This window comes from Haliotis cracherodii, unplaced genomic scaffold (genome assembly GCF_022045235.1).
Source record: "Haliotis cracherodii isolate W230 unplaced genomic scaffold, xgHalCrac1.p SCAF_11, whole genome shotgun sequence".
NCBI lineage: Eukaryota > Metazoa > Mollusca > Gastropoda > Lepetellida > Haliotidae > Haliotis > Haliotis cracherodii.
This window is the reverse complement of record NW_027266266.1, coordinates 36,496,871-36,568,959: the sequence shown is the minus strand read 5'-3', so window position 1 is coordinate 36,568,959 and position 72,089 is coordinate 36,496,871. Positions and strand designations below refer to the sequence as shown.

The window sequence follows — 72,089 nt, the reverse complement described above, 5'->3', positions numbered from 1 at the left end:
ATGTCAACAGTATCATGTATACCACTTTGATTGTGTCAACTAAATACCCCATATTCCTTGAAAACAATAACAAATGTTTCAGCAAGTCATTGTTTTGAAAACATATTACTTGTTTTGTTTTCATAATATGTTTGTTTTCAACTTTTGTATTCCATAATTATCAAAAATGAAGTGTGCCATATATTCTCATTCCTGATTCTGAAGGTTACACATGCAAATAATAATTTGTTTACTGGATTGTGTGCTTTTTGACAGTTTAGGTGATTGCGTCAATGTAGGTATGCTACAAAATTTCCTTGCGCCGTGTTGATTTTCTGGATAAAAATTATCTTGTAAAATATAGATCTTGATTATCGATCCGATTGTCTTGACATGGCGCCGCCATTTTGTTTGAAACAAATGCAAGGAATATGATAGGTGGAATCTGATTGGTCAACATGGGGGACATCAAAGGGACATAACTCGCAGTAGCCACTGGTGCGCTACGGTCGAGCCCAGAAATTCCAGACTAGTTCGGCAAGGGTGGAAACTGGACTTTTATTATCAAATTGCGGCGCCTTAGACGACTGGGCAACCTCTACCCCCTGTGTCATATGATGGCGGCGTGACTCGTTCCTTGTACTTTAAACAACTTACTAAATATTCCATCTATATGCTGGACCAGACAATCCAGTGATGGACATCATGAGCATTGAACAACCCATGTAGTACACGATGTCATGCAATCAACTAAATCACCGAACCTGTCCGCCCGATCACCTCTTATTATAAGCATAGGTTGCTGGGGACATATTCTTATAACTAAAAAAACAATTTCCTCCTGTTACATGTTTGCTTCACTTCACAGCTTAGAGGAAGAGATTGTGGCAAAATTAACACGAGGAGCACGTGCCATCAGGGAGTGGTTGAGTGAGTTGGGTTTAACGTGTCTTTCAACAGAAGTCCAGTTATATCACGGCGTGTCAGCCTAATGTGAGAGGAAAGCCCAAAGGGATGGAGGTCTCAGACGTTCATCACTTCGGCGAAACCCACGAACGCGGGTATGGTGCTGACAAACCTAGAAACATAATCGGTGCGAATCGGGATTCGAACCCACAATCATAGGTTTCTGACGTGCCAAATGGACGCAACTCTGCACAGCTAATTGCAGCCCCTGTTAGGTTGATCATGTTCAATTTCATAATGATGTTCAACCTATGTAAATTAACCAAGACATCCAACAATTGCTTTAAGTGGTTGGATGAGCCTGCCTGCTCATTTTGTGCACAGTTTTCAATAAAACAAAGCTTACTGCACCATATTGAACAGCAACAATAGCTGAACCACACAGTGTTCACGTAACAAACACGAGGTACTTTTGTTTCATGGTTTGATAATGCAAGTTTCTTTAAGCTTTAAAGATATTTTAAAAGTTTTCCGTGCGTTTAATAATTTGTTAATGAGAACCGTTCACTTACTATGGCAGAATTGATGCTTTCATTGTTTTACTGTGTTATGCTGTAGTTGGCATTTATACTGCTCTCATCAACAACTACATTCATACAGAGATATGTGAAAGGCTGACGAGGCACTAACCCTGAAAAAGAATTCTCTATCCAGTCAACAGTCTATAAGTCAACACGAGTATCAAGCATCAATACGAATCAATAAGAAACGTTATATTAATAGCGCTGGTAGGTTTGACATGTTTAAGATTAATGCAATCTTTAAGCATGTATGTATCCGTGTTTTCCAAGGTAAAATATTAAACAGGTTTGATATGGCAACTACCTTTTCCATGTTACCTTTCGGAATGATACTGTTATTGTAGCTGTTGGGGGCAGTCCATACTTTATGGCTCGGGGGTGGCGAGGATGTTCCTAAAACATGTACAATTTAAATTCCACCCCACGCCACCACTAAATAGTGTATACATGTTAAGTGAAATGAGGGAGATAGGTTGTGGCCGATGTACAAGCCGCCATGTTCTCAAATAAAGTCTACTATGCAAGGCAGTTTTTTGGTGTGTACAAAATTGATGACACCGTTGAACCATCCCCACCCCCACTGCCCCGTTACATGTGTACAAACTTGCTGACCCCTAATCCCCTTAACAAAATTGCTCACCCCCCCAAACAAAACAACCCTAAAAACAAAAACAAAACAAAACCAACAACAACAAAAAACCCGCAACCCTTCCCGCACCCCACCCCCCCACCCCAAACAACCCAACAACAACTATACAACAAATAGCAAAAAATAAACACATGAAATATAATTCCAGTGGATAAAGAGGAGCTTCTGTACCTCTAGTACAATTGGTGATGTAATGGATTATACTAGCTGTGCACAAGGCCCCCGAGTATTTCTGAAATAGATGGTATTGCAAGCACGTACGTGGCAAGCCATTGGTATTCTAACATGATGTTGTAGTAATTTCATACACCAGGATGTGGTTTGCGCCAACAGTCGGGACTGTGTTCACCAAGTGGAGGTAGGTAAACAGTGTTACTGTGGGGAATCCCTCTCCCCCTCGTTAAACGTTATTGCTGTTGCTATTGTTCGATGTCAGTTCTCCATTAAGCTACCTTAATTCATTTATTAGTATGTATGAGAGGTCTGGATAAAAGGAGTTCTAGTTTAAGCACTGAATTTCTAACGGATTTCATGAATTGATGGTGAACACGCACTATGGTGACATGAAGTAAATAACAGAGCATGTGTACTCATAGTTTACTGCATACAACGAAACCTCGTTATCCCGGACACCCTGGCTTCAGGACAAATAATGTTTGAACGTAAACTATGCATATCAAGATAATACTTCAGATCAATCCGGATAATTGCTATTTCAGACTATTCTTAAAAAAACGCGCACTGTCCGTATTTACGGGGTCCTTTATCGTTACTGGAATGTTCGATAGCCTGATGACCACACTTACCGACATGCCCGAGAACCCATACGCACCATCTCACCTTCTATCATCTACGACCCCCCCCGTTTGAAGATACCCTGTCTGGCGCTCGGCATTAAGGGGCTAATACAAGGACTGGTCGGCTCGGAGTCAGTATACTGTGTCTGAGTGGGGTATTCATGTTAAACTGTGGCATGGTATCTCTGTGTGCTAAAACTATAAATCGGCATCAGTCCGGACTAGTACAAGCAGCCACACAATGTACACACACGTACATGCACGTCGCTATATAAGTGCAATAATCTTGCGACGCTAAACCCCATTTCACCACACCTCACCTTCTATCATCTACGGGGGCACAGGTCCCAGTCGTCTAAGGCGCCGCGATTCGCTGTGCAGAGTTGCGTCCCTTGGGCATGCCAGAAACCTATGATTGTGGGTTCGAATCCCGACTCGCCCCGATTATGTTTCTAGGTTTGTCAGCACCATACCCGTGCTCGTGGGTTTCACCGAAGTGGTAAAACGTCTGAGACCTGCATCACTTTGGGCTTTCCCCCCACATTAAGCTGACACGCCGCGATATAACTGGAGTATTGTTAAAAGCGTTAAACCCAACTCACTCACTCTATCATCTACAGTTTGTAATTATGTACAAAGCGAAACCTCGCCAGTGCGGATCCTGCTAATCCGAAAGGATAGCCTTCTGGACCATTACTGCTTGGACATTTGATGTGCAGAGTTGCCTCCCTTTATCGTGTTAGGATCCGTACACTGTTGGCATAAATGCCAGATGCGCCCCGATTCTTATCCTTGTTCTGTCAACACCGCACCTGTGATTTAGTCAAGGAGGTATAGTCTACACAATGCGTCACTATGCTGGAATATAGCTAAATGTCGCGTAAACCAATACTCACCCGCATTTGGTTGACACACGGTTGAAGTCATCACATCACCTGATAACTGGAACTAGTACTACCTATAAATTTCACGCGCTTGACCTATTTGGCTGATTGAAATAAGCTACGCACTCGTGACAGCCTCTATAGTCTACTGCTACAATTATACAGCAAGTATCAACTACGACGTACGTTAATATTGTATTGTACACTTGGGGCGGTCGGGTAGCCTAATGGTTAAAGCGTTCGCTCGTCACGCCGAAGACCCGGGTTCGATTCCCGACATGGGTACAATGTGTGAAGCCCATTTCTGGTGTCCCCCGCCGTGATATTGCTGGAATATTGCTAAAAGCGGCGTATAACCATACTCACTCACTCACTCACTATTGTACACTGTGAAACAAAGGGCCATAAGCCTTGGCACAGCCCGCAGACACAGCAGCCGATAATAATTGTCCAGTACCTTATGCCAGTTTGATAGTGCCAGTTTACTAAGATATCACTAAAATACCTCACTCAGACAGTATATCGTTTCCAAACCGACCGGTCCTTGTTTTATCCCTCTGATGCCGAGCACCAGGGAGGGTATCAACAAGTATTACAGTTGAACGTTGTTTGGTGTGACGCGGCCAAGGATCGAACCTAGTTTTTGACATTTTGTTTAGCGTGACATGTTGTCTATGCATGGGGTCTATTTATGATATATCAGGTGTATATATAAGTTCAGCCTTTATCTTTGACGTTTCCCTACAACGAGAAGGGACATTTTATATGGCTACACCTTACGAAGGTACGTTCAACAAGATTGCTCTACTACGAGGGGTGGCTGAAAAGTTCCGAGCCTATGATGGACTGCGTTGATGGACTGCGTCAATGGCACAGGAAGGACCATCATCCGCTAATGTTTCCGCTGCTCACTTCAGTTGCACAGGTAGGACCATCATCTCCTAATGTTTCTGCTGCTCACTACAATGGCACAGGTAGGACCATCATCCCCTAATGTTTCTGCTGCTCACTTCAGTGGCACAGGAAGGACCATCATCTTCTAATGTTTCCTCTGCTCACTTCAGTGACAAAGGAAGGACCATCATCCCCTAATGTTTCTGCTGCTCACTTCAGTGGCACAGGAAGGACCATCATCTTCTAATGTTTCCTCTGCTCACTTCAGTGACAAAGGAAGGACCATCATCCCTTAATGTTTCTGCTGCTCACTTCAGTGGCACAGGAAGGACCATCATCCCCTAATGTTTCCTCTGCTCACTTCAGTGGCACAGGAAGGACCATCATCCTCTAATGTTTCTGCTGCTCACTACAGTGCCACAGGAAGAACCATCATCCCCTAATGTTTCCTCTGCTCACTTCAGTGGCACAGGAAGGACCATCATACCCTAATGTTTCTGCTGCTCACTTCAGTGACACAGGAAGAACCATCATCCCCTAATGTTTCTGCTGCTCACTTCAGTGGCACAGGAAGGACCATCATCCCCTAATGTTTCTGCTGCTCACTACAGTGACACAGGAAGAACCATCATCCCCTAATGTTTCTGCTGCTCACTTCAGTGACAAAGGAAGGACCATCATCCCCTAATGTTTCTGCTGCTCACTTCAGTGGCACAGGAAGGACCATCATCTTCTAATGTTTCCTCTGCTCACTTCAGTGGCGTAGGAAGGACCATCATCCCCTAATGTTTCTGCTGCTCACTACAGTGGCACAGGAAGGACCATCATCCTCTAATGTTTCTGCTGCTCACTTCAGTGACACAGGAAGGACCATCATCCTCTAATGTTTCTGCTGCTCACTTCTATGGCACAGGAAGGACCATCATCCTCTAATGTTTCTGCTGCTCACTACAGTGGCACAGGAAGGACCATCATCCTCTAATGTTTCTGCTGCTCACTACAGTGGCACAGGAAGGACCATCATCCCCTAATGTTTCTGCTGCTCACTTCAGTGGCACAGGAAGGACCATCATCCTCTAATGTTTCTGCTGCTCACTACAGTGGCACAGGAAGGACCATCGTCCTCTAATGTTTCTGCTGCTCACTACAGTGGCACAGGAAGGACCATCATCCTCTAATGTTTCTGCTGCTCACTACAGTGGCACAGGAAGGACCATCATCCTCTAATGTTTCTGCTGCTCACTACAGTGGCACAGGAAGGACCATCATCCTCTAATGTTTCTGCTGCTCACTTCAGTGGCAAAGGAAGGACCATCATCCCCTAATGTTTCCTCTGCTCACTTCAGTGGCACAGGAAGGACCATCATCCTTTAATGTTTCTTCTGCTCACTTCAATGACACAGGAAGGACCATCATCCCCTAATGTTTCTGCTGCTCACTTCAGTGGCGTAGGAAGGACCATCATCCCCTAATGTTTCTGCTGCTCACTACAGTGGCACAGGAAGGACCATCATCCTCTAATGTTTCTGTTGCTCACTTCAGTGGCACAGGAAGGACAATCATCCTCTAATGTTTCTGTTGCTCACTTCAATGGCGCAGGAAGGACCATCATCTTCTAATGTTTCTGCTGCTCACTTCAATGGCACAGGAAGGACCATCATCCCCTAATGTTTCTGTTGCTCACTTCAATGGCACAGGAAGGACCATCATCTTCTAATGTTTCCTCTGCTCACTTCAGTGACAAAGGAAGGACCATCATCCCCTAATGTTTCTGTTGCTCACTTCAATGGCACAGGAAGGACCATCATCTTCTAATGTTTCTGCTGCTCACTTCAGTGGCACAGGAAGGACCATCATCCTCTAATGTTTCTGCTGCTCACTTCAGTGGCAAAGGAAGGACCATCATCCCCTAATGTTTCCTCTGCTCACTTCAGTGGCACAGGAAGGACCATCATCCTTTAATGTTTCTTCTGCTCACTTCAATGACACAGGAAGGACCATCATCCCCTAATGTTTCTGCTGCTCACTTCAGTGGCGTAGGAAGGACCATCATCCCCTAATGTTTCTGCTGCTCACTACAGTGGCACAGGAAGGACCATCATCCTCTAATGTTTCTGCTGCTCACTTCAGTGACACAGGAAGGACCATCATCCTCTAATGTTTCTGCTGCTCACTTCTATGGCACAGGAAGGACCATCATCCTCTAATGTTTCTGCTGCTCACTACAGTGGCACAGGAAGGACCATCATCCTCTAATGTTTCTGCTGCTCACTACAGTGGCACAGGAAGGACCATCATCCCCTAATGTTTCTGCTGCTCACTTCAGTGGCACAGGAAGGACCATCATCCTCTAATGTTTCTGCTGCTCACTACAGTGGCACAGGAAGGACCATCGTCCTCTAATGTTTCTGCTGCTCACTACAGTGGCACAGGAAGGACCATCATCCTCTAATGTTTCTTCTGCTCACTTCAATGACACAGGAAGGACCATCATCCCCTAATGTTTCTGCTGCTCACTTCAGTGGCGTAGGAAGGACCATCATCCCCTAATGTTTCTGCTGCTCACTACAGTGGCACAGGAAGGACCATCATCCTCTAATGTTTCTGCTGCTCACTTCAGTGGCACAGGAAGGACAATCATCCTCTAATGTTTCTGTTGCTCACTTCAATGGCGCAGGAAGGACCATCATCTTCTAATGTTTCTGTTGCTCACTTCAATGGCACAGGAAGGACCATCATCCCCTAATGTTTCTGTTGCTCACTTCAATGGCACAGGAAGGACCATCATCTTCTAATGTTTCCTCTGCTCACTTCAGTGACAAAGGAAGGACCATCATCCCCTAATGTTTCTGTTGCTCACTTCAATGGCACAGGAAGGACCATCATCCTCTAATGTTTCTGTTGCTCACTACAGTGGCACAGGAAGGACCATCATCCCCTAATGTTTCTGTTGCTCACTTCAATGGCACAGGAAGGACCATCATCCTCTAATGTTTCTGTTGCTCACTTCAATGGCACAGGAAGGACCATCATCCTTTAATGTTTCTTTAGCTCACTACAATGGCACAGGTAGGACCATCATCCTCTAATGTTTCTGCTGCTCACTTCAGTGGCACAGGAAGGCACATTATCCCTTAATGTCGACGCCATGTCCTCATGGATGGCTGTTGGTGTCAGTTGGGAATAGAGACAGCGCGATAGCCAATCTTGTCCATTTTCACCCACACAGGATACCGTGTCACTTTGATGCCTGCACACATATGATCAAATATGCTGTGCCTGCTTGTGTTTTTTGTTCAATTGCAGACTGAGGGCATGGAAAGTTTTGTAGTTTTACATAAAATTGTCACATCCTTCGCAATGAGGCACACAACTTTTCAGCCACCAGGTATATTGGCCTCTGTCTGTAACGTGACTGTGCAAGCCTTCGTGGTGCCTCGGAATACGCCAATTACTTGCGATCAAGCACAGTGTCGATGCATGCCTAGCATCAAGCATCAATTTGTCGAGGTGCATTTTTGCTCTATGAAAAGGACAAATCGTGGGTGTAGGTGCACCTATGGCAATTCCCAAATTTTCATTTTTAATTGACTTCGGGTACGCAGATCAGCATTTGTATTTGTTAACGATTAATTGCAACACAAAATCATTATATTCTTCTTCTTTTTGTTTCAGTGACGTAGTTAGGTGAGCATGCGCAAGGTTATCATAGACGCCGACATAGGAGTGGATGATGCTGTGGCCATCATGTATGCCTTCTCCTCCCCAAACATTGAGGTCCTCGCTATAACGTGTACGTGGGGAAACACTAGTCTGGAAAACAGTTGTCGAAACGCAGCTCGAGTCGTAAACCTTTGTGGAAAACAGGTGCGTCACAGATGGGAGATACCTTGTGGAGATTGTGGGATAAAATTGGTCCCTAGTAACCTAAGCTTTTTACGGAAGCCTCTTTCTGCCATGGTAAAACTATACTATAGTTCCCTCACAATAAATTTGCATTCCCTTAGCTATTGTCCAGTATTCTATTGTAATAATGTCTTAGCAAACGCGAAAGTTATCACAAGGGAACGGGTAGTTAAGCGAGGGAACGGAACAGTACAGCGAATTAATATTAAATATATTTATAACGTGGACATCCGGGTTAGAATAGGTGTCAGCAACCCGTGCTTGTCGTTAGAGGCGACTAACGAGATCGGATGGTCAACCTCGCTTGTCTTGTCCAGACTCGATTATTTCCATGTCGCCGTTACATGGCTTGAATATTGCCGAGTGCGGCGTTAAACAACAGACAAACAATAGGGGGTTGTTATTACCTGCTAGTGCATGTCCACCCCTCAACCAATACACTAGCGTGTGTCTCACGAGCTGATTGGCCTTTCGAAGTCGATGTTGTAACGCTGAATGATTGTAAAATACCGCTTCATACGCATGTAACGAATTTATTATTACCAGCTCAAAGTAATATAGATGATGTTTAATTGTGGTTTTGAAACTGGCTGCCGGCTTGAGGGACGTGATTAGAATTGGTCTTTTTCGAGTGAAATTAACTAGTCTAGTCACGTGCATTTGACAAATGTATAAACCTGAAACTGGCTGCCGGTTTGAGGGACGAGATTAGAATTGGTCTTTTTCGAGTGAAATTAACTAGTCTAGTCACGTGCATTTGACAAATATATAAACCTGATATATGTATATTGGTTCAACTATTTCCGGATGTGGGTGATGAAAAACTGCATCCCGTCGATTGTTTCGTAAAGACAGTCACCCAGCTTACTACACTGCCTATACAGGAAACAAAGGGAGATAACACTGAGAGGGAACCAGTTAAAGAGGTTTCGTGATCCACGTTCTGGGTGACTGGTGATGGCTGTTGACACGTGTTTGGTGATGGCTGTTGATACGTGTTTGGTGATGGCTGTTGACACGTGTTTGGTGATGGCTGTTGACACGTGTTTGGTGATGGCTGTTGACACGTGTTTGGTGATGGCTGTTGAATGGATGATAATAAAGAAAACAGACTTGCTTGCAGGATGAAACAAATCCACCGAAGACATTTTTGGAGGGAAACCAACATATACAAACTGTTTCGTCGTCTGCATTTAAGGAGAAATACAAATAACCACCCACACTAAATTTCACAAATGTTGTTCACATATTATTTTTATAAGGACAGTGGTGTTTCTTACCGTCGAGCCTATTAACAAATACATTTCAGAAACAAAAGCCGAGATCAATTTGGTTATTTATAGGACCACTCTAAATCCCATGCAATTTTATATTATTAACTTATATTATTAATGACCTGACATATATTTCGACCACTGTTATCTGTCACAAGCGTTGAAGTGAACACGTGCCGTTTATTTACCAAGGTACCTATCTACTGCGGGAGCGACAGAGCCCTTCATGGGCTGGCCCCAGATTTGAAACCTGATCGGTTCAGGGTTCATGGCGTCGATGGTCTTGGCAACATCGATTGGGAGGATACCGTCGACACTGACGTCTTTCAACATGAAAACGCAGTTGTAGCGTTGACAAAAATGGCCAAACAACACCCTGGTAAGTTGAGTGAGTGAGTGACACCGTTATTAGGAATATTGCATTTTTGTGACAGCAGGGGAAACCAACAACGGCTTCGAACACTGTGCTAACGTTAGGTTTGAATTCGCGCCCTGTCGCCAGGCCAACAAGTGAAGTACATCTAAGACAGGTACATCTAATACAATGTATATGTGATTTGTCGAAATCGCTCAGTAATGACCAACTGGCTGAAATAACAATCCAGTTCGTTCACCATACTGTTAGATCGCAAATCGATTTTCAAGGTGCTTTGTCGTTTTTCCAGATTGTTTTCTTATCGTTATCCGGAATACTTGGTGGTCGTTTTTCCCAGTACATGATCGTCGTGTATTCCGTGTTCTTTCTTGACGTTATCCAGAATACTTGGTCGTCGTTTTTCCCAGTACATGATCGTCGTTTTTCCCCCGAGTACTTTCTTGTTTTCCAGAGTGCTTGATCATCTCGTAAGTGACAAGCGAACCAGATGTATGTTCCAGCTATTCCCTCTTTTGGTGTGCAAACTCAACAAATAACAACTTTTAGACAAAACTTATTTGCTTCATTGGTTGGCTTGGGCGTGTACATAACCTTACAAAAATCATACAGCGCTACGGGTGTCGTAACATGCTTAACTTTGAAGGTGCACGGGTGCCCGTCTCCTGAGGGGTCGCAGTTTGCTGTGTAGAGTTGTGGCCATGAGGTGCTACAGAAACCTGTGTCCGTGTGTTCGAATCCCAGATTCCCCCTGATTATGTTTGTTGGTCCATCAGTGCTATGCCCGCGCTTTGTAAACGTCTAAAACTTACATCACTCGGGCCTGACATACAGCCTGTGTTGAACCAAACTCCTACTTTTTAACATAGAGTCCCGGTAGCTGCTGAGCTTGCTCCGTAGTCCGATGCCCACGTTATGAAGTGTAACTTCACATTAACAGTAAATTCCCCAACTGAGGCCGGGATGCTACCATTCCGTCAATCATGACTCTATTTCATCTCTGTTCAAGTATCCTCCCACCCCCATGCTTCAGTTGAAATGTTCAAGAGTTAAAATTCATCCTTACTAAACTGAATTATGACCGATACCACGTCTGCTTCTATTCACAGGTGAAATCTCTCTGGTGACACTGGGCTCACTGACAAATGTTGCGTTGGCGATCAACTTGGACCCAGACTTTGCTGGCAGCATAAATGATGTGTACATCATGGGGGGAAATATAGATGGTATTGTATTGTTTTTTATGTAATTGAAGTCAATATATAATCTTCCAACGTTCCTTTCGAAAACTCGCTGACTTGGTTGATGCATGTCATCGATCCCAATTGCGTGGATCGATGCTCATGATATCAATCACTGGCTTGTCTGGTCCAGACTCGATTATTTACAAACCGCCGTCATGTAGCTGGAATATTGCTGAGTGCGGCGTTAAACAACGAGCCAACCAACCAACCAACCAACCAACCTTTCCGAAACACTATTGGTGGTCTGGGGTGAGTCGCTCCCGATGTCCCTTGGTTTCTCAGTCAGTACCCGTGCTCTGTAACATTACTTACATATACGTCTCTATCTTTAATAATTGGAATAATGATAACTAATAGTAATCCTATTAGCATTCGTAAAAAAGCGCTGAACTCGTGTATGCTAAAAGCGCAACAGATGAAAGTAAGTAAAACAAGTAAAGAATTGATGAGACTGACGCCATGCACGTGATGTAAAGATGGGGATGCAGTGATGACGGTAAAATGTTTGTATATAGGAAAGAGACACACTTGAGATCATGTCATGTGTGATGATGATGATGATGATGATTATTATTATCATTATTATTATTATTTGTTTGGAACTCGAGGTCTTGGCGAACATGTTCTGAAGGAGTTCAACTTTAGTCTGGACCCGGAAGCAGATGACCTTTGCCTCAGCAATATGAAGAATATCCACATTCTGTCACGTGACGTTTGCGATATGACGGAATTTACTAAGGTACACAACAAACGTCTAACTCTGCTGTATATAACTCTACACATGTTTCTTTAATCCTTTCTTAGACGCACTACCATGCCTTATACTATTACTTCTACTATCACCAGTACTACACTACGTCTTCTGCTATTAATATTATTACAACTACTACTACTGCTACTACTACTACTACTACTACTACTAGCACTAGTGTAGCCTGAACTCTCCTGGACACACGTCTGTACACACGTTGTCGACCATCAGCTCGAAACAGGAAACATCTGTTCTCATCCATGTGACACAGTTTCTTTTTTTCGTATAAGCTGTTGACATGTTTATCCATTTTATTCTGGAAAACATTAACAAAAACAACAACCCATCCCTCTTCTCTCTCCCCTCCTCCACCTACCCCTAAATGATTGGTCTCTCGCCACAAAGACATAATAACATTTGTTATGTTACAGGAATGGGTGAAAGAGCAACTGAAAGTGAAAACGGTGAAGGCTAACTTCATTAAACAAATACTCCTGGAGAGGATGACAAGTCCAGGATACATAAATATACGAATGTGTGACTTCGCCCTTATGGTTGCTATTGCGCACCCGGAAGCAGTCACAGCGAGCGAAAAGGCACGCGCAATAGTAGAGCTTTCGGGGAAATCACGGTCTCTTTTGAAATTAGACTGGGGTTTGGAAGATTCAAATGTCACTATGTACAAAAGTCTTCGTTATGACATGCTAATGGACGCCTTCAGGGAATTGATAAACGACTAAACTTTACGAAAGGACCACCGTGAATTGTTGCATAATATTACTAAACTTCCAGAATCTTTTAGTCTGATACGATACCTCTCTGTGTAAACATCTGTCAGCCCTTCCATAGGAGGTCCAGTAAGGGGAATGTTCTCGTCAGCCCATCAACGTCGAGCCTTCTAAACTGTTGGTTCCAGTGAGGGAAGCATTCGGACCAGCTTTTCTGATTTCTCTATCTGGAGAACGAAGTTAAACGACCAGTTCCGGATGTAAACAAAAACACCATTGGAATCGCTGTAAGATCTTAACGCAGAAAGGTGTGTCACCGGAGTTGAAGATCTTATTTTAATGGGAATCAAAGTAAATCTAACTAAATGTATGAACAATTCTATGATCATGACCCAGGCTATATTTTTCTCCACATGTTAGAACTGTACATACATTCCCTTCGCAAATCAGTCAAATGTAACTCATGTTCAAAGTTGGAAACATGCTTCATGAGAACATATAGAATTCAGTATTATTGTCAGATGCTAGCTACACCGCTTCATTTACTGGTGTTACAAGCTTGTAACAAATGTTAACGCCCTTGTCTCGGGGAGGTGCGTCCCTGCGCCGTGCCGGGAACCTATGATCGTGGGTTCGAATCCAAGATTGGTCCTGATTATGGTTCTTGCTTTGTCAGCATGTTCGCTCGTGTGTCAAAATACGCATACAACGACCCTTTAGTAACTTAAAGCTCCTGACTAATGTAATTTAAGAACCACCAGCAAGTTCGCTATTCCATCTCTGGCAACCAATACAGTGGGGAATTATATGGAATTCAGGAAAGGACATCGTCGTGATTTCACCATGACAAAAACAAGCAAAAAATCTCAAAGTCAACCAAAGCGCGACGATGCAACAATGCGACAACGTCCTTTATAGGATTCCATAGAATTGAGGTTGTCGGCCAGTGAACATTAAACATATAGGCAGGGCTTGTTTTGTTCGTTTGTTTGTTTGTTTTCGGCGACGTTTATAGTAATTTTAATACATAGCTTCGGGAAGATGATGAAATTGACGGCGTGGCTCGTTCCTTGTGATTTTAACAATTTTCTAAATATTGCATCTGTATACCGGTGATCTGTAAATACTCATGTATGGAACAGACAAACCAGGCAACTGGGATACGATTACATGTTTCAACCAGTCAGCGAGCCTGACCACCCGATCCTGTTAGTCGCTACCTACGACAAGCATGGGTAGCTGAAACCAATTCTCCACCGGATCTCCACGGGTACAGGGCTTGGTAGAATGCGACATAGCCCTATACCCTCTGTAGACTTTTTAGATGCCTTTTCTCACAAAACTTTGCAGTCACGGTCATCTAATGTAGGCGCCCCTGGTCTTCATATGTGTTCACCTGGAGGGGAATCTGGGTTAGAATTGGTTCCCTGCAAGTTTTGAATGTAAGAAGTTTAGTGAATAGCTTTGCTGTAAGGAGCCCACCATTTCATATCCTCGGATGGGTGGGTGTTCGCGGGGAGGACAAAATAAGTTATGCTTCAGATACAATAACCTCACCCTTTGATGGAAGCTGAAATAAAACGAACACGAAATAGTTATTTGATGGTGATGCATTTGGCCCCTAGCTTCCAGTGTTTCGCATGGAGTCGGTATACTGTGTCTGAGTGGGGTATTCACCAATTTTATTGTATGGCGCGGACATTTGGGGAGTTACATACATGTATTTTGATGTAATAGAAAAGGTTTCATACATTATATTTCAAAAAATTCCTCGGTGTTGGAAAGTACCCCTCTAATAAGGCTGTTCTGGGTGAGACTGGTCGTATTCCTTTCTTTGTAGCTAGCCCAATTAGAGTACTTAAATATTGATTAACAATATTCAAAACGGAATCGTATCGCCATCCTGATGCTTTAAATTATTAAAACAACTTGATTGTAATGGTAAACATAACTGGGTTTAAACGTTATTTTCCTACGAAATTGCCCATGTCTTGCTTGAGCAAAGTGTTGGGGATGAAAAGCTGTTTTTATGTATATCTGCCCAAAGTGTATACTTTCTTTTGCCCTGCAGCACAATTGCAGTGTCATGTCATTTCGAGTTAAATATATCTATATTCAAAACTGGTTCCAGGCAATATGTACATCAAACCTATTCGACACATCATTCACGCCGTGACGTAACTGGAATACTGTTAAAAGCGGCGTTAAAAACAACTCACTCACCTACTCACTCAGTATATCCTAGATGTAGTAATATTCAGATTCAGATTCACAGTTTTGCCACAGGAATTTGTCCGGGACATTATATACAGGGCTCTAAAAACATCCACAATAATGTACATTTCAAGAAAGTGCCCATTTTCAATGCTTTTAATAAATAAAAAAGTGTGTTTTTGTCTAACAACATTCATGTTATTTGTAAACAGGGAGGTATATTGGCCAGAAACTACGCGACGCAAATTTCTCAACAGACTTGGGAAATCAATAATTGGCCTTGTTCGTAACAGGATTATATATATATCAAGACTTGAAAAACTCGTTTACGTGAGATTGTAATTGCACAAGCGCAAATGCCGACATCGACAATTGGAAACCAAGAATGATTAAGGCGATAATTGACAAGGACTAGAGACGGCAAGCAATCCACAAAGTGACCGATCCTGGCCATCCATTTCGTTAGGGTACGATAACAAGCAATCCACAAAGTGACCGATCCTGGCCATCCATTTCGTTAGGGTACGATAACAAGCAATCCACAAAGTGACCGATCCTGGCCATCCATTTCGTTAGGGTACGATAACAAGCAATCCACAAAGTGACCGATCCTGGCCATCCATTTCGTTAGGGTACGATAACAAGCAATCCACAAAGTGACCGATCCTGGCCATCCATTTCGTTAGGGTACGATAACAAGCAATTATCCATTTAGTCACCTGCTGCATAAGCTTAGGATGCCGGAGTCAACATGGAGAATGAGACGACAACAGACCCTTCCTCGAACTGCGGGCTAGTTCTCCTGGTTGCCCAGATGGTAGGTTCGATTGGCGATTTGTAAAGCATTAACTGATTGATAAGCATAATCAGATCTCACATTTCCTCTAAAATCATGTTTTTTTTTAAGAAAACGCCACTCTTTGGAAAGACGCGTGGGGATTGCTTTGAGGACAGGTCCCAAGCGTGGAGCGAGTGTGACGTGGCTGTTTGATTAGTGGTTGATGAGGACCCGTGAAGATTCGGTTTGTAATAGGTGTTCAGCAACCCATTCTTGTCATAAGAGGCAACTATGCTTGTCGTAAGAGGCGACTAACGGGATCAGGTGGTCAGGTTCGCTGCATGTCATCGTATTGAAACTGCGTGGATCATGCTCATGATATCAATCACTGGGTTGTCTGGTCCAGACTCAATTATCTAAGACTGTCGTCATGTGGCTGGAATACTGTTAAGTGCAACAACCAACCAAACAAACTGGTCCCGTTCGGGACTACAGTGATCCGATGAGGACCACTGATATGTACCCGCTCCCTGCTATTGGGTTTCATAGCTTCACCCAGGCCGTTATTTGAAATAGTGTTCCAAACAGAACAAGACTGCCTCCTTGGTCTAGTGTATAGACAAAGCGAGCTGAAGGTCGGTGGTCCGATCCCCTGGCCGCGTCATACCAAAAGACGTTCAGAGAAGGTACTTGTTGCTATGTGGAGCTAAACATGTCGCAGATAAAACAAGGACTGTCCCGATCGAAGTATTTGTGTCTCAATGTGATACCCGTGTTAAACTGCGGCGTGGTATCCGAACTAGTACAAACAGCCACACAAATTGAAAATCTGCAACTCCAATAAGTTGATCACGACGTTAAACCCCACTTCTCCTCTCCAAACGGTGTAAAACAAAACTCACTCACTTCTGATTCAGTCTGTTGTCAAACTTTGTCATCATTTACTGTAAATGGTAGTCAAGAGTTGTCGTAATGAATGAAGTACCACAGGCAATGTACGCTTGGCAGTCGCCGCATGAGCTAGAAACACGCTTCCCACTCTCCCCCTCCACAGGGGTGTAATGAGCTCTGGTTTGCACTTGTGGGAATTCGAAGACTACAGCTTCATGTAGTAGGCTTATAAGGTCAAGAGTAAGATCATCCTGACGACCACCGTTAGAGTAAGATCATCCTGACCACTGTACTATGAAGACATGGTACTATGAATTGTGGACGAGGTACTACGTGGTCCACTCATATAACCTTCTTGTGAGTGAGTGAGTGAGTATGGCTTTATGTCGCTTTTAGCAATATTGAAGCAATATCACTGCGGGGGACACCAGAAATGAACTTCACACATTGAACCCATGTGGGAAACGAACCCGGGCCTTCGACTTGACGAGGTAACGCTTTACACCACTAGGCTGCCCCACCGCCCCATAGCCTCTTTGTCACTATGATCAGCAATGTGTGAGGACATTAAACATGTAAACGCAGAGAGCTGGAGAGTTGGAGACATAACGTCTTATGTCATAATGTATTACTATGGAGCTGTGGACCTGCGGGCGGACTACAAAATCTAGCAGAGCAACAGCTGTTTGGCCTCAAAACTTAAAAACAAATCTTATTCTACTTCAGGCAAAAACACAACAGCAGTTGCTGGTGGAGTAGGTGAGGAAGGGGGGTTTAATAAACCGGAACAATCTATTCTCACACGAAACTAATATTATATTGGTGAAGGAATATCGATCCACCGGTCACGTGGTAAATCACACGTTCAGGGAACCAATTTCCCATTCTTTGCTATATCGTTGAGGACTTGTCGTCTGCCGCGTTGTCGTCTGCTGCAGGTCGCTGATTTTAGTGTGACATGGCACTGGAGGAGATTAAGACGATGTTTGCAGGAAAATGGAAGCTTGATAGAAGCGAAAACTTTGACGAATTTCTAAAAGAAATGGGTAAGTTTAGCATTTTGTCACGAAAATAGAATTCCGCTGTATTTACCACGTGAAGTAATAAGCGACTTATCCACATGCCGATGGTTCAGACTTGTGTGTTTCCGAAACAATAATCTCAGCTTAGTTTAGCCTTAAAACCGAAAATTTTGCCAATGAGAAACTCGTTGTACCAATTTTCTCCTGCAGATGTTTTGAATGGCTAGTTTATATTTGTAAAATTTCGTTTCTTTTAATGTGACGAATACTATCCTGTGTTTTGGCAATATCAAAAAACACAATTCAGTTAGGTCGAACTATGCTCAATCTGTGTTACCATTTTGAGGTAAGGTGAAATGGGGTTTAACGATTATTGCACTTATATTGCGTCGTGAATGGACGTCTCTCTCTCTCTTTATCCCTCTACCTCCCATTCTCTCCCCCCCCCCCCCCCACTCCTCTCTGTGTGTCTCTCCTCTCTCTTTTGGACACAGTAACAATAATATGGCATTGGCATGGTCCGAAATGACGCGAGGGGTCATTCCACAAAGCAGTTATTTATGGGCTTATGACTATCCCAAACCTATGTTAAAGTTTGGGCGTTACGATCATCTTACGGCTATGATCGCTTTGTGAAACGGGGCCCTGCAAGATAATGTCAATACGGGTCACACAACTTAATCTGGTGGACAAACTGACGGGCAAGAGAAAGCATAGACTTGGAAATACCTGCTTCACGCTGCTCATTACTGTCTACTGTGAAAATGTGACGCTCAAGTTCTTCTACACCCGTATCAAATACATCCCCATCGAACAGACCCGTGAAGGTCCGGGGTAGAATTGGTCTTCAGCAACCCATGCTTGCCAAAAAAGGCGACTATGCTTGTCGTAAGAGGCGACTAACTGGATCGGGTGGTCAGGCTCGCTATTTGGTTGAAGCATGTCATCTATACCAATTGCGTGGACCGATGTTCATGATGTCAATCACTGGATTGTCTGGTCCACACTCGATTATTTACAGACCGCCGTCAAAAAGCTGGAATATTGCTGAGTGCTGCGTTGAACGACCTACCAACCAATCAACCATCGAATAACCATTTCTTGTTTGTTTCATTGTAAGCCACCATCAAGCATGGGCGTATACTTTCTTTTGCCCGACATTTTGTTGATACACCACGTTCAGTTTAATATGGTTTTAAGGAAAGTAAAATTGGAACTTTAAAATAAATAGAAAATTACCATGATTAACCACACGCTCCAGACAACTTTACAGTGTGAGCCGTCTTCGAAGCATGATTATTCTAGATCCAAAACAACAATAGCTGTCTGTGAGACGCGTGGTGACGTCATTCCGAATATATGCCGCTCTTTCTTGTGACTGAGATTTGTATGAGCTCAGTGTGTTTACTGATTCCGTATTCATACAGACTGAATGTCCACAATTTGCCCATAACTCTCTCCGCATTAACCCTGACAGTAATAACATGTTTCATCGTGATACATATAATCACTTGTGATTTCCATATCCCATGACTCGCACTTTCGACTCAGTTAGACATTAAAGGTGACCGAGGTCAAGCCAATTGATGGTCCCTGCAAGAGCTGAACAGACATTAGCAATTTGATTTTGTATAGAAAGTTCGCAGCTATCCTTGTTACACAGAGAGTGTGTCTTTTACAAAGGAATTTTACTAACGGAATCGGGTGGTCAGGCTCGCTGACTTGGTTGATGCATGTCATCGATCCCGATTGCGTGGATCGATGCTCATGATATTAATCACTGGATTGTCTGGTCCAGATTTGATTATTTACAGACCGCCGTCATATAGCTGGAATATTGCTGAGTGCGGCGCTAAACAACAAACCAACCAACAATCAACATGGCTCCATAGCGACATCGTACGCCGTAACTTGCATTGCATGTTTGTTGTCTCTTGTAGACCGAATACCATGCATTCGTTGAAGGGTTCAAGCCTTTACATATTGTTGTCACGCCATGATAGTGAGCAGTCAGCGTGTAGCCTGATGATTGAATCAGCCATTAAGCTGCCATTTAGCTGGAATGTATAGTTAGGGTTTTGGATCTCTGAGATGCGAGTGTTTTAAAGGGATCTAGTCTCGCAAATTCGTAGGCATAGTAAGTTTGATTCAGGCCCGTCAAAACTGTCTTTTATACTGAATATCGATCTGTCTGATGATGTCGCCCCTTTGTACACAGAAAGTGGCGGTGGGGTAGCCTAGTTGCGAAAGCGTTCGCTCGTCTCGCCGAAGGTCCGGGTTCGATTTCCGCCATGATATTGCTGGAACATTGCCGAAAACGGCGTAAAACTGTACTTACTCACTAGTTCACTAAGACACAATATCATTTATATGGCAATAATACATCGTCTAGACCAAGATTAAAGATGGATACCAAACTGTGGAGCATAGCCACTCTTTAACATATGCAGAGTCGGACCTCTTTAGGATAGACAACATGCTGCCCTTTCTCGGTCGTTTTAATTTTGCTTCAACGAAAATGAAACTTATATTAACCTTTCAGGGGTTAACGTCTTGCTCCGTAAAATGGCGGAGTCCAGTAGGCCGGAACAAGTAATTGAGGTCAAGGACGGTCAGATAAGGATATCGACGAAAACCGGACTATCGAACCAGGACGATGTGTTTGACCTGGGAAAGGAATGTGAAATAGAGACCAACAGAGTTAAACATAAGGTAATACAGGATGAAAGCCGAAGATGCTACCCACGGATACGTTATCCGGTCACATGACCCTTCACGTTCATGCGAATGCAACGTACAATGAAATATCAGTTACTACATCTTGTTAAGTGATCGAACTTAATGACAGTCAAACACGGAAAGACGATTTCGAAAAATTGTCGGTCGGAAAAAAAACTTTTTCTGAGAAGTGTAAGACGGGTGATACATGGCTCCAACAGGTACATATTCGACATGTACAACTGCTGAAACAGCACTGGCGCCAGACTTGTATTATCTCCCTTTATGGTAAACCAAAAATCCAAGACACAAGATGAATTGGGGAAAGATAGGAGACTGTAAGCTATAACAATTGTAAAGGTACTACATTTGCTTTCTCGTGTCAGTGAAAGTAAACACTAGATCACATGTTAATTGGAAAAGGCGCATTCACTGAAGTGAAAGCTCAATGATCGACACTATAAGCACTTAAAGTCTCCTATAAACTCTCAACACCGATGAATATTGTGAACAAGATACTGATGATAAAACTAATATAAACATGTTATAGAGGCTTTAACAGAAGCCACTTCTGATTAGAAATGTAGCATACCTGACATGCGTATGGAGGCAAATATAATTATGCTTACAATTACTGTTGAAAATAAAATAAGATGCCTGCCACAAAAATTACATTGTTGCAAGGTTTTTCTCTTTTGAAAAAGTCAGGCTCATCCTGGCAAAAATATCTGGTTTTGTTGCTGTAGCGGAAACAATATCTCATCTCGATACAAAATCCAAGCATCTCCTGCTTGTTTATCCTGTGAAGGTGAAGGTCGTGTACAGCGACGGGCGGATGGTGGTGACCTCACGGCCAGTGGGGTCTGACCTCAAGCCACAGCGTATCTGTCGGGAGCTTATCCAGGATGAAATGGTCATGGTGAGTAAGTGAGCTAGAATCTCCAGCAGCTGTTAACAGTATCAATCAATCAGTCGTTTATTTTACTTATGGCAAGTGGCGCACGATCATCGATATTTACAATACAGCTGACAGCGATCACCTATATTTACAATACAGCTGCCACCGATCACCGATATTTACAATACAGCTGTCACTGATCACCGATATTCACAATACAGCTGCCAGTGATCACCGATATTTACAATACAGCTGCCACCGATCACCGATATTTACAATACAGCTGCCAGTGATCACCGATATTTATAATACAGCTGCCAGTGATCATCGATATTTACAATTCAGCTGCCACCGATCACCGATATTTACAAAACAGCTATTACTGATCACCGATATTTACAATACAGCTGCCAGTGATCACCGATATTACAATACAGCTGCCAGCGATCACCGATATTTACAATACAGCTGCCACCAATCACCGATATTTACAATACAGCTACTACCGATCAGCGATCTTTATAATACAGCTGCCAGTGATCATCGATATTTACAATACGGTTGCCAGTGATCACCGATATTTACAATACAGGTGTCAGTGATCATCGATATTTACAATACAACTGCCAAAGAAACAACATCCCAAAGTTAATGGCAGTAACTGGTGTCACCACTATGTGAGAGTGATTCATAAACCCATGCTTATGACGAAGCCTGAATGGGACAGTGGACTATGGTCTCAGTAGAGATGTCTTATGCTCTTTGAAATGTGTTTAGTTAATAAATGTTTCCTAACTAAAATATTCACTTTTTTAAAATCGCACCTTTATCAATTTTATGACAAGACTAATTTATTTTTGTCGACGAAGTGACATACTCACATTGAAATGCAGAAATCAAGGCCATTTTGTATCTGCTCCGTGACAGTCGTGCCTCTTTGTCTCCTATAATATGACCAAGTACTTGTCACCAACTAGAGAAACATGCCGGGTTCTTTCACCAACGACCCTTGAGATATCGTCGGTTGCTTTGACATTTGTCAAAATGAGATCAATGCGATAAATAGATAAACGCCCGGGCATAAAGACATAAACACTTGCAAATTGGATTTGTCTAAAGAATTCCAAAAGTTAAAAAAAACTTTACTGGGTTGAAAACATACGCCGAAAATCGACAATAAGAGTACTGATATCAAGTATCAAAAACATCTCAATCGGATAACCATTTCTTGTTTGTTTCATTTGATCCACCATCAAACATGGGTGTATACTTTCTTTTGCCTGGGAGTTTCTTGAAGAAAGATTCCGAAAGTTCGGGATATATCATGAATCTAACGAAGCGGGATCGAGCTTAGCTTACTGCTGCAAATTATAACACTGATATATTATGCATTTTTCAACGACATATTTATTTAATTATTTACTGGTAAATATTGTATTTTTCTGAAAATGTAAAATCGATATGTCCAGTGTAATATCACTTTTTGCCGGAACTACTTTCAATCTGCCTCAAGGACACCATGGTTTTCAGAGAAACATCAGGAAGGACATTAGGAAATACATACTATAAATAGCATTTCAGTATTCTTGTCAAAGAGCATCTTCATCTCACCTCGTGACCTGACATAGATGATATTTCTCACTGCGCCACTCATGAAAATAAAAACTTTGTCAGATCACACGAGGAAATAAACATGTTTTCTGACAAGAAAATACACATATCCTCAATATAATACAACTGATAATGCTGGATAGGTTATTCGCTGTAATAATACATTGAGCTGTTCTCGCATTGTATCATTGTTTCAGACAGTAGACGTGGGAGACATCATCTGTAAGAGGATATTCAAGCGTGTTTAGCCAGCGGGTCTTTACAAAGGCATTCCGGAAGCACTTAAATGTGAGGGACTGAATGACAAATAACGCCGGGCTGATATACTATTGATGCATGTACCCTCCACATGTTATCGATTGCCTTGGTTGGTAGTGTCTGGTCACAAGGAGTCGAAGCTTACAGCTGACCATTTGATCACGTGATGACTTTTCCAGTGGTCATTTTCCAGCAAACCAGCGGTCAACTATTCTTACTGATCATGTAACTTCGTGCTCAAAATTAAGTATCAACACCAGATGGCCGTAGATTGTATTAGGTGTTTTCAGATTTGCAGGTGTTATTGAGTATTTGATCCCCGGATATTTCATTTGTAACCGACATCGTTAACCGAATGTTTTAAATGTTAAAACTGTCCTCTTCACAACAACCGGATAGGAAAACACATGATGTTTATCGACTTTCGTATTACATGAGATCTCGGTAGTTTTGTGTAGAACTCTCTTATCATTGGTACCTATCATTGAGACTGACCTGGCAATGACGTCACCACAAAATGGTTATACTACAGTTCTTGTTGCATTGGAGATGGCGCGCAAAGATCGAGTACAAGTGATATAGGCGCTTGTTTCGTGCATGAAAACAGTGTACATGGATTAGACGCCTATCTGGGGTCATGCCATGGGAACCACACCTGACTTCGATTGAATAAACTTGATACATGTGTGTGGAAAGATTTGTCATTTCATTTCGTAACATAAACTGCAGGGCAAAGAAGCATACACTAGAAAATTAGATTTGCCAAAAAATCGCAAATCCTAGCAAACCGTTACTAGGCAGAAAACAGTCGCCGAAACACTGCAGACTGAAGGTCCAAAAACACAACTATGATATCCGTATCAAATAACGTACTCAGGATAAAAAAAACAACATTTCTCGTTTGTTTCATTTTAGCCACCATCAAACATGGGTGTATACTTTCCTTTGCCAAGCAGTTTACGTCAGTGTCTCCTGCACAATGCGGTTACCAGGTTATATGGTTTGTCTGATGCAGCAGGTGATCGCGTTATCACATCTTCTGATGTACCTTGACCGATCTGCAGATGTAACAGCGTTACAGTTACTACATATCTCTAGACTCTCCAGTCACCTTGGGCCGCCTACTGCTCCTGACTAGATATGGCACTGGACGAAATTCAGCAGAAATTTAGAGGCAAATGGAAACTGTGTCGGAGTGAAAATTTTGAGGATTTTCTGAAAGAAATGGGTGAGTCAGTACATTGTAGCACAAAATAATTACTACAACAGCTAGTGTCGGGTGGTAAATAGGCAGAAACCCGCTGGGCCTTGTGAGAATAGGTCCTCAGTACACCAGGGTGTGTCCCTGTGGGAAATACGGGGCAGAATAGGTCCTCAGTACACCAGGGTGTGTCCCTGTGGGAAATACGGGGCAGAAGAGGTCCTCATTACACCAGGGTGTGTCCCTGTGGGAAATACAGGGCAGAAAAGGTCCTCAGTACATCCGGGTGTGTCCCTGTGGGAAATACAGGGCAGAATAGGTCCTCAGTACACCAGGGTGTGTCCCTGTTGGAAATACGGGGCAGAATAGGTCCTCAGTACATCAGGGTGTGTCCCCTTCGGAAATACGGGGCAGAATAGGTCCTCAGTACATCCGGGTGTGTCCCTGTTGGAAATACGGGGCAGAATAGGTCCTCAGTACACCAGGGTGTGTCCCTGTAGGAAATACGGGGCAGAATAGGTCCTCAGTACATCAGGGTGTGTCCCTGTGGGAAATACGGGGCAGAATAGGTCCTCAGTACATCAGGGTGTGTCCCTGTGGGAAATACGGGGCAGAATAGGTCCTCCGTACACCAGGGTGTGTCCCCGTGGGAAATGCGGAGCAGAATAGGTCCTCCGTACATCAGGGTGTGTCCCTGTGGGAAATACGGGGCAGAAAAGGTCCTCAGTACACCACGGTGTGTCCCTGTTGGAAATACGGGGCAGAATAGGTCCTCAGTACATCAGGGTGTGTCCCCTTGGGAAGTACGGGGCAGAATAGGTCCTCCGTACATCAGGGTGTGTCCCTGTGGGAAATACGGGGCAGAATAGGTCCTCAGTACATCAGGGTGTGTCCCTGTGGGAAATACGGGGCAGAATAGGTCCTCAGTACATCTGGGTGTGTCCCTGTGGGAAATACGGGTCAGAATAGGTCCTCAGTACATCAGGGTCTGTCCATGTGGGAAATACGGGGCAGAATAGGCCCTCCGTACACCAGGGTGTGTCCCCTTCGGAAATACGGGTCAGAATAGGTCCTCCGTACATCAGGGTGTGTCCCCTTCGGAAAAACGGGTCAGAATAGGTCCTCAGTACATCAGGGTGTGTCCCTGTGGGAAATACGGGGCAGAAAAGGTCCTCAGTACACCAGGGTGTGTCCCCGTGAGAAATGAGGAGCAGAATGGGATCCCCAGTAACCAGCTTGCTTCCCTTTAGGTATTCTTGGACAGAATACAGAATGTGATGGGCAGAGTTGCGCCCGACAGAATTATCAATACATGTTAATGCTTTTGTACTGCTAATGTTTATATTGGTTTATAATCACCATTGGTGTTCTCTTGTTGCCGACAAGTGTGGGCTGTAGTGTCCTTTTTCTCTTATTGCAGGGGTAAATGTAGTTGCTAGGAAGCTAGCAGCTGCTGGTAAACCGGAACAGGAACTTGAAGTGAAAGATGGTAAAATCCGCATCGTGTACAAGACTGGATTCTGGGACAGAGAGGACAACTTTATCCTGGACGAAGAGTTCGAGAATGAGACGAACAAAGTCAAACACAAGGTAGAGAATAACTTTGATGATGGTGACGATGATGATGTAAAATGTACCGATGACGATTCCGGGTTATATTATAGGTCTTCAACAACCAATGTTGTCGTAATAGGCGACTAGAAGAATCGGGGAATTTCAGACCGCATTTATATAACTAGAATATATATGTAGCGTTAAACAATAAAGAAAGACACTAACACTCTGATATGAATATATAGGTTGTAGGTTCCTACAAGGACGGGAAGCTGGAGACGGTGGCGACGCCGATAGACTCGGAACTGCCACCGCAGAGAACCGTCCGAGATGTTGTTGATGGAGAAATGGTGATGGTAGGTATACCACTCCGGGTAGCCTAGTGGTTAAAGCGTTCGCTCATCATGCCGAATTGTGGAGTTCGATTCCCCACATGTGTACAGAGCCCATTTCTGGTGTCTCCGTCGCAATATTACTGGAGTTTGGCCAAAAGCGGTGTAAAACTATACTCACTCACCTTTCCCGCAGGGTAAAAGTGTTGGCTCATCACACCGAAGCCCAGGTTCGCTTCCCACAAGGGCACGATACGGAGACTGAGTGAGTATGGTTTTACGCCGCTTTTAGCAACATTCCAGCAATATCACGATGAGAGTCCATGCTCGGGCCCACTTGCACAAAGCGATCTTAGCGCTGCGACTATTGTGAGCCTATGTTAAAGTATGGGAGTTACGATCATCTTAGCGCTAAGATCGCTTTGTGGAGTGGGCCTTGGTGTCCCTCGGGTACGCTGCGGCTTGAGGGGCGGCGTAACACCAAATTCGAGAGGATAGTCTAGTGGCTATAGCGTTGGCTCGTCACACCGTAGCACCAGGTTCGATTCCCACATGGGTACTGTGCGTTACGCCACTTTCTGGTGACCCTGGGCGTGATATGGCTGGACAATGTTTTTACAGTAAGTGTCGTAAACCCTGCTCACTCCAGACACTCACTCACTACGCTTGTAAAATATACTATTTTCTCTGATAGGAGGACATTATTTTCCAGAACTACCAGCATGTCTAGTGTACGATTTATGTTCTGGGGTTGAAACGGGCAAACATACCCGAGTAGGACCCAGGTACCCACAGGACAACCCGGACCCACTGTTAGTCACGTGATATATTGTTGAATGACAAAAAGTATCTAAAACTTTATGTTTACACTACAAGTCACAAATGTTCGCAGTTCTTCCTGACTACTACTCATTCCTTCTGACTTTTATATGTTTGAATAAAAATAAAACGTCAGTCAACTTCTGTGTATACATCGGATCGTTTCATGCATGTATCTAAACACATTTTACCAGAGCTACGGTCAAACTTTTCCCAATCAGTTTGTACCTACCTCTTGAGACCTACAGCGGGTACCCGCGTAGGGTCGGGTAATAGGGGGGTGGGTACCCGGGTAATAACTTTGGACTCGTCCCAGCCCTACCGCTACATATTAATTATAGCCGCCATGATATGGTATTGCATATGGTTGCTGTGTGTTAAAGGATGTATTTACATTTATTTATTTGTCATTCAAAGCTAAATCTTCATTTTCTTTCAATCATTAAAACATGCTGACGACGTCACTATAGAAGAAGTCCGTTCACGGAAATAGGCCGTTGCGTATGCGTCTCGAGTAGGTGGCAGAGGTCACTTCCCGTGGTGAGAAACTTTGAAGGAGAATCCACATGAACAAAATCTACTTGATTCTTGTTTCTTTTCAGACTATTTACGCGCGTGATGTGGTATGTACACGCTACTTCAAGCGCCTCCAGTGACACGGGAGCAGATCTAGGATGCAGCTGTGGGATGATTCAGACAATACTGGACATGACCACATGACAGGCAGGCGCTTGTAAAATAAATATATTTGAATGTTTTAATTATCAAATGTTTTCTTCACTGAAATTACCCATGCTGGTTGGAAATTCAGCAATTTATCTCAGTGGGAGAGCACTTTAAAACACGGCATGGTATCCTAGTGGGCTAGCACTATAACACATGGCATGTCAGTGGGCTAGCACTATAACACATGGCATGTCAGTGGGCTAGCACTATAACACATGGTATGTCAGTGGGCTATTACTATAACACATGGCATGCCAGTGGGCTATTACTATAACACATGGCATGTCAGTGGGCTATTACTATAACACATGGCATGTCAGTGGGTTAGCACTATAACACATGGCATGTCAGTGGGCTATTACTATAACACATGGCATGTCAGTGGGCTATTACTATAACACATGGAATGTCAGTGGGCTAGCACTATAACACATGGCATGTCAGTGGGCTAGCACTATAACACATGGCATGTCAGTGGGCTATTAGTATAACACATGGCATGTCAGTGGGTTAGCACTATAACACATGGCATGTCAGTGGGCTATTACTATAACACATGGCATGTCAGTGGGCTAGCACTATAACACATGGCATGTCAGTGGGCTATTACTATAACACATGGCATGTCAGTGGGCTAGCACTATAACACATGGCATGTCAGTGGGCTATTACTATAACACATGGCATGTCAGTGGGCTAGCACTATAACACATGGCATGTCAGTGGGCTATTACTATAACACATGGCATGTCAGTGGGCTATTACTATAACACATGGAATGTCAGTGGGCTAGCACTATAACACATGGCATGTCAGTGGGCTAGCACTATAACACATGGCATGTCAGTGGGCTATTAGTATAACACATGGCATGTCAGTGGGTTAGCACTATAACACATGGCATGTCAGTTGGCTATTACTATAACACATGGCATGTCAGTGGGCTAGCACTATAACACATGGCATGTCAGTGGGCTATTACTATAACACATGGCATGTCAGTGGGCTAGCACTATAACACATGGCATGTCAGTGGGCTATTACTATAACACATGGCATGTCAGTGGGCTAGCACTATAACACATGGCATGTCAGTGGGCTATTACTATAACACATGGCATGTCAGTGGGCTAGCGCTATAACACATGTCATGTCAGTGGGCTATTACTATAACACATGGCATGTCAGTGGGCTATTACTATAACACATGGCATGTCAGTGGGCTATTACTATAACACATGGCATGTCAGTGGGCTATTACTATAACACATGGCATGTCAGTGGGCTAGCACTATAACACATGGCAGGTCAGTGGGCTAGCACTATAACACATGGCATGTCAGTGGGCTAGCACTATAACACATGGCATGTCAGTGGGCTAGCACTATAACACACGACATGGTGACTCACTGGCCTGGCACGACACACGGCTAGGTATCTCAGTGGGCTAGAACTATAACTAACACGCTGACTATGAAACCTATATGGTACGTTTAATGATCAGTTATTATCTGTCTTAACCCGAATTAGGTGAAGTTAGGTGAAATTGGGTTTAATGTCGCGTCCAAGATTATTGCAGTTATATAGCGACGTGCATGCACGTATGTGTGTGGCTGCTTGTACCAGTACGGACTGATGCCGATTATAGTACTAGCTCACTGAGATACCATGCCGCAGTTTAATATGATTACCCCACTCAGACAAAGTATACTGTCTCCGAGCCGACCAGTTCTTGTTTTAGCCCCTTAATGACGAGCGCCAGACAGGGTAACAACACGTATCATCGTTTAACGTCTTGGTATGACGTGGCCGGGGATCGAACCCCGGACCTTCCGTTCTCCGGGCGGACGCTCTACCACAAAACCACGGATGCGGTCAAAATCCGAATTAAACTGACGTTGATATAAGGCGCCCATCCACAAATCGATCACAACGTATCCCATACTTCAACGCAGATTTACGAAAGTCAATGCTAGGATCGTTTTATGGCCATGGCTACAGTGATTGTTGACATGTGCACGCCTTATACAGCCTTGAGTCGATAAGAGTGATTGACAGGTGTCAGTGACATGTGATATTTACCATCAACTGATAGCCTAACTGAAAATAACTGGACATGTCAGTCCGATTTGAGGGGTTGAAGAATGGAAGCAAGCTTTGATTGGGTAGTTGGTTGCTTGGTTGTGTAACGCCCAATCTCATTAAAATTAGATCTTAGTTCTCGCGACCGCTAAACGAAGATCTGAGGACATCCATTAGGGGTCGCATCAGAACGACCTTTCATCCGACCAATCAGAGCGTCGCTTACCAGATCATGAAAGTGACAGTCGGAATGTGATTTCTAATCACGCAGCCTCGAAATCTTTAAAACGGGGTATTCCGCACGATAGTTACGGGCTTAACGACTGAATCTATACAATCTAGACCATATATTAGCCATTCGAGAATGTTCTTTTGTTCAGGTTTCAAATTTTTAAGCGAGAATTTGTCAAAATATGTTTCGAAGCGTAGTCGCCAATTTGCAATTAGTGCCGTAAAGCACGAGAAAGCTGCCTTCTGATTGGCTAATGTCAGTAATTCCATTGGTCGGTGGGAGTTCACGAAAGGTCGGTTTGACGTGACCCGTAATGGGATGTCCTCAGATCTTTGTTTAGCGGCAGCGAGAACTGAGATCTGACTTCAATGAGATTGTTTGACGCCGCACTCAGCAACATTCCAGCTATATGACGGCGGTCTGTCAATAATCCAGTCTTGACCAGACAGTCCAGAGATTGACATCATGAGCATCGATCCTCGCAATTGGGATACGATGACATGCATCAACCAAGTCAGCGAGCCTGACCACCCGATCCCGTTAGTCGCCTGTCACAAACATTGATATTGAAGACCTGGAAGGGTATCATCCCGGGTCGACTGGAATGCACAAAATATAACTGTAACGCGGGGATATAGCACTGACCAGTACTATGACGATGCGTTGATGCATGCTGATGAAAACACGCACGAACTGTTATTATTAATTATTAGTGCGTAAGATCTGTTGAATTAAATTCCAGGGAAGCTAGTGATTTATAAACACGATTCATATCAAGATATGGTCGGAATTGTAAAATGGATTCTGCTTTTGGTAGATATATCTTATGGTTATGAAAAATGTTTTTTGTCGTTTTTATATTCTGTATTTCAAGAAATATATTTATTTTCTTCAGGAATTTGCGTTAAAAGGACTACAACCGGAAGTGTATAGAAATATAATATCAAAATAAACATGTCATATAATGTTTCACAGAGTATACAATCATTCTCAGAAAAGCATTTCTAACAGCAAAGATGTTTGTTCATAACAAATACATAATTGGAATTGTATTGATGTTAAACATTTATGACACAAATTATAGATATACGGCACAATATATGTATGTAAAGCTTCTTTAACCTATATTCTCAGAGAAATCGACATTAGTCATAATTTTGTCATCCTGGATTACGTGGGACACTACGTCTCCATCCTATTGTGATAACCTGGACTCGTTCACCACCAAAGCTACCAAAGTGTTGGAAGTTAAATCACCATCTCACGCTCTGATCACTAACCTCGGCATGTCCGTATGTTTGTCTGAGTTTCCAATCTCCCGCCCGCCCTGGATTTTCATTCCGACGAATATTCAAGATCAAGCCGATAGGCATATTTCAATAACATCCCTCATTCCACATACATAACATTAATTAATGAAATACTTGATTCTAGGCACGGGTGGCCCAGTCGTCTAAGGCGCCGCGATTCGCTGTGCAGAGTTGCGTCCCTTCGGACGCGCCAGAAACCTATGATTGTGGGTTCGAATCCCGGTTTGCCCCGATTATGTTTCTAGGTTTGAGGGGTGGGAAGGAGAAGATGAGAAACACATATAACAAAAATAGGGATGGCCTAGCGCCTAGAATGTCTCTCACTTAAGAGTGTAAGCTGATATCGAGGATGTTATTCTGTTTTTACGGTGTTTTATAAAAACGTCAGCTCTTCATGCCAAAGATCCGGGTTCGATTTCCCAATGGTACAAAGTGTGAAACCATTTTTTTTGTACACACAAGAGACTCGCAAAGGATCTCGTAGCCGAATTTTTGATTATCTCATTGATGTCACCCGTCTCAAATTACTCGTATTGTAATACATTCACACTGTTGAAACTGGTGGCCAGCATGTAGGCTGCGAAGTACTTCAATACAATCGAGAGTCAACATTAAAAAACTAATATAACAATATCACAGATGATAATAACACATTTAAACACCGTTGTGTCGAACTTTGACGTGTCGAACATACGCTTGTCACGAAGTAAAAGCTTGGTCCCTGCGTATTCCTTCTTTACTCATCATTTTCGGATGTGTCGAATCTCGAAGTATTTACGTAGGTCCCTTCAACTTCAGACACAACGGTGTTTGACTGTATCACACATGCATTGATGTAGATGTAGAAGAGAAACACATACATGAATATATATCCTCCGCATCAATACATGTGTGATTGTGGTGTCGACACATATATGGAAAGTAAACAGTTGACTCGACTCAGTATTTATTCAAAAGTCGTTTTTTAGGATTTTTCTTGCAAGAGGTGTACGTAGGGACAAAAAACTCCCTATCTCTTTCGTAGCGAGATGTTTTACCAAAACAATAGACTTCAATGCGTTTCACCTTAAACCAAACGATAAATATATAATGTCACCGCCAGAGAGCGTCTCGATTGTCGACCATGAAACAGATTCCACTGGGTCCACATGGCACACTTTGAAAAAATGACAATTTCCTGTTCAATTGTTCCATCGTCCAAAGTTATCACCAAGGGCAATAGCCTCTGTAGGCCGCAAATGGAATTGTACATACAGTTTTCATACTGAGTATGACCCTTTGACGAGTAATGACTTCTTTGTACCCTCACAAACAAACATAATGCGACAAAAAGGACACGACAATTACTACTGTTGATCACGAGGCACAGTCTCTCTACATACAAGGACATTGTATTTACGTATAGTATTTGACGTTGTTGAACACCATATTAAAATACATATAACACACAAATAACATCAAATTTTACTTGCCATTGTAGGGCATGTTTTTTGTTAGTTGGCTCACGGATTTTTTTTCAAAACTTGAAGTATAAAAAACACTTTTAAATTATTATTCTGTCTATTGTGTAAACATATGGTCAGTAAGTATTAAGAAATGGCCAATATCCTGAGCAATTATTTAAACGTGCTGTCGTTGGTGAGTTTAATATCTTGCATGACATGCACGAAAACAGTTTGTGATATATTCTATTGCTAGATTAGGTTTTCAGACTCGGCGGTAATAAAAAAACCTTTCAATTGAGATTCTTTTTCTACTTTCATGATTTTTACGGTATGCGCATCCGAGCAAAAAAAAACACCCACCGAGCTATTAAACGCAGCAGCAGAAAACATTGTTCATATGTGATGGAACACAAATGAGTTGATATACTTCATATGGTGTAGGTAGTCGAGATCATTTCTAATATACTGTCGTTTCAAACTAAAATTTGAAAAATTCCAGCTTGATGAAAAATAGGGCATTTAGGGGACCGTATGATGAAAACCGACCAATAACTATCATATTGTAGAAATGTACTGTGACAGAAGCGCATGACGCGCTGATCTAAGATGACGATCACATTATTCAACAAACGCTAGTTATAACTATCGAACACATCCTGGTCTAATCAGGCAGATTGCATTGTTTATCAAAAATATTATATTAATGTGAAGTTTACACGATTTACGATTTACTCCTCAATTGGACGTGGGGTCGGTCGAATGAATGAGTAAGGTGGGTTTAACGTCGCTTTTAACAGTATTCCAGTTATATCGCGGCGTGTCAGCTTAATGTGGGAGGAAAGCCCGAAGTGATGCAGGTCTCAGACCAAATGAGCGCGAAACTGACGTTCATATGAGTGTGAATTATCGGCAAATTGATCAATGCTCACGAACACTTGTTATCGCCACAGGTTCATTAACAACGTCGGAAATCTCTCCAATCACGTTTATTGTGTCGGCCATGTTGACGTCTTGTATTTGACGTTAATGTATTACGACGCGCTTTCACTGTGACCGACTCTCTGAGGTAGTGCGTAAGAGACCTGTATCATCTAATGATGATATTATTTGAATCTATTTGTTGTATCCAAACTGAAAAAGATGTTTCTGTAGAGCAATTTGAGCATACATGCAGCCTCTCCTTTTGGTGAACTATTCTGTTCCAGCGTCCAGCGTCACACGTTCTACATCAAATTGTGTAATACATCCCTAGAGGTATAAAATAATGATAAAATAAATTATAAGAATTGACTTTCACTTTCTTAGAGTTCATTGGAGTATGAAGGTTCATGCTCGAATGAACCCACACAACGTGAAAATCAGTTCTAAAGTAAATTCTTACGTATTTTCGTATGTCGTATTATATCAGCCATACGGCGTCTCTTCCCTCCAACAGCTGCTTAATGATATACTGGAGTCTTAGAATCTTGATACATATTGATAGGCGTTAAACTGAGCCAAAGTCAGTTTCAGTATCCAAATGTAACTTACAGCACTGTTACAAATACTGTCAGAGTAAGCAATTTAACTTGATTACAATCTACAGCATTGTGATTATCAAAGTATTTCATGCACTGAATGCTTTCTCGAATGCTGTATTAATGGTATTGGTAGACAGTGTCATATAATGTTTTTTAAGTGGATGAAGTCACACCCAGGCTTCAGGAGACAGTGTAGGGGCATTGGTGACCAACTCGTGTTATTCCGGGACAAGCCGAATAGCGACTCGTGCCCTCTCATGGCCATTTTTGCAACCGGGTTCCGTCTTAGCGCAAATGGGCATTCCTAAAACCATTGTCAAATTCCCAATATTTTATATATATTTCAGATGCAATTTAAAGCACAACGGGACATGCGTAATTGTACAGTATGGTTGAACACATTTAACTGTATCTAGGGTATATTTTTAGATGCAAGACATGTAAAATCAAAAATTATTTCTGAGGGATTCTTTGGCGAAGAACTTGAAATCAAACGCGCATTCTGATTGGGTTGTCGTATTTTCGCACATAACATTCATTGATAGGGAAACGAGTCTTCTTGCAGGTTACGGAAAGGGGCGAGTGGTGACGAATGAGACTGTCTACTGTCTACCATACGGCTGTGGTGTGCCTTGTTGTAATTGATACATCATCCAAATATATCGCCAAGGTTTCCCCCCTCTTCGTCGGCGGACTCGAGATTGTCATCTGTCGAGTACCTGTCCTCGGTTGTTTCCTCGTCGTCCAGTTTGATATCCATGTCCAGTACTACAAAAAAATTGAAATGTTAATCTCAAATGTATCGTGTGCATCTAGTCACGTTTTATGAGGCTACTCGGGGGCTGACCAGTGTCCGCGAGTGTGGACCCGTGTAATATGAGATTATAAAAAGATAGCTACGCGATGAATGGCAAAGGACAAAATGAAGAACGAAGCCTGGTTTATTTTACGACACAACATTGTTCTGTCATGACGTCATTTCTGGAGATTCGAACATGCACTCGCAACTTGATGACGTCGTAAATTGAATGAAGTTATATTTCAGAGGGAAGTTTCGAGTGAGTTGTTCCCCTTAGATGAATCTTGTATACGAAAAAATCGACTGGTCACTGTTTATTCTACACCCCCTGCTTCATTCTCCCTGCAGTGTTTTATTGTACGATATTCGTTTATTTCTTTATTTCTAAATTAAAATAGAAGATGTTAAAACTTTGCTGACATCCACCTGCAAATGTAGAATGCCTGTTCTATCCAACAACAACAACAACAACAATAATAATAATAATTATTATTATTATAATAACGAACATAAACAATAATAATGACAACAACAACAACAACAACAATAATAACAACAACAATAATAATAATCGTATTATTTCCAGAATCATATAGTATAATCACTGTTAGTCTTAACAGGAACAACAGTCCCTGTGCAACAGAACGTATGTTACCCACACACACAAGTAATTACGTATTCACTGAAATGAATAACCCAGACAATTCAGTAGCCACGTAGCAGGTCAAAGGCCACATTTTTACACTGTCATGAGAGTGTTACAAGAAATGTTTTTTTTGTCAACTCCAGAGAATATCTAGACTCGCTTATCTGCCGAAAGAGATAAAAGTGGTTAAACTTATATGAATAGATCACTGAAAATCAATGATGACACCAGGTGTTCGTGAAACGGTTGAGCGTGTCCTGCCTCTGCGGTACTCGCACTGAAGAAGGACTGACTTACTTTCATTTCTGAAAAGGGCTTTGCCATCCATGCACTTTTCACGTGATATAGTTCCGTCTTGAACGTGCCAAGTGACTATTCTCGCAGGGTTCCTCAGACAGCCGATGATGAAGTTTCCATCTTCACTAAGCGTCACTTCATCCAGCTGGTTTAATAAAAGAGTAATGTCCTTGACGTACTCTGCGTATGTTCTCACTTCACAATGCAACTGATGCACACACCAGGGATGGGAATATAGCTTGTATCGGGCAGTCGTGAAAATACGTTCATTATTTCCAGGGGTTGGTCACGTTTGTTTTATTGTTTGTTTGCTTGTTTTTTGTTTAACGTCGCACTCAGCAATATTCCAGCTATATGACGGTGTTCTGTAAATAATCGAGTCTGGACCAGAAAATCCAGTGATTGACACCATGAACATCGATTTACACAATTGGGATACGATGACATGCATCAACCAATCAGCGAGCCTGACCACCCGATCCCGTTAGTCGCCTCTTACGACAAGCATGGGTTGCTGAAGACCTATTCTTTCCCGGATCTTTACGGGTCCTATTTTTGTGAAAGTTCATTTATCGTTTGCTTTATATCATAAACATTGTCATAATGTATGGTTGTTAAAAATATGCGATTCTAACACTGGGACTACAGAGAAATACAAAGAATTCCCTACCCTTCACTGCCCTGTTAAGTGCTGTTCAGTATTTTATTTATTGCACTGTCGAGAAACTCAAAACCATGGGTATAGTGGATCTTTCCAAGGCAAGGCAAGGGAGTTAGCTGACTGAAAAAGTCCAGTTTCAACTGCTAACAAACCAAAGATCATAAATGAAGGAGTCGAACAAACGACCAACCGTCTGCACCTCAACACAGTCAGTGCTGGCACCTTAGACCACTGGGCCCCCACGCCCTTAATACAGACAAAGTACGTTAAACAGGGCATCCTTGACACAGAATGCACTTCTGTCAAAGTAAAGTGAATGTTCACATGCTACGGTACCTGCTGATCGGAAGTGAAGGTAGCCTTGGGAGCCACCTTTGATTTGCTCCACACAGCGATGGTCTGATCCTGGGTGTCTTCACCGTAGGTCAAGAAGGTGTCGCTGCGACTGGACGATATACGAACTTCTCCGCGATGAAAGGAGTTTTCAACCAACGTATGCCCTAGTGAATGCAAACATGGCTTACTGGCCTTTCGAAATCAAGGATCCTAAAGTCAAATGAATAATCAAAACTTAATGTGACGGACTGAATCTGATCTTACTTATGGATGAACACCTGTGTGATATGAACTACTCAAAAGGAGTTAAGGACCACCCGAATATGAAAGAATCGAGTGGTCCTAAATTTCTTTTGAGTAGTGTATATAACTTGTTTCCTTCAAAGGAAAATATTACTGAGCCGTCAAAATTTGGTTATGGCCCAAAACTATTTTCAAATAATTCGAGTGAGTGGGTAAGTTAAAATTTAACAACGGCAATTCAAATACTAGTAATTCGAACTTTTGGTAAGTGTTGCACAGTGTTGCACAGTGTTGTACACTTATTCAATACCCGTTTAACAGCTACTCAAAGCCGACACCAAGGTATGGACTGTCGTAATGAAACACACACTGGAATTAAACAGACAGTCCGATTGATGAACACATTCCCTACTTGACTAACGAATCATTACACTGTGGGAAGGTCTTTGAAAACGTGTCCCTCTTTACCCAAACTTCCTTCTTTTTACCTGTCGTGACCCGTGAAGATCCGGGGTAGAATAGGTCTTTCAGCCACCTATGCTTGCCGTAAAAGGCGACTACGCTTGTAGTAAGAGGCGACTAACGGGATCGGCTGGTCAGGCTCGCTGACTTGGTTGATGCATGTCATACTAGCCTGAATCGATGCTCATGATATCAATCGATATTTACAGACCGCCGTCATATAGCTGGAATATTGCTGAGTGCGGCGTTAAACAACAAACAAACAAACGAACAATGTCTAAGCGTGGATCGATGCTCATGATATCAATCACTGGATTGTCTGGCCCAGACTCGATTACTTACAGACCGCCGTCATATAGCTGGAATATTGCTGAGTACGACGTTAAACAACAAACAAACAAACGAACAATGTCAAAGCGTGGATCGATGCTCATGAATTCAATCACTGGATTGTCTGGCCTAGACTCGATTACTTACAGACCGCCGTCATATAGCTAGAATATTGCTGAGTACGGCGTTAAACAACAAACAAACAACAAACAAACAATTGTACCTGTCGTAATGTCCAACACATAGGTTGTTCCGGTATCTGTCGCTGCAAGGAGCTGATTTCCCGGAAGAAGTGCGGTTTTCGAGAGCTCTATGTAATCTCCATTTTCCCAGTACATCTCCAGGTCACTGGAGGCTTGTCCTGAAGAAGGAAACTCATTCGTTAGCTAGTGAGTGGATTCAAAATTAATGTGGCAAATTGCATGAATGAGGGTTGTTTTATGCCACAATCAGCATTATTATATCTATATATCGTGGCGGTCTGTATGTAACCGGGTCTGGGCACAACAAAGAGCAGAGATCTCCGCAGTTTGGTTCCTATAGGATATTGAGTCAGCCTAGTAACACTTCTGGAGCACACGACACTCGTAAGTGGGCGCTTACGGACAAATCCGGAAACCGGCAACCTATTTCCCCCGATTTCCCATGGGCGTCATCGAGGGATCAATAACTAAACGCATTCCGAGTTACACCCAAATTGACGGAATTCAATGGAAAAACATATATCTAGATCACCAGAGGATTGTGCCAGTGGAAGCAGAACATGTACTTGCATTTATTTCCACAGATCTATAGACAGAAAGCTGATGCCATGCTGCTCCATAGCATACAAATCAGTCGCCTCGCTAAAAGCATTAAAAGCGGCTATTTAGCTGGAATATGACGTGTGGCGTTAAATAAACAAAAAACAAGCCAAACTTTTCAAACAATTGAAAATCTCGACGAGACCTCAAATTGTGCATTGTATAACTCTACAATGCATGCCAAAGCTCAACAAGGCCTCAAAATGAGCATTGCGTAACTCTACAATGCATGCCAAAGCTCAACAAGGCCTCAAAATGAGCATTGCGTAACTCTACAATGCATGCTTATGCTCAGTGAGAAGAAATCAATTAGACCTTTTTCAATATTCCAAATTTTCGGCAAATCCTCAGTTTCCAGAACCAGGAACTTCCCGTCATTTGTGACACCTGACACTCTTAGGAAGTCACAGCTGTCCGGACTTTCGGGGCAAATATCTTCTGGTTTGAGACAAAAAAGCAGGACTTTTTTCTCCAGATTATAGACGATACACGACCCATCTTCTGTAGCCATGGCCAACACTGTCTCCGTCTCGTTCAGCTGAAACGATATGTTGTGACTTTGTGTGAAGGCAACATGCAAGCAACATGACGGCGGTGGTTACTGTGAACTGGTTCCACATAGTAGAGATTCTCTGTAATGTCAGAGCCAACCATTGATATATTCTTGGAGAGATACTCAGCAGTCCCACACATCACAAACAATCATGGGGACATTACTGGAGTCGGTGTGTAACATCACAGGAAGCCATTGGAACATTGCTTAATGTTTTTTAAAGTGTAAGACAGGTCCTTTCCATAACCGTAAGGAATATGTTCCAAACGTCCACTGAACGTGTCTGACTATAGCATAATGGGCCGATCATGTAATATTCTGGGAGGGCCTGAGATTTTGCATGGAGATTAGATATTTTGTTCAGCTACAGCTTTAAATCAAACCAGATGTTTTTATTTTTTTTATATATGCGCCTGAATTTGGTTTTGATAAAATCTACACACCGTGCAAACAATGCAGTTTTGTGGCAGAAAATTAAGTTTATTTTTTTTCAATAGTCTGAAGCATAATTATTATTTTCAAGAATTTTCTAGGACTCTTTCCCCCCGATAAAATCAAAGCCATCCCCAAGCATATCAAATGATCCGCCCCTAAGCATGAGTTTATGAATCACTATGAAAAAGGTGATGACACTAGGTGTTCTGCCCAACAAAACGAAGACGTCGTGACCGCCTGTATGAGGAATACCGTTGAGATGCATCTTACCTGGAAGTTTTCTATGGTTTCTTTTTCACAATGAAGTTTCTCCTGAGTGTTCCTCTTGAGATCGTAGATATCCATGCTGTCACCGCCACTACTGACTGCCACAATACCTGGAAGACAGACAGCAACCATCAATGTAATGGTCACCTTCCATCACAATAGATATCCAGGGGTACTGCATCTCGCATCTGGGTCACCCGTCACACGTAACGAGCACACGCTATTGATTAAGCTCCAATGCTACACGCTCTACAATCACATTCATTATTTAGAAGTAGTTAGTTAAGGAGCAGCTTGTCTTATAGATTCCTGTGCTGGTATTTATATGGAAAATATGATAAACGTTGTTTTAAGCTGTAGTTCCTACTAACGGTTTGCGCCGTAACCTAATCTTCCCTATGCAAGGGCGTTAACTGACTGAAAAAATCCAGTTGAAACTGGACTTGAGTCAGTTAACTTCCTTGCCTCAGGAAGATGTTGTAACCTTATCATGTTTCGATTAAATTTGGTTACGTATTAATTACTTGTGAGGCTTACATTTGATTTTGACATAAACTGAGGAGCAAATAAACCCGTTAGCGATATTATATAAACAATGAACTGGACTGGCACTTAATCAGCAGTAAAAGAATACTTCTAAATGGTTTTATTTTTATGTATAATTTGATTTTAACCTATTAATTGTTTTCTTCGCATAACACACAACTGTCGATTGGTAGCTTAACTCTTCTTGTCTTTGAAATCAATACATTTGCTTTTTTCGGCACACATTCACAACCTTTCAATCTTTGTAGGGGGTCATGTGGTTGCAAATTAATTTCTTACCCCAGTCTTCATTGAACCAATTTCTACACAAAACTTCCCTGCCAGGTTACTTTTGCAAACTGTTGCAGGAATGAGTGATGGTTAAATGGACATTCACAAATCAAATTTGCTAATGAAAATCCAGGACGGGTAATTTGAGATCGAGAGAACCATGGGAATGCATCCAGGAGTTAGGGTAGGTTCATGGATATGCGAGCCCTGTAGGTATGGAGGATAAGCATCCACGCTACATTGCCATCCATATAACATGTCGTGCTGGCATAAAATTGCACAAAGGGTCACATACACTAACTGGCCCACTTTAACTTATCATCGTAACACATGTAATAATATTCCCTATCCACATTCTGTTTTGATAAATCTTGGTACAATGATTCGCAAATGACACCAATATTCATCAAGACGTTTATGCTTAAACTATCAAAAACCTTCATGTTTCTTGAGGATCCGAAATGACCGTTTTGTTGGCGAAAGGTCTTTGGTTGAAAGGTCAAGGCGGGTCAGGGTCATGTGTTCAAGGTCAAGGATGCACAGTTTCCCCGACGGACTTCGTATAACAGCTGTCACATTCCCAGGCTCTTCTTCGTACATCTCCATCTCCAAGTTACCCTTCTGCATCACACATAACAGTAAAACATAATACTCCACCAAACATAATGGTAGCTCGTGGTTTGAAACAGACATCTTGTCCACAGAAATACAACTATACAATTTTATCTTGGGGAATTGAGTCCTGGGATGTTTGTTTGAGACAGCCTTCAAGAAATACACATTTTTGGAGGACCAACAATACTTTAGTTTTCGGACTATGTCTTGTAAACGAAGTTTCTGAAGTAAAATCTGAGGACAAATTATTTTTACCCAGCAGTTTCGGGAATATATCATTTCAGAATCAGAATCTGAGTTTGTAACTTACACACGTGGCGCATCTGACGAGTCTGCCCTCGAGCAGGTCCTGCACCAGCACCTGTCTTGACCTGTCTGTGGCTACCTTCAGGGCCAGGGCATAACGGGGTTTCCGGAACAGGCACAGACTCCTGAAATGTAGTTGTAAGACATACACGTACATGGAGTCAGACTCTCTGATGTAACTGCGTCATGGTTACTGGAAATACTGACTTGTCCGGACCCTGTTCACCCGGAAACACCGAATTTAGGAAGTGACATGGTTCGTTAATCCATGTATGGCAGTTTGGAGCATGGCAGTTTGGTGTATGGCAGTTTGGTGTATGGCTGTTTGGTGTATGGCTGTTTGGTGTATGGCTGTTTGGTGTATGGCTGTTTGGTGTATGGCTGTTTGGTGTATGGCAGTTTGGTGCATGGCAGTTTGGTGTATGGCTGTTTGGTGTATGGCTGTTTGGTGCATGACAGTTTGGTGTATGGCTGTTTGGTGTATGGCAGTTTGGTGTATGGCTGTTTGGTGTATGGCTGTTTGGTGTATGACAGTTTGGTGTATGACAGTTTGGTGTATGGCTGTTTGGTGCATGGCAGTTTGGTGTATGGCTGTTTGGTGCATGGCAGTTTGGTGTATGGCAGTTTGGTGTATGGCAGTTTGGTGTATGGCTGTTTGGTGTATGACAGTTTGGTGTATGACAGTTTGGTGTATGGCAGTTTGGTGTATGACAGTTTGGTGTATGACAGTTTGGTGTATGACAGTTTGGTGTATGGCTGTTTGGTGTATGGCAGTTTGGTGTATGGCTGTTTGGTGCATGGCAGTTTGGTGTATGGCAGTTTGGTGTATGGCTGTTTGGTGTATGGCAGTTTGGTGTATGACAGTTTGGTGTATGACAGTTTGGTGTATGGCTGTTTGGTGCATGACAGTTTGGTGTATGGCTGTTTGGTGTATGACAGTTTGGTGTATGGCTGTTTGGTGCATGACAGTTTGGTGTATGGCTGTTTGGTGCATGGCAGTTTGGTGTATGGCAGTTTGGTGTATGACAGTTTGGTGTATGACAGTTTGGTGTATGGCTGTTTGGTGCATGGCAGTTTGGTGTATGGCAGTTTGGTGTATGGCAGTTTGGTGTATGGCTGTTTGGTGTATGGCTGTTTGGTGCATGACAGTTTGGTGTATGGCTGTTTGGTGCATGGCAGTTTGGTGCATGGCAGTTTGGTGTATGGCTGTTTGGTGCATGACAGTTTGGTGCATGGCAGTTTGGTGTATGGCAGTTTGGTGTATGGCAGTTTGGTGTATGACAGTTTGGTGTATGGCTGTTTGGTGTATGGCTGTTTGGTGTATGGCAGTTTGGTGTATGACAGTTTGGTGTATGACAGTTTGGTGTATGGCTGTTTGGTGTATGACAGTTTGGTGTATGCCAGTTTGGTGTATGGCTGTTTGGTGTATGGCTGTTTGGTGTATGGCTGTTTGGTGTATGGCTGTTTGGTGTATGGCTGTTTGGTGTATGGCTGTTTGGTGCATGGCAGTTTGGTGTATGGCAGTTTGGTGTATGGCTGTTTGGTGTATGACAGTTTGGTGTATGGCAGTTTGGTGTATGACAGTTTGGTGTATGACAGTTTGGTGTATGGCTGTTTGGTGCATGACAGTTTGGTGTATGGCTGTTTGGTGTATGACAGTTTGGTGTATGGCTGTTTGGTGCATGACAGTTTGGTGTATGGCTGTTTGGTGCATGGCAGTTTGGTGTATGGCAGTTTGGTGTATGACAGTTTGGTGTATGACAGTTTGGTGTATGGCTGTTTGGTGCATGGCAGTTTGGTGTATGGCAGTTTGGTGTATGGCAGTTTGGTGTATGGCTGTTTGGTGTATGGCTGTTTGGTGCATGACAGTTTGGTGTATGGCTGTTTGGTGCATGGCAGTTTGGTGCATGGCAGTTTGGTGTATGGCTGTTTGGTGCATGACAGTTTGGTGCATGGCAGTTTGGTGTATGGCAGTTTGGTGTATGGCAGTTTGGTGTATGACAGTTTGGTGTATGGCTGTTTGGTGTATGGCTGTTTGGTGTATGGCAGTTTGGTGTATGACAGTTTGGTGTATGACAGTTTGGTGTATGGCTGTTTGGTGTATGACAGTTTGGTGTATGCCAGTTTGGTGTATGGCTGTTTGGTGTATGGCTGTTTGGTGTATGGCTGTTTGGTGTATGGCTGTTTGGTGTATGGCTGTTTGGTGTATGGCTGTTTGGTGCATGGCAGTTTGGTGTATGGCAGTTTGGTGTATGGCTGTTTGGTGTATGACAGTTTGGTGTATGGCAGTTTGGTGTATGGCTGTTTGGTGCATGGCTGTTTGGTGTATGGCTGTTTGGTGTATGGCTGTTTGGTGCATGGCAGTTTGGTGTATGGCAGTTTGGTGTATGGCTGTTTGGTGTATGACAGTTTGGTGTATGACAGTTTGGTGTATGGCTGTTTGGTGTATGACAGTTTGGTGTATGGCAGTTTGGTGTATGGCTGTTTGGTGTATGACAGTTTGGTGTATGGCTGTTTGGTGTATGACAGTTTGGTGTATGGCAGTTTGGTGTATGGCTGTTTGGTGTATGACAGTTTGGTGTATGGCTGTTTGGTGTATGGCTGTTTGGTGTATGGCTGTTTGGTGCATGGCAGTTTGGTGCATGGCAGTTTGGTGTATGGCTGTTTGGTGTATGACAGTTTGGTGTATGGCAGTTTGGTGTATGGCTGTTTGGTGCATGGCTGTTTGGTGTATGGCTGTTTGGTGTATGGCTGTTTGGTGCATGGCAGTTTGGTGTATGGCAGTTTGGTGTATGGCTGTTTGGTGTATGACAGTTTGGTGTATGACAGTTTGGTGTATGGCTGTTTGGTGTATGACAGTTTGGTGTATGGCAGTTTGGTGTATGGCTGTTTGGTGTATGACAGTTTGGTGTATGGCTGTTTGGTGTATGACAGTTTGGTGTATGGCAGTTTGGTGTATGGCTGTTTGGTGTATGACAGTTTGGTGTATGGCTGTTTGGTGTATGACAGTTTGGTGTATGGCTGTTTGGTGTATGACAGTTTGGTGTATGGCTGTTTGGTGTATGGCAGTTTGGTGTATGGCTGTTTGGTGTATGGCTGTTTGGTGCATGGCAGTTTGGTGTATGGCAGTTTGGTGTATGGCTGTTTGGTGTATGACAGTTTGGTGTATGACAGTTTGGTGTATGGCTGTTTGGTGTATGACAGTTTGGTGTATGACAGTTTGGTGTATGGCTGTTTGGTGTATGACAGTTTGGTGTATGACAGTTTGGTGTATGGCAGTTTGGTGTATGGCAGTTTGGTGTATGACAGTTTGGTGTATGACAGTTTGGTGTATGGCTGTTTGGTGTATGACAGTTTGGTGTATGACAGTTTGGTGTATGGCAGTTTGGTGTATGACAGTTTGGTGTATGGCTGTTTGGTGTATGGCTGTTTGGTGTATGGCTGTTTGGTGTATGGCAGTTTGGTGTATGACAGTTTGGTGTATGACAGTTTGGTGTATGGCTGTTTGGTGTATGACAGTTTGGTGTATGACAGTTTGGTGTATGGCTGTTTGGTGTATGGCTGTTTGGTGTATGGCTGTTTGGTGTATGGCTGTTTGGTGTATGGCTGTTTGGTGTATGACAGTTTGGTGTATGGCTGTTTGGTGTATGGCTGTTTGGTGCATGGCAGTTTGGTGTATGGCTGTTTGGTGTATGGCTGTTTGGTGTATGGCAGTTTGGTGTATGGCAGTTTGGTGTATGGCTGTTTGGTGTATGGCTGTTTGGTGTATGACAGTTTGGTGTATGGCTGTTTGGTGTATGGCAGTTTGGTGTATGGCTGTTTGGTGTATGCAATCGTTCAAAAGACAGATTTTCAAATCAGTAAAGACGCATGAACTCCTTAGGTGTACATACGGCCTGCATAAACGTTAAGGAAGAAACCAGTATACAGGCAGTGTACAAACTGAAAATCTCTTCATCCAAAATGAACTGGAAATTGCACTTCAAATTTGGTGGTGCGATACTTTTGACGAGGTGTATATATCCATATTACAGAACTCTTTACTTCAGAGGGGAGGAGAGGGGAAATGAAAAAAAATTGTCAGCGATAGGTAGGGTAAAGCCAAAATTTCTCACAATATGGGTGGGGTGTTTCTAGAAATGACAAACCTGTAAAGTTGATACAGTGGATGATGCCTTGCCAGGGGAAGATTATGTTTGACGTACCGTATCATATTTGCGGGTTCTTCTACTTGACTTCTTTTCTCGGGCCACGCCAGTTTGGAGGAAGCGTTATACCGCCACAGTCTAATAACGCTGTCCTCTCCGACTGTCACCAGTGGGTTGAAAGCGTTTGTTGCACAGAACAGAACACGACATGGATGTTCAGCTACGCATGTACGGCCCTGGTCTCGGTTATCTCGGAGTACAACTCTGGTGTCTGACGGGAAATACAGAATACCCTCATCCTGTGTCACCCGGAAGTTGTCTGGCCGATCTTCCCCTGTACATACACACGAGAGAAAGCTATTAAAGGCAGATGCCACGCATCATGAACATAATTAAAATTCGTTAGGTTTTCCGTTTACAAGTACGTTTCAAAATTTGCAAAAAAGTTGAATGGATATTTTTAGACAGTTAAACATTTTATGGAAAGGAAAGAAGAATGTATGGACTGTATAAGGGCAAAATGAACTCTTTATTAATTTTGAAACATCACACTTAAACTCCGGAAGGTGAGATATCGTTAATTTGGGGAGAAATCGAATTACTTTGCGCAGTTGCTATGTGAATTTAAAGCGAAGAATTTAAAGTTTTATTGCACATGTCAGATGAATTTGTAAGCAAACACCCAATGTTGTGTTTAGCCCTTGGCACATCACATCTTCCCGAGGCAGGAGAGTTAACTGACGTTACAAGTTCAGTTTCCACCCTTGTCGAACTTGGCTGGAATTACTGGGCTCGATCGTAGCGCCACCAGTGGCTATTACCAGTTATGTCCCTTCTAAGCCTCGCCTATGGACCAATCAGATTCCACCTCTCGTATCACTTGCGTTTGCTTCACACAAAATGGTTGGATCCAGTCAGAACGATCTGATCGATAATCAAGATCTATAATGTGATGAAACGGGTCTTACATCACGAAATGCATCAAATCACGTAAGCACCTTGATTAAACACATGAAAAGATTTGGAAAATATCTGCTGACAACGAGTTGGCGGTGCACATGTTTTGCAAATCCTGCAATCGACCGAAATCTGCACGACGGTTTATGAACCGGATTTCGATTTCGGTGCGCGATTTTGATTGGACTTTGCATAGACTCGTTAGTGCAGCCAAAATGTAACTCCATAATACCAGCCTAGTTCGGCAAGGGTAGGAACTGAATTTTTATAGTCAGTTAACTCTCTTGCCTAGGGAAGATGGGCATATCACAAAGGAAAAGGTATTGTACCGCCATACCATGGTACACAAGTGGTCTCCAATTGGTATTCAAACCTAAGACCGATCTCGAATTACTAGACCCTAGTGCCCCTCATGCATTAGCTGTATGTTATCATACATTCACTGTAAGTAACGCTTGTTAAATCCCGTGTATCACCCAAATTGGCATGTACTGTAAGGAAATATATCCCACACTAGGTTCCTCCACCACGCTGGGCCGATATGCGGTCTGGCGGTGGTGTGTGTCTGTTTTTAGACAGCTAACAAAATGACGGAAACTGATCGCGCATTGGTTTAACTCTACATTGTGTTGACTCGCCATGGAAACATTTAGGTAAAAGCGGTGTTAAACACACTCCCCCACCCACCCGAGAGTCTGCTCGTCTCCTTCAAATCCTTCAGGTCCAGACACAGGATATCTCCATCCCTCCAGTTGGAGACGAACAAATATTCACCCCCCTTAGAGAAACAGATGGCGTCTATTGTCAGTCCTAGGTTCTCCCCAGGCTCAAATGCTGGATAGACCCGTGTTAAAGCCTGACGCCTGAAGTCCTTCAAGGAGAAGACTTGCAGATGATATCGGTCTTCATCCGTGACAGCAATGTAGCCGCTGAAGCCTTGGACCATGAACAAATATAAAGGAGTACGTTAATTACCTGTTCTCGAACACCAGGTGTCATCACTATAAATATGCAATTGTTAGCGTGGGAGAGTATCTGTGATTATGTCGCTCTAGTTACTACTAGTTATACCACAGGGATAAAAATGTGAGTTCACCTATTGACGTTTTGAGTTTGTAAAGCGCTGCGATAATCCGTTTTAGTATATCAAACAATGGTTTGTTTGGTCTCCAGCACACACATGGAGAAACCGTCTAAGACTCATTCAGAGACTCTGAAGTTCAAATTCCATTAAAACTGTGTTCAAAATAAAATTTCTTTTAACATGATACGGTTGGTAATTCATACCAAAGATACTCTGCTGCATTTAAATGTAATATCGAATTTATAAATTAAAATATTCATGGCATTTGAAAGGACAAGTGGGTGAGTTGGGTTTAACAATGGTTTGAACAGTATTCCAGTTACTAGTATATCACGGAGTGTGAGCTTTTTGTGGGAGGAAAGCAGAACGGATGCAGGTCTCACACCCTCACCACCTCGGTGAAACCAACAAGTACGGAATTGGTGCTGACAAACTTGAAACATAATCGGGGCAAACCGGGATTCGAACCCACGATCATAGGTTTATGGCGTGTCAACAGCACATGCACAGCGAATTACGGCGCTTTTGACAACTGGGCTACCCATGCCCCCTTTAAAAGACGAGGTAGGATAAGGGCCCTTTTTGGCCCACTGGAAATATAAAAGAATATTGGCATAAAAATTATGAAAAATGTCCAAATGATCGACACTTGTAATGTATGGCATAAAAACAAACGGATTTTCGAACTCCAAGTAAAAATCTAAGTATGAGAATCTACGTGATCCATGATAAACTTCCTCATCGTTTAAACTGTTTATATTTACATCTCCAATGAAAATATGTTTGGGTCAAAGACGTGTTCATGTTCAGATATTCGAAAAAGGCTTCCAGAAAACGCCTAGAATCGACACATTATAACATTACCTGTACATCTAGGGGTGTCATGGGGCCCAAATATGGACATGTAGAAATGAACAAAGCCTCGTTCTCATTCATATGAACACATCTGATAACTTACATAACAATTTCTAATAGGTTTGCACAATTCTTACACAATATTGATCCTCTAGACCAAAAGTACCCTTATCCTTCCTCGTTCTCTAATTTCTTTCAACTCGAGCCGACATAAGTGATAATAATGTCATCTACAACATTGTATGGGAACCATGTGAAAAGCTTGCTCCTGGTATCCTCTGTCGTGATATTGCTGGGATTGTGAGGGAATATTGCTGGAGTATTGCTTAAAGCGACGTAAAATCCTACTCACTCACTTACCCAATACAAACCAAGAGCGCATGTTATACCGCCGGTATATGAAATGTCCACTCTCACCTACACAGATTGAATCCCGTCCAAATTTCCCCCTAGACAGTTCATCAATCTTGTGCTTTTCCATGTGTCTCACATCAAGCTTCCTCGCGCCCGCCTTGATTATCTGGGTGTTTGTCAACGCCAACACGAACGGATTATGCACGTGCATCTTAGTTTTGGCATCTCGTGTAAAACCAGCAACACAGACAGCCGGGACACTGATTTGAAGACTTTGAAAAGTGACATTTCCTATCCGTTTCCCAGACTTTCTGTGGAAGGTAGAAAGACTCTGGTTGGTTACGACAACGATGTTCTGGTCGTCGTATGCAAGAAGGGCTTTGATTGGCTCCCCCTCCCCAGTATGAAATGACTGGAGAAGACATCCATTTGCCACGTCCCAAATCATGACCTTTCCGTCCACTCCATCTGAAAGAAACATACAGAATAAACTTATGGGCGAGTGAACGAACGGCACCGAAAGATCAAGGGATTAGGATTCGAACATATGATCTGCGGATCGTGACGGCCATGGAACTACGAGTTGTGTCTCCTACACCAGTGGTTCCTCACCTAATGAGGTGGGGCGAGGTGAGGTGAAATGGGGATTAACGTCCCGTTCCAGATCGTTGCACTTATATAGCGACGTGCGTGCGTGTATGTCTGGCTGCTTGTTACTGGTCCGGACTAATGCCGATTTTAGAGTACTGAGATACCATGCCGCAGTTTAACATAAATTGCCCACTCACATATATTCAGAGCGAACCAGTCCATGTTTAAGCCCCATTAATCCTGAACGACAGCCAGGGTAACAAAAAGTACCATCTTTTAAGGTCTTTTGGTATGACGCGGCAGGGGATCGAACCTCGGACCTTCCTGTACCCGGCAGACGCTATATCCGCTTGCCCACGGAGGCGGTGCTCACCCAGTGATGTTGTGAAGGAGACCAACTGAGTTGAAGACAATGTACTCTTGGTATGTTTCAAAGAGTGAGTAAGTGAGTGAGTGAGTCTGGTTTATTTCAATTATTTCAGGTTAATGTAGCAGGAAAGCCTGAAGCCTGAAGTGATGCAGGTCTATGACCATAGGTTTCTGGCATGCCTAAGGGACGCAACTATTCACTCACTACTTTTTTCGATCACTGCTTTAAGACATACAAAGTATTTCCTCTGAATGGAGGAAGTGAACAATTTTCTTTTTCACATTTTTTTCACGGCATGTCTGGCAGGAAAATAATATTTACAAAAAAGAAATCCCTGCCTTCAGGAAGATGAGAATCTGAGAGGTCTTGTAGAGGTTTATACGCGTAAAAAACTAATGTATGTTGATTAACGTACAGCGCCCGCTGGACGTAAGTGAGTTTACCGCAAGTTTTCGAGATATATAATTGCATATCAACTTAAGGTGTGGATGTCCAATGTGGCGAAGGGAGAAGATGTTTGCTACTTTCGTGAAACCATCGTGATCTGATATGGCGCTATGATCCAAAGATCGTAATCGTGCGGAATGTAGGATTTGAAACTCAGATCACCGTGTTCTGTTCTAATCGTGTCCCCGAACTATATATGAAGAACTTCAACAGAATCGAAAGAAAAACTATGAGTTTATGAACTTTGAACTTACAGGTGACAGCAGTGTTGCCATCATGCGTTAAATCAAGGGAGACAACTCTTCCTTGGTGACTCGGGAAGGAATGTTGTAGATTGCCACCAGGTGTCGCTAGAAGTTGTTGATCACATATCAAGATCGGGAACGCCACTTTGCGGCAGTTGTCCATCAAAAGTTTATAGCTATCATCTTTCTTCCCGAGTCTGTTAAGAAGCTGTGTCGGAAGTTCATTGACGTCATTGAAAAGTGCTTTCTGGGATATCTGAATGGTGTCTCTGATCGTCCTGTACAACTTCCTCTCTTCTTCCAGACACGTCATCGCATCCGTGAAGTCATCAATGACATACCTGTTTGAGACAAATATATAACTCGGATCTAAAATACAAATTGTGGAAAAGGGAAAGAAAGTCTTGCCACATATTCAGGGCGGAGTGGCGTAACAGGACAGTTTTGTTTATTTGGATCCGCTCTTTGAAAAGGACAATAAAATAGACAGGTAATAAAATGTTCGACACTTCATACCTTACACTAGTGTATTTCATCTTCACTGTGAGGAACTCGATGTTGAATAAACATTCTCCATTCAGTCTTGAGGAGTCGTGAAGCTGCATTAAGTGCCATGGCAGACTATTCAGCTTTCTCAAATTTGCCCCCTCTTCATGCATGGCTGGCTGGGCGGTAACACGCCTGTCGGCACTTCCGTTCTCTCCTTTTCTGTCTTTAAAGGGTTTTGTACAGTCTGCAAAGAAAACGGTTTTAACTGCTGTAAGTTTCGTTGTATGACGACACATATTGAATGTTTTATTTACAGTGATATTACAAAGTTTCTTCGCTGCTTTAGGATAGATCCTACCCAAAGTAATTCGATTTAAACCAAATTAACATCTCACTTTCCGATGTCTTCATATGGTTCAACAAATAATAAGATTACATATTTTCGCCGTTATACAATCCACACATCCTCTCTGTTTAAGCAACTGTTTAATTGTCCATATTCCAGTCCGTGAGATCTCTCATGATTCCAACTATTGCTGATCACGTGACACAGGGCATGCTCAAGTATATCACAAACATAAAAACAATACTGTTCCTGTCAAATCTGTAACGCTGTATCAGTTCATTATCATCTAATGAATGTAGTACATCTCTTCTCTCATTAAATACTCTTGGATTACGTCTGGCAGCCATTTTGTTTCACATGACTTAAGTCAAACATTATGAGTTAAGTCTAGCAAGGTGAGTCTTAATAGTTAAGTCAAATAATGACAAAACTTAAGTATAAGTCTTTTGATAAATATGACTTAAGTTTTTCCACTAAACGTAAGTCAGTAAAACAAGTAAACTAAGTTTTTTAACTGACTTAAGTTTTATTTATGACTTAAATTGTTTGATAAATATGGTCCCCGGATAGACTTCGCGACCAGTCTGTACACAGCTTGACCTTCATGACCAGCTTTTAGAAAATGTCAGTATTATGATACAGATTTTAGTACTAGATTTTCAGCAATAATACGTTATGTTTTTGATGTGATGTAAGATATTTTAGTTTCAAACCTACTATCAAATTTTACATAGACGTAGATATATTTTATATGGATAACCTTTCACTGTTCAACATGTGTATATATATCTGTATATATACGTGTATATTTTTTACTTTTTGAATATTTTAACATCGTCTCTCATAACTCTTCTAAAGTGTGGCTTTGTATATGTAATTATTGCAATTTATATGATGTTATCAAAGGTGAGATGTAAATAAACAATGGTCTTTCTGTCTGTCCATTACCTGCCTGTAACCAGCTGGTAATCGGATTTGTAGAATTCGTATACTTAACGAGCATATGTAATCATGACAGACAAGACGATGTGTCCTTTAGCGTGTCGTTTGTCACTTGATCACCGAATGGAGCGGACAATCCAGATTTGACGGCTGTCTGTCAATCCCGTCACAGATTCATACCGCTGACTTAATCAACTATGACGGCACATTGGCATTAATTGGGAAAAGAGACAATGATTAATTCTGTGATTAATTCTGTGATTAATACTGAATGAAGTATAGAATGTTCAGAAAAGCACGCTCTGACCTGACCATTTTCCTGAGAAAAAGTCCGCCAAATTCTCATGCAACGTTGTCGTGACGGTGACGTCACTACAGTACATGTCACGTGCAACGTCTTTAAACAGCTGGTGATTCCACAACAAGACAGGGGTGTTGTCTATCTCCCGCTGAGCTGTACAATGACACGAGGAAATGAGTGAGTGAGTGAGTTCAACGCCGCTTTGAAAATTATTTCAGTTATAGCATAGCATGTCAGCTTGATGTGGGAGGAACGCCCGACATGGCGTAGGCCACTTTGGTGAAACCCACGAGCTCGGGTATGGTTCTTGCTCAACATAGAAACATAGTCAGGATGAACCTGGATTCTAACCCACTATCATAGGTTTCTGTCACGTCTCAGAGACCCAACCCTTCACAGCGAAATGCTGCGCTGAGACCAGAGGGTCATCCGTCCCCCCGACAATAAGACTTCTTTCTTACGATTTTCTATAAAAGGCATTTATATGTCTGATAACAAACGAAAGCATGGCATTCCAAAATAAGAAGTTGAATATATCAAGAAAGTAAATATTATTAATACATATATGCCTTTAGCTAATTCCCTTTCACCGTAATCAGTACAAGATCAAGGGGAACGACCGTGTCCGAACGAAATAATCTGGATCAAGAAAAAACGGAATAACATTATAAAAGTGCACGAGAAAAATACATGTTAGCAACATGCTGTTTCTCAAATGTTTGTAGAGATAATGAGAAGGATCAACTGTACATAGAAAATAACATTGAAATGCAAGGGGTATTGGTAGATATTGGGAGTCAATTGTATTACATACAGCCTAATGAAGACATGTTCAGTATCGCAGAGAGGCGATCAGTTCCAAGTATGACACCCCGTAAGAGTTGAGAAAGCAGATATTACCCATGTACAGGTCAAGGTCATTCTTTAGTCGAACCAGGATCAAGGGAGGCAATCGCCTGATTGGTGGGACCCAGAAGCTGAAGACCTCGTTCAACACTTCATCGTCGCAAGACAGGATGTCTTCCAACTCACTTTCACTCAAACCGCGACGGGCTAAAAGTTCAAAACAATAATAATGATGATGATGATGATAAAATATTTCCGTACAAAGGCAGAGGTAAACTCTCTTTTGTTTTGCCATTCAAATGCTGATGTCGGAGGTTTTAAGTGTAAGGAAAAGATTGAGGCTCTATTTTCTCATTTTGTTTCGCTGTTTTTCAGTGATACATTCATGTAATTTTAACTGCTATTTTTCCTTTTACGCCCGATGGAGTCTATTTCGTCGGATAATCGAGGTTATTTACGGTCATTGACTTTTTATCCCCCCCCCCCCCCCCCCATACACACACACACATCCTCCAGCTGAAAATCTAAAGAAGAAACCATAATTTCATATAACTAAAATAATTAATCATTTTCATTTAAAAAAACAACTCCAAATGATCACAGTTTGGTTGGACGTTCGAATATGCATAATTATGTTCCCTTATTCTATTACGTTACTATATGAAGGCACGTTCTTCTTACCAAGGGTTATATATCCCAGAGTATGGCGTGTAAAGATGTGCCCATGGTTTTGCTCAATGCGTTGAAAGAAAGCACGGACAGCTTCCTTGACTGTGTCCTTCAGTCGTGTCTCTGCTGGAGGCGAGAAGGATTTCCACCTCAGAGCCTCTTGAAGAGTCAGGCGAACAAACAGAGGGAGGCTGCATCTGGCAAAAGCTGACTCAACCTCCTCCAGCTGAGTATTCGTCAAACTACGACCTTCCTGTTGTAGCCATTGCTTCAGTGTGCTCATTGCATCCTCAGAGGAAAATCCTTCCAGTTTGTGCTCAATTGGTTTTACAACGTCCTAGAACAAACAAAAATATAAAAGAAAGGACATCTCTTATTGCGAAGAAATGAAAAAAAGGTACTTAACTAAAGACAGAATCCTAAGATCGTGGGCTGTCAGCACAAAACGTTTACGTCGTGGGTTTTACGAACGTGGTACCTGTTCAGGATCTGCATCACTTTGGGCTTTTCTCTCACTAGGATAACATGCCGTGACATGACTGAAAGACTATTCAAATGGGCGTTTAAACCTACTCACACATCTATAAATAAAACATAGGTTTCAAGTTCAATCTTTTAAAAAAAGAAAATGCGGTCATCTCAAGAAATAAACCTAAATTTACCGTTAGCCTCTCTTTGATGTCCCCATCTTCCTGACAGGAGATGATGATGTTCACGTTGGTTGGGAGAGGGCTGGGAATCCAGGCCAGGTTCATGGCCTCCTCCATGGGGTCCAGCTGCTCGAAGCTGTCCAGCAGCACGACGAGGGGACGGGCACTGGTCGCCATGCTCAAGCTGGCCGTGAACCGTTCACATGTTTCACTGAAACTTTGAAACTCCTGAAAGATAAATAGGCGACACTTTGTCGACACTTTTGTACACGATTCGACAAACCGGATTCAAAAATCACAATCATAACATAAAATGAGAACAGTTTACAGTTATTTCTATCTACCATCTTTTGATAGAAATACCAAAATCTAACAAAAAGTAACTGTTTGCCTTTTAAAAAGGGGAATCGAGTCATAGCGTTGAGTTGAAAGACCTAGGGTAACACGTGTCCACAATACGCCACAATATTGTCTATATGTCGAGTTTAGAAAGCTTTGATTCTGTCGATAGATGCGAACTTGCGTACGTTTTATTACAATCAGGTGAACAAGGGATACTGCAACGCCTTTTACAAAACAGGCACACAAGTGCAAGAGCTTCTGTAAGAACTAAACAGTGTGAATTGACAGATATTTAAAAAAATCATATGATGGTGTAAGATAAGGGTGTATTTTATCGCCTGTCTCGTTTGTATTATGCTTGAAGAGCTCGTCATTGATTCCAGAGATATAATCATTGATGAAAGATCTATCAATATTACTTTTCGCGGAAGATGTTGCATTTTGTGAAGACTGTTATTCTTTTACAATGTACGATTGTTGTTTTAATGAATACTGTTTAAAATGATGACTTACAGTAAAAACTTATAAAACAAAAAAATTCTTTATTAGGAATGTTATGAAAATATAGAATTGTGATGCAGATATTGAGATAATAAATACTATTATAACGATAGAAAAATAACACGTATATGTTGGTTAAACACAAGTTAAAAGGCTGCTGACAGAGTGGTACTGGCTGGATGTGGCCGTTCCCCCCGACTTATTAATGCTCGCTGTAGAGTTGTGTCATACTGGATACAATTAACCAAAGAGTCATCAACAACATTGTCCAAATGATGTTATGATTTACACAAGAAATTGCACGATACGGGGGACCGAAACTTGGCGACTTCTGGATCATTTCAATACGATTTGGGGCATATCTGGCAATCGTTGTCGATAATATTTATGACATTTTTCAAAAAGATTGGTTAGTGAAAAAGAATCGAAATATGTACATTAGTATTCTGAATTTATATGTTTATTGCATCTGAGACATATCTTACGTCAATTATATGATCATGACATCTACGCCGAATGTTAACTAGATTTAGATTTAGATAATGTACAGTGCTCGAGCAGCAACATTTTCTAACAGCTGGATATTGAAAACACAGCCTGTTTATTTTGTAAACACCATAATGAAGATGAACATCTTGTATTATTAATATGCCCCGAATATACAAGTCTAAGAAATGAATATATACCCCAGTACTTGGTCACGGACCATCTCGGGAAAAGTTGTTCAGCGGAAACTTGCAGGTGTGAATACGCTGTTTAAGCTCTCTGTAATGTTGTGTCATACATTTCACATGGAAGCTAATAACTATGATGCAATGCTTTTTTGTCTCAAATCTTTGAATGGTATTTAGAAGTGATACACAAAAGTTAGAGAATTTGTGAATGTCAACTTCTTTGTTATGAGGAACACAACGTTTCGGAGCACATGCTAACTCCGTCATCACCTAAATTCTCTTCCTTACTTTTATTCTTTTGTAATCCTGTTCTCATGATATATATACATACATATATATATATATATATATATATACTTAATGTCAAAGTGGCGTTGCAACTATTTCCACTATTCTTGTATACATAATGTACTATATAGCTATTGGCCTTTTGGTCCCATATGCTAATAATCTTTCTGTTCGTCTGTCTGTCCGCCTGTCTGTGAAAACCTTCTCTGATGTAGCAAACTCTCAATGAATCTTTATCTCTTCGTTACTTTGAGGTGAGGTGAGGTGAGGTGAGGTGAGGTGAGGTGAGGTGAAACGGGGTTTAACGTCGCGTCCAAGATTATTGCACTTATATAGCGACGTGCATGTACGTGTGTTTGTGTGGCTGCTTGTACTAGTCCGGCCTGATGCCGATTGATAGTCACATGGATTTCAGCGTATCTGCCTTTTCATGATGATTTCTCTCAAAGTGCAGGTTACTGTTATTTCTGGTGTGGCCAGATGCTGAAGTGATGAGGTAAGGTAAAATTGGGTTTAACGTCGGGTCCAATAACGATTGCACTGCTAGCGTGCGTGCACCAGTCCGGACTGACACCTAGCTCACTGAGATACCATGCCGCAGTTTCACACGAATACCCCACTCAGACACAGTATACTGACTCCGAGCCGACCAGTCCTTGTTTTAGCCCCTTAATGCCGAACGCCAGACAGGGTAACAACAAGTACCATCTTTCAACGTCTTTTGGTATGACACGGCGGGGATCGAACCCCAGAACTTCCGCTCTCCGGGCAGACGCTCTATCTGTAGACCACAGAGGCGGTCTACTTTACTTTCAAGTAGGGGGCACGGGTAGCAAAGTCGCCAAAAGGGACACAAATCGGTGTGAAGAGCTGCGTTAATCAGGGCGATCCAGAAACCATCGTTCGTGGGTTTGAATCTGTCCGACCTGATTATGTTTCTAGGTTTGTCTAAGCACCTTCGTGAGTATTTTCCCCACTATATCTACCAACCGAAACAACTTTGTCCCAAATGGAATACACAACATCGAGACACACATATTAAGTTTTCTTTTCTTTACGAGCTACCCAAACACATCCATAAACAATAAAACATGAAATGCCGGATCTAGTGGATAAAACATTCACACGTCATGCAGTATTCCAGTTATATCACGGCGTGGGAGCTTGATGTTTTAAGAAAGCTCGGAGCGACGCAGTTCTTAGACGTTTACCACTTTGTTGAAACCCACGAACACGGGTATGATGCTGACAAACACATAATCAGGGCGAATCTGGGATTCGAACCCACGGTCACATGTTTCGGACACACCCAAGGGACGCAATTCACTGAAAGAATGAAGTATCTACAACTCACGTCTGAAGAATGTTCCTTGTCATATATCTTCTGGATCTGACTTGTCATACTGGCCAGCACTGTTCCCACGCGCGAGCTCTCTCGAGTCGTACCGATGAACCTAGGGATGAGTGAGTGAGTGGTTTTAACAACGTCGCGAGTGAGTGAGTTAGGTTTAACACCACTTTGAACAGTTATATCACGGCGTGTCAGCTTGATGTGGGAGGAAAGCGGTTTCACACGTTTACGACATTGGTGAAATTCGGGTATGATGTTGGCACACCAAGAAACAGTCGGGGCGAACAGCGAAACAAACCCACGGTTTCTTGCGTGCCCAATGGACTCAACTCTGTACAGCGACTGGACCATCCGTGCCCCCAACACCGTTTTGAAGGACAGTGCAGTTATATTACAGCGTGGGGGCACGGGTGGCCCAGTCATCTAAGGCGCCGCGATTCGCTGTGCAGAGTTGCGTCCCTTAGGCACGCCAGAAACCTATGATTGTGGGTTCGAATCCCGGTTCGCCCTGATTATGTTTCTAGGTTTGTCAGCACGATACCCGTGTCTGTCGGTTTCACCGAAGTGGTAAACCACTGAGACCTGCATCATCACTTGGGTTTTCCACCCACATTAAGCTGATACGCCGTGATATAACTGTCGTACTATTAAACGCGGCGTTAAACCCAACCCACTCACTCACTCACTATATTACGGCGTGTCAGCATAACACAGTAGGAAAAATGCTACGTTGATTGTAAATCTAAGGCGTGTACAATTTGGTGGAACCCATATGTTTGGATATGGAACTGACAGACCCAGGAGAATAACCATTCGACCCTGACTCCACGACCAACGGATCCTGGCACGAACAATCATATGATAAGAAATGCATTAGGCCTGTGCCGCCCCAACTTTAATGGTTGATATATTCATACAGAAATGTCTGACAGTGCCAGTTTAAGTTATTTTAATTCCTGACCTGATGCCAAATATATCAGGCAAATTTATAAATGCTTACATATGCTTTGTTTGTTTGATGTTTTACGAAGCACTCAGCAATATTTCAGCTACATGACGGCGGTCTGTATATAATCGAGTCTGGCCTAGGCAGTCTAGTGACTGACATCATGTGAATAACATCAATAGGGATACGATGAAATGCATCAACCAAGTCAGCGAGCTTGACCACCCGATTCCGTTAGTCGCCTCTTACGACAAGCATAGTCGCCTTTTAGAGCAAGCATGGGTTGCTGAAAAACTGTTCTACCCCGAATCTTCACAGGTCAGAAAGTAAATAAACAGTTATCAAATAAGTTAGAGAGCCTGACCACCCGTTAGTCACCTCTTACGACAAGCATAGTCGCCTCTTACGACAAGCATAGTCGCCTCTTACGACAAGTATAGGTTGCTGTCCATGAACCATATAAACAATAATAGCAAAATGTTACCTGGTAACTATAGCAACATTTCCATCTCTCCATTCGAAAGTCTCCTTCATCGTCCTGGCAATGATAGTTGTTTTGCCACTTCCGGACGTTCCAAATATAAGCAAAGGCTTAGTGGGTCCTTTCTCAGCAAGAAGATACGACTTGATCTTCTGTAATATTACAATAGCGGGTCTTATCAGTAACAGTTTATCATGGTAACTTTGCAATATATAAACTCAACATCAATCCATGCTTGGGTATGTTGTCTGTTCTATTTTGATTTGACCAAGATAAGGGCTTTATCGTTGAATACCTGCAATCCATTAATCTACTGAAATATGATATATTTACTTTGAACAGATAATTGTTTTTAAAAAATAGTGGGAGAGTGAGTGAGAGAGATTTTACGCCGCTTTTAGCAATATTCCAGCAATATCACGGTGGGGGACACCAGAAAAGGGCTTCACACATTGTACCTATGTCGGGAATCGAACCCGGGTCTTCGACGTGACGAGCGAACGCTTTAACCACTAGGCTTCCCGACCGCCCCCCTTTTCAAAACTTCTAGTCTTGAAAAAACAAATAGGAAATGGAGTTCTTGTACACCATTCTGATTGGTTGAGAACTCACCTTCATCAATTCTTCTCTTCCATAAAAGTCCTTGCACTTGGCCTGTGCCAGGGCTGTGTGCTGGGCCAGCTCCGCTAGCAGCCTGTCATTCAAACCCTCGGAAGTGAGGGCTCCTGCTGCTTTGGTGAAGATGTCCTCCACCCGAGTTTCAAACGCCGTACACAGTTCATCAATATACTCTCTGTGCTTAGGGTTGGACTGTGGGTCAATGGCTGGAACAGGAATCAATCATGGAACGCATGGATTAAAAAAACAACTCTCACCTACAAATGGGCCTTGTCTTGCGATTGTGGGAATCGTTATAAAAGGGTACATTATTAAATAATCACATGAAGATAATATGAAGTATATAAGTCATTATTATGCCTTAAAGTGAGATCGACCAATTAGAGAGCAGATTTACTAACCCCATATGAGCCCGTATACCGTCAGTAAAAATCCAAGATGGCTGTTAATGACCTAATACCGTCAGGAACAGCCATTTTGGATTTTCCAACACCCACCTCACATATTTCACAAGAAAATTCTAGTACAGAAATTCATTTTTCGACACTGTTTTGTGTTTTGATATAATTAATTTTGATGTTGAAGGACGTTAATGTTTTTATGGATCACGTTCGTGACTTTAATAAAGATTATATAAAGTTAACATTATCAACAAGGTTTGGCCTCTGAGGTTTGAAGAGTAGTCTCCCTTTGACCCTTAAGGTCTCAGGTTGTAAGTGTCAAATTTTGAGTTGAAGGTTTTGACATAGCATGTGCGACAAAGATACAAAATAGTGTAAACTTTACAGCATAATTAATTCGTTATGTCGTCTTTAGTTGTCGTATACGGTGTCATAATAGGTTAGCAGAAAAATATTGGGCTCACCATAACTAAAAGTGTACCCGTCAGTTATACGTTCATGTAATTTTATAAACAACATCAACACGCCATTATAATTTTCTTTTGTGCATATTAATAAAAACCCATACTTCAACACCTTCCATTATCTAACCAGTCTTCCTGCATCCCTTCTATACTGGACGTAGGTACATGTAGTAAAAGCGAAAAGATCCCTTTCCGTGAGATTCCGACCATATCATGAGCATGTGCTTATTAATCACTATCACATAGTGATGATACCACGTGTTCGTGCAATGGTGAGCGTTACCTGTCACAAACACATGCCATATCTGATCCGTCCACCTGAGTCTCCTCTATACTGGACGCAGGTAGTGTCCCGATTAACACCTACCATTATCTGATCCGTCCACCTGTGTCTCCTCTATACTGGACACAGGTAGTGTCCCGAGTAACACCTACCATTATCTGACCAGTCCACCTGTGTCTCCTCTATACTGGACGCAGGTAGTGTCCCCAGTAACACCTACCATTATCTGACCCGTCCACCTGTGTCTCCTCTATACTGGACACAGGTAGTATCCCCAGTAACACCTACCATTATCTGATCCGTCCACCTGTGTCTCCTCTATACTGGACCCAGGTAGTGTCCCCAGTAACACCTACCATTATCTGACCCGTCCACCTGTGTCTCCTCTATACTGGACACAGGTAGTATCCCCAGTAACACCTACCATTATCTGACCCGTCCACCTGTGTCTCCTCTGTACTGGACGCAGGTAGTGTCCCAAGTAACACCTACCATTATCTGACCCGTCCACCTGTGTCTCCTCTATACTGGACGCAGGTAGTGTCCCCAGTAACACCTACCATTATCTGACCCGTCCACCTGTGTCTCCTCTATACTGGACGCAGGTAGTATCCCAAGTAACACCTACCATTATCTGACCCGTCCACCTGTGTCTCCTCTATACTGGACGGAGGTAGTGTCCCCAGTAACACCTACCATTATCTGACCAGTCCACTGAAATCTTCGCCACACTGGACGCAGGGAGTGTAGCCTTCAGCTGCGTCTCAAGGTTGTTGAAGAGACGAGCGTTCCGCAAAGCCCAGTCATCATCACCCAAAGTGTCTGCATCATGGCACAGATAAATAAAACAACAGCAGTGTATTTAACGGGAAGAACACTTACCTCCCTACCATTAAAACAAAGTGCTATCATGTTATAATATTGCTTAGATTTGGAAATAGAAAGTACAGTGATATGATATATGTCTAAAGCCACACACAGCCATATTATCAGCTATATGACGTCACCCTGTATATACTCTAGTCTGGACCAGACAATCTAGTGATCGATATCGACCAAGTCACAAGAGCCTGCCCATCTGATCATCATCAAAGGTGACAATTAATGGTATTTTTCTGATCAATTTCTTTCTGATTTAACCAAGGAATAAGCAATGAGTCAAAGAGAACAATAAGTTACCTTTATATTTGGATATACTTTTATTCTCGAGATCCAGATCCCGAATTTCCCGTTTTAACCAAAAACACGCATCATTTCCGGGGTTCTTCAGTATACCCTCCTCAATCTCTCTTTCTGTAACTGAAACCAAGCAACACGTATTGCATCTACGTCAGTGTCATTCCTCGTGATTAAAGGTGCTGGCATTTTCTGTGCAGAGTTGTTTCTCTTAGTTGTGCCAGGATCGTAGGTTCGAATCCTAGATTCCCATTGTGGAAGGCATCACCAATTACAGTGTAAGCCGTATAGTGGTGTTTATGATGGTTGGTTGGTTTTTTGTTTTACGCCGCACTATTCCAGCCATACGACGGCGGTCTGTATATGATCAATTCTGGACCAGACAATCCACTGATGGATATCATGATCATCGATCCACGCAATTGGGATCGATGACATGCATCGGCCAAGTCAGCGAGCCTGACCACCCGATCCCGTTAGTCGCCTCTTACGACAAGTATTTATGATGGGATTAACGCCACTTACAAACATTACTACATTTATATCATGGCCTGAAAGTTAAACTAACAGAAGCCGCTGACGTTTACAACGTGACGTGTGATCCTGATTAAACAATGCCCATAACCCGTAAAGCTCCAGCATTCGACCCAAGACTGCTGCAGCAACGTCACCCCTGATCATGACAAGGAGGTTTCTATTTCTTAGATTTGTCCTCCCATGTGTACGTACAGAGACCATAAGCCAAGCGCGTGTTTCCGTATCGTTAATATGACATAGTGTCGAACCTCTTTGGCTCGAACCAGAGAAGTAGTTCGACTTATCCGGGGTTCGACACATCCGACCCGACCTTATTACCGTCTGATCTTGTCATCAGGCAACAGACAGCAAACGTTCCACATCGCGCATGTTATGTACATAGCATTTGTACGAAGCACTAAAACAAAAGCAGTTGTCATATCTATGTGTAGGCAACTGTGGCGTTTAGGCCAATCCTAACTGGTGCTCAGTTGTGGTTTAAAACAATCGACTTTTACCTTACATTTAACACTTGGTACTATAAATTGAGTTCGAGACAACCATGAATTTGACACATCTGAGTTAAAATAGTGATATGAATAAGTAAGAGTGTGCTGTATCCGGAATGAAAATGACATTGTGTGAATGTATTCCTCATTCATAATATATACGACACGGAAACAAGGGTAATGATCAACGTCACATGATCATTCTCAAATTATTCAATGTTTAAAATGTAACCATGGCAATTGCACTCACTGTTGTAACGTTACTCACAGCGTATGAATACAATGCAAGTATTAACGTCCCAATTATCACTAACAATAAATAATTTGTATCCATGTTTACAGTTTGAACAACAGCAACATGTACAAGCAGACATTGCATCTCTGTATAAATACTATTAAGCCAAATAAAAAAAATGCATTTTAACTGTTCTACAACGTACATTTTGTAAGATTGGTTTGTTGCATCGGAATACTATTTATTATATGATAAAAAAAAACATTTACCCCCTAGTATGAAGCGTGAGGCGTCTTCCTCATCAAACACCTCCTTGGCAGCAGCTATGAGAGTGTTAATGATCCCGTTACAGTCATTGCCCCACAGTTTCCGGACCTGGTTGTAGACTTCAAAGTCAGGGGACATAAACCGAGGGTAGTGTGTACTAACTGGCAATAGTATAAACTGCGGTGGGTCGGCGTTGGTGTCTTCAATGAACCACCTGAAAGAGTGAGTGAGTGAGTGAGTTTAGTTTAACGCCATTTTGAACAGAAGTCCGTTATATCACCAGACGTGGGAGGAAAGCCAGACGTGATGCAGGTCTTACACGTTTACCACATTGGTGAAACGTTCGAGCATGGCTTACTGACAATCCTAGAAATCTAAGCAAATCTGGGATTCGAAGCCACGATAATAAGGTTTCTGGCGAGCCTAACTATTACTGCCGCGCCTGGGCCACCCTCCCACTTTGAACAGCCAGTGAGGAGTGGAGTTTCGATTATTGGGGTGTCAGTTTAATGTCTGAAGAAACCCCAAAGGTAGAAACCCAGGTGAATTGAAATGGCGCTAACATGTCAGGGGTCAAAATATGGACGAATTGTGGAATTCGAACCCAATACTAGAGGACCCTGAAAGTAAAGACACGCAAAATTGTCAAGTTACTGCGCCCTGGATCAATAACTCAACCAGTCCACTACTAACATAAAATGTTGTTTGGTTTTATATCTCTCTTCATAGAAAACGTGAAGCAAACAAGGGAACCTGGATTAACCGAGTGAGATTGAGACACTTCGATATTCAATTAAACAAATCCCTTTTCCCTTCAAAATATCACGCACCTTGTTAAATTCAACAACTGCTAAGATTTATGTTTATACATTATCATTTCACATAATGTGCATTATTACCCATTTGAAATAACCGAGTTCATAAAAACAGCATGCGTCAATGTACTTGTGAAAATATCCCTTCACGCGGACCCGTGTATTGCTTACGTAACCAAGAATCTTATTGTGATGCGAGGTCGGAATGGCGTCACACGAGAAACGACGTCATAACTGGAGATTTTTGATGTCATTCGACTCGGAAATACAACAATTCTGATAGTCGTTTCAGTATGCTCGTATAATAATCAATATTTATCAGATTATGATTTAATACTTTTTTGAATCACGACAAAGCTCGGATCAAGGCGTCCGGGATTGCCTGGCCCAGACTCGATTATTTACAGGCTGTCGCCTGACTATTGCTGAGTGTGGCGTTAAACAACAAACTAAATACAAAAACGAGTCTCCGTTAAGATTTACACACGTCTTAAGACTAAGATCGCTTTGTGCATGTTGGCATTTCATTAGGATGGCAGTAACTATACTTGCTTCTCCATCAGCGTCTTGTCCTCCTCTGACGTCACAGTCGCCATGAGCTGTCTGTAGAGCTTAGCCTCGATCTGGCGTGGATATGCGTAGTAGCCATATTTGTGAGATAACAGTGTCTGCAACACAGGTTTCACATGGTCGGTAATTGTTAGTCATTTTGCTTGTAAATTTGGGCATTACCCAACTTTGCAAACATGGTTGGCTATAACGAACTCTCTGTTCCAGCTCAGAAAGAAAGAAAATACAAAATCTAACTCAGTAATATATAACCACTGGCACTTTATCATGTTTAAGATATTAATAACAAAGTGTATGCATAAAATAAAATAATTATAATACACTTATTTAAGTTTTAAGTACTTTCGAGTATGCCGATTTCAAAAGGTGCTGTCCCTATACTAGTTTGGAAGTGATTCGTCGCTTCTGATGTAACATATTTTGACTTTAACTTTCTAATCCCTATTCCATTTTTTTCTCAGTAAACATTCAATGAGTTACATTTAATTAATATGAAATAAACATATATTAACCATAATAATCGTTATATTTTGCAGTCAATGTTTTTTTAGAATAAGAAATAAACCAATTGATGATATATTTTTAAAAAATGTAGTTTTTCCTTTTTTGTATAAAACAACACAAAATAACACTTTAAAAGCTCAATACTTTATTGCTTGAGACCATTAATACTACAACTAAAATGGTAAAATGGGTCACCAGCTAAAATATACGAAATACAGTTTTGTGCAGCCTTTTAAGGGAAAAACTTTCCTTACTTAGCCTCAAGGTATAAGACGACAAAGCTTCATGTAAGCAATTTGTTACGGCCTAAGCAATTCCCTTCTCACTTACTTTGGAGACAGCCCATGGAATATGAGTACAGTACAGACGACAACTCACCACGAAGTTGGGCCCCGTCGAGAGCTGCTGACACAGTTTGATCTCACGGAAGCACATGTCACTGGTCATGTGATCATTGGCTATTCCTTGCCCAACCCCCCACCTCATGTCCACTAATTGAAACTCGTACCCCTTCTTCTTACACACGGCCTTGAGGTGGGGGTAGCTCCTCTCCAGTAGGTGGTTCCTCTCCTGTATGGTATCTGGTAAAACAACACCTCTTAGTTTTTCATTTTTGTGCAATGTCGTCTTCGATCTCATTAAAATCAGATCTTAGTTCTCGCTACCGCTAAACGTTAGACCGACCTTGCGCGAACTTTGACTGACGAACGGAATGACCAATCAGAAGGCAGCTTTCTCGTGCTTTACGGCACTAATTTCAAATTGGTGACTGCGCTTCGCAACATATTTTGACAAATTCTCGATTACAAAATTGAAACCTGAACAAAAAAACATCCCGGAATGGCTAAAAGATGTTCTAGATTGTATGGATTCAGTCGTTAAACCCGTAACTCTCGTTCGGAATACCCCGGGTTAAAGTTTTCGAGGTTGTATTATTAGAAATCACATTCTGACTGTCACTTTCATGATCTGGTAAGCGACGCTCTGATTGGTCGGATGAAAGGTCGTTTTGACGTGACCACTAATGGGATGTCTTCAGATCTTTGTTTAGCGATAGCGAGAACAAAGGTCTGATTTTAATGAGATTGTGTCGTCTTAGGCGCCGCAATTCGTGCAAAGTTGCGTCCCCTATGTGTGCCTGAGTACGTTTCTAGGTTTGTCAACATCACACGCGTTCTCGTTGGTTTCACGAGGTGGAAAATGTTTACTCCGGGATTTTCTCCAAAGTTAAACTGACACACCCTGATATAAATGAAATATTGTTCAAAGCGACTAAACCAAACACATACACTCATGAACAACAACGTTCTTGTTCATTCAGCAATATTCCAACTACATGACCGCGGTCTGTAAATAATCGAGTCTGGACCATACAATAAAGTGATTGATAGCGTGAGCATCGATCCAATCAAATGGGATACGATGACATGCATCAATCAAGTCAGCAAGCCTGACCCCGATCCCGTTAGTCGCCACTTACGACTAGCAATGTCGGCTTTTACGGCGAGCATGGGTTGCTGAAGACCTAACCCTGATCTTCACGGGTGCTAATACCAAGGGTTTCACATGAACTATAACAACGACCACACGCTTACACACTCACTCACAAAACTACAAATTTCTCACCTGTGAATGTACTGCTGAGGAAGATCCTAACTATCTTAGCTGTCTTTGGGCACTGAACGCTTGCATCTCCAGAGAGTAGACTCTGCTTTACAGCCTCCATAGACACAGTCCTTTCCTGGAGTTCCACTGTAGCTCTTTCATCAAACCTGTCAGCGTTGTCGTCTTTAGGGTTGTCTATAGTTTCTATCGAAACAGGGGTGTTGTCATCATGCACATTTAATGATCCTGGTTCCCCAAGGGTTTCACTACTCGCCTGATTTATGTCTGTATTCTCAGAACCATCCAGAACCTCTTGATCATTTTGACCTTCCTCCTGGGCTGCAGGCTGAGGGTCATTTTCCGGAATTTCCGAACCATCACTCTTTTCCTGTTGGACAGGTTCTTCGTTGAGAGGCTCAGGCATGACAGGTGGTTCTTGATTCGTCTCCAAACGATCATTGGATCGAGCCTCCTCTTCCTGTCCGCGCATATCGGATTCAGTTACTAGACCGCCATCAACCTCAGTTGGATCTGCGTCTTTAGGTGCTGTATTGGTTGTCGGTCCATCTTCACTCGGGCTTTCTTCGCGGTGCTTCGTATCCTCACCTGTCGATATGTCTCTTTCCGGGTCCCCCTCTTTCGGATCTCCCTTTCTGTTCTCTGGGGCCCCGTCAGGTGTATTGTCATTTGACACATGTATCGGAACTGTCTCCTGTGTAGGCAGGTGAGTATGCTGATTTTCTTCGCTGTTGAAAACAGGAGAAATAAGTGAAGTGTTTCAAATACTTTGGATATTATGTATAAGACATCCTTCGTTATTCGATAAAGGTTTGTTGCATAATAGCGTAACAAGTCAACATTCATCTCGACTATCATCCTCAATTCACGACACAATATCCGTGCTTGTGGGTAGCCTGGTGGTTAAAGTGTTCATTTGTCACGCCGAAAGCCCGGGTTCGTTCGGTAAAATATGTGAAGCCCATTTCTGGTGCCCACACTATGATATCGTTGGAATATTGCTAAAATCGGCATAAAACAATACTCACCCATTCCTGCTTTTCCTCCATCTCTTGTGTCACCATGTACGAAGTAAATAATTTCGCTACTTTGAGTGTCCCTGTTTTTTTAAAGCCTCACTGCATATTAGTAATAAATTGTCGTCATAACACCGATGAAATAGCGAATTCCATCATGACGTAGCACGATGCTTGGTATAATGGCATACATATATATATTTAAACGGGCTGGGTGATTTAGATGACATTATCTTTTTGTTAACCCATTCTTCTGTACTTGACCCTGCCAGAAGTCCAAAATTTGCAAGTGTAAGAAAGAGAACTAGGCTAGTGGTCCACCATTTGAAGGCTGATATTTTTAATACTAACTCAACAGCAATTTCCGTATCTTCTAAGTTTCATATTTTAAGTTGTCCTTTACATTGTAATTTTTGTGTGACAAATTATACATGACATTAAGATAAGGTAAGATAAGATAGATTTAGTACCTCGACGAGGTTTATTTTAATACGTTTTGTCACCCTGAAACAATACCAGTATCCCTTTAACGCGGCCTGTTGCGTCGCGAGAGACACATTGCGTAAAACAGGTTGTGGACTACACTTAGCAAATATTACATCATTATCTTATATACCTATCAATTGCATGTGCGATAGAACCAACTTGGAGACGGTCACGTCACAGGGGGTGTAATAAACACACCCGTATTACACCCTCTGCCGGGCTGATATAGCTTGTCATTTCATTTTCAATGGGCGATCAATATCAGTATTGGTGGTAACAGTTACGTCCATTAGTGCGTCGTCTGCTCGTCTGCTGGGCAAGCTTTCTCATGAATGTCTTCCAAACAAAGTGAACATGTATTGCAGTCACTTGCAAATAGATAATTTTACATTTTAATTTGATGTTGTGGTATATGCTAAAAATTAAAAAGGTTAGTATGTGGCAGTTTTCATATCATATCCAATATCAACCCTCGACCCCCATATGAACCCTCTGACCTTCGGCCCCGGACTAATATGGGTGTCTCGCGTTCTTTGTTTGTTGTTGTTTAACGCCGCACTCAGCACTAATCAGGCTCTATGACGGAGGTCTGTAAATAATGGAGTCTGGACCAGACAATCAAGTGATTGACATCATGAGCATCGATCCACGCAACTGGGATACGATGCATCAACCAAGTCAGCGAGTCTGACCACCCGATCCCGTTAGTCTCCTTTTACGGCAAGTTTCGGTTGCTGAAGACCTATTGTACCCCGGATCTTCACGAGTTGTCTCGCGTTGTCATCGGGTATGACATGAAAATTGCCCTGGCATAACCTCGAAATATCACCGCGTGGGATTTCAAATTGGTCACAAATTGTAAAGAAGATTGGACTCAGAATCGAAGTGTGACAATAAGGAAAAGTCAACTTGGTGTGTTAAGGTGGTGCTGAGACAACATCCGTCTTCGCGATCTAGATTTATTTATATTTTACAACCGCTTCTTTATAGTGTGCACAAACATAACACATAGTTGTCTCCCTTCGTCAACATAACATCCACTTCAGAAGCAATATTATAATGAATGACATGAACTCAGTTGTAGTTCATTCATAATTCCAAGCCAGTACAATACAATATGTATGCAGCAGTACTACCAAATAACATTAAACTGTATGAATTGAAAAAAAATGACGTAATTACATTCATCTCCTATTTAGCCTACCTGCGTGAATATGGCTGCGGTTGTTGTGGAGATGCATGGCTCGGCTCTGTGTGGCCACTTTGGCTGCTGCCACAACCCATGGATTAAGGAAGCAAACTTATTCTCCGAGTAACGTTCAGTGTGTGATTCCGAGCCTTGGTATGTCCGTCACAGATCGGGCTCCCTATACTTCCGGGTACATGAGATCACCATTGTAGCGTCCTTAGCAACAGCTGTTCACGGCCCGGCAAGCAATCACAGTGCCCGGTTGTGGCTAAGTGTAAACACGCCGGCCCTGCTATATAGGAATACGTTTCATAATGTTGCAGTGAATACTTGTAGTTACGCAGTCTGTCAGTGTATAAACAAATCAATATTCTCATTCACATATACCTCTATCAAGCATAGATCTATATACTGTCGTCGCCATATATCTCTACAAAATATGCCACGGGAATAGTAGTTGAATGACTTTTAGATTATATGAATATGTGTTCATATTATTAAGTATGTAACAGAGATGCCATCCGATATTTTCATCACACTGTCTTTCAAAGGGCCAAATGGCTTTTTTTTCGGTATCGTTTTTGAACTACAAACATGAAATACATAATTATTAAACTGGTTTCCAATCGCACCTGGAAGCTTGTATCTAAAACTGTTCCAAATTTACAACAAAAATTTCGTCAAACAAAGACATAAACTATTTCGAACAATGTCTTAGAGCCCGGTGTTATCTACGTAACAAAGTTTTAACACTAGATGCCATATGTTGCTTGTACCCATAGGGAAAGAACCCTGCCTGTTATAAAGCTCAAAACTACACAACGGGACCCCTCGGGGATTCCGGGTGAGAATAGGTCCACAGCAACCTTTGCTGGTCGTAAATGGCAATCCTAAGTGAATCGGGTGGTCAGGTTTGGTGACTTAGAATCTTTCGGGGTAAGCGTGTATGGTATTACGCCGCTTTTAGCAAATTCCAGCAGTTCCATGGCGGGGCCAACGGGCTTGACGCATTCTACCATGTGGGGAATTGAACCCGGGTTTTCAGCATGAGAGCGAACGCTTACCCATCGCCAGTTCAGAAAAGATTGACTACTTTTTTTCAGACAGGTTTGAATCGACTTTTTACTATTTTTATTTGACGTCATGTGACCGACCGGTTTCCAATTCTCAATGTCATAAACACCATGACAACAAGAATAGGATGCATGTTATTTTGGGAGAACAGTTAGTTTCTGGATTAAGGCGATGCTATTAGATTTCAAAGACTCGGGTCTGTCGAAAGACATCACTTTTCAAAAGTCAAAGGTTTTACCTCCCATTATAGGTGACATTTAAATAGAACGTTTTCAAGTTGTTGCCGATTTAGCGTCTCTGATTTTATTCTTAGATTTCCT

The 72,089-nt window shown here is 42.3% G+C and overlaps 4 protein-coding genes across 4 annotated transcripts; 3 read left to right on the top strand and 1 right to left on the bottom strand.

Moving 5' to 3' along the window:
- The first annotated feature begins 8,383 nt into the window (after positions 1-8,383).
- On the top strand, positions 8,384-12,978 carry LOC139455837 (uncharacterized). The gene is made up of 5 exons (XM_071237384.1): positions 8,384-8,557; positions 10,063-10,249; positions 11,353-11,469; positions 12,096-12,226; positions 12,670-12,978. Exons 1-5 carry the CDS (start codon positions 8,384-8,386, stop codon positions 12,976-12,978), a joined length of 918 nt encoding a protein of 305 aa, XP_071093485.1.
- Positions 12,979-17,807: 4,829 nt separating this feature from the next.
- LOC139455049 (sodium/calcium exchanger regulatory protein 1-like) lies at positions 17,808-23,346 on the top strand. The gene is made up of 4 exons (XM_071236630.1): positions 17,808-17,895; positions 20,414-20,551; positions 21,336-21,508; positions 23,296-23,346. The coding sequence occupies exons 1-4, from the start codon at positions 17,808-17,810 to the stop codon at positions 23,344-23,346; spliced, it is 450 nt and encodes a 149-aa protein (XP_071092731.1).
- A 1,084-nt stretch (positions 23,347-24,430) lies between these two features.
- LOC139455725 (cellular retinoic acid-binding protein 2-like) lies at positions 24,431-28,023 on the top strand. The gene is made up of 4 exons (XM_071237274.1): positions 24,431-24,584; positions 25,978-26,147; positions 26,357-26,467; positions 27,865-28,023. Exons 1-4 carry the CDS (start codon positions 24,497-24,499, stop codon positions 27,916-27,918), a joined length of 423 nt encoding a protein of 140 aa, XP_071093375.1. The 5' UTR covers positions 24,431-24,496; the 3' UTR covers positions 27,919-28,023.
- A 6,783-nt stretch (positions 28,024-34,806) lies between these two features.
- LOC139455724 (NACHT and WD repeat domain-containing protein 2-like) lies at positions 34,807-70,790 on the bottom strand. The gene is made up of 27 exons (XM_071237272.1): positions 70,711-70,790; positions 68,008-68,732; positions 66,760-66,962; positions 65,860-65,975; positions 64,495-64,706; positions 62,969-63,088; positions 62,486-62,611; positions 60,636-60,847; positions 60,027-60,175; positions 58,600-58,699; positions 55,453-55,668; positions 54,803-55,127; positions 54,176-54,328; positions 53,282-53,428; positions 51,714-51,930; positions 51,207-51,538; positions 49,608-50,012; positions 47,939-48,187; positions 46,352-46,628; positions 42,151-42,271; positions 41,663-41,846; positions 40,413-40,519; positions 39,470-39,692; positions 38,575-38,712; positions 37,317-37,480; positions 36,320-36,464; positions 34,807-35,345 (listed from the first exon to the last, which is right to left on the bottom strand). The coding sequence occupies exons 1-27, from the start codon at positions 70,788-70,790 to the stop codon at positions 35,227-35,229; spliced, it is 5,565 nt and encodes a 1,854-aa protein (XP_071093373.1). The 3' UTR covers positions 34,807-35,226.
- Positions 70,791-72,089: the final 1,299 nt, after the last annotated feature.

Bases quoted from the DNA above. Each gene is read 5' to 3' on its own strand.
- LOC139455837 (XM_071237384.1), top strand. From the start codon at position 8,384: ATGCGCAAGGTTATCATAGACGCCGACATAGGAGTGGATGATGCTGTG. The intron at 11,470-12,095 runs GTATTGTATTGT...TTGGAACTCGAG, and splicing joins CATGGGGGGAAATATAGATG to GTCTTGGCGAACATGTTCTG. The intron at 12,227-12,669 runs GTACACAACAAA...GTTATGTTACAG, and splicing joins ATATGACGGAATTTACTAAG to GAATGGGTGAAAGAGCAACT.
- LOC139455049 (XM_071236630.1), top strand. From the start codon at position 17,808: ATGGCACTGGAGGAGATTAAGACGATGTTTGCAGGAAAATGGAAGCTT. The intron at 20,552-21,335 runs GTGAAATAGAGA...TTGTTGCTGTAG, and splicing joins GTTTGACCTGGGAAAGGAAT to CGGAAACAATATCTCATCTC. The intron at 21,509-23,295 runs GTGAGTAAGTGA...TCATTGTTTCAG, and splicing joins TCCAGGATGAAATGGTCATG to ACAGTAGACGTGGGAGACAT.
- LOC139455725 (XM_071237274.1), top strand. From the start codon at position 24,497: ATGGCACTGGACGAAATTCAGCAGAAATTTAGAGGCAAATGGAAACTG. The intron at 24,585-25,977 runs GTGAGTCAGTAC...CTCTTATTGCAG, and splicing joins GGATTTTCTGAAAGAAATGG to GGGTAAATGTAGTTGCTAGG. The intron at 26,148-26,356 runs GTAGAGAATAAC...ATGAATATATAG, and splicing joins CGAACAAAGTCAAACACAAG to GTTGTAGGTTCCTACAAGGA.
- LOC139455724 (XM_071237272.1), bottom strand. From the start codon at position 70,790: ATGGGTTGTGGCAGCAGCCAAAGTGGCCACACAGAGCCGAGCCATGCA. The intron at 65,976-66,759 runs GTGAGTTGTCGT...CCTGTGTTGCAG, and splicing joins CGACGGGGCCCAACTTCGTG to ACACTGTTATCTCACAAATA. The intron at 37,481-38,574 runs GTACAATTGTTT...TGCATTCACTAG, and splicing joins TGTGTTGGACATTACGACAG to GGCATACGTTGGTTGAAAAC.